Raw genomic sequence first — 72,089 nt, forward strand, 5'->3', positions numbered from 1 at the left:
TAACACTAATTAAAATTAAAACTAAAAATTCATATATCCTCACTACAAAAAATTAAAGTTTTAAAGACCAAAATTTAGAGACAAAATTATTTTTTAAGGACCAAATATTTTTGTTGTGAAAAATGTTATTATTATATTTTTAGCAACAAAAATTGGATATTAGTGATGAATTATTATCTTTTTGTGAATTTTTTTGTTTAAAAAATAAACTTTTTTGAGACCAAATTATTGTCTCTAAAAGTGTATTTATTAGTGACATTTTCAAAATTTTGTCGCTAAAAGTCTTATTTTTGACTTTTCAAGACGACTTTTTAACGACTATCCTCACAACGATAGAAATTGGTCCCTAAATGTCTTTTACAACAAAATTTTTACTGTTAGGGACCAAAAAATTTGATTTCTAAAACTCTAATATGTTGTAGTACTTGTAACTTTAACATCAATATACCATTCACATAGTAATAGCATTTTAAAGAATGCAAAATAATTAAAGAATATTGAAATGCACATAATATATTCATTTTATAAATATTTCAAAACACATTTAGAATACACAATCTAACAAGTGTTTGTAAAATGTGCAATATTACGAATTTAAAATTTTAATTAACATACGTTAAAGAATACAACGGACACGCTTTTAAGAGTCTCTGTTTTTCAGGATTTTCAGTATAACTAGTTGGACCCCACGCGCTACGCGCGTGGGGGTCGCATTGCTATTAGTTTTTTTGAGTTAACTTCATATGTGAAAACACACAGTTGCATTCCTAGTTATACAGTTGCTGATATTATTCTACATATCAAGGTGTTCAAAGCATTGAATCTGTCAATTAATCAAATTTATATATATAGCAACTATTAAAGGTATTGTTCCTCTTAAAAAATAATCTAATCTTTTCATATGATACATTATATGAAATATAGTATTCTTATTTCATCTATTTATATATCTTCTTTTAAAAATTTAGTTTCTAAAAATATAGATAAATGATGTAATATGACAAAAAATGTCATATTGGGACAATTTTTTAAAAAATATCATCTAATAATTTAAAATTTCAAAATTCAATTAGAGAATATCCTAATATGTTCAAAAGTAATAATAATAATCATTTGTACTTTAGAAGATCATAGTAGATGGACTATTTTTATTTTCAATTAAAAAGCAAGTATGAAAATGAAGAAAAATCATACAGCTTTCATCAAACATGAAATATGCAATCAAATATTGGATAACGTTATCAGTAATATTACTCCTAAGTGCAGATATAACATGAGTGAAAAAGGTTGTCACAAACAGCATAGAACTCCTGTTTAAAAAAATCAAGTGAACAAAACTAATAAGAAAACATTATCATACGGGAAAAATGAAAAAATAAATTAAGGAATACAAATTTAGTGGGATCCAACTCCTAAGTAGTTTTTGGTTCAATAAAATACAATTGAAATAAAATGATCATTCTATTCTCAAGTTTAATTTACTATTACTACAATAACTTACTTTGCCTTGTTCAGAAATAGTGAATGTGCGCTTTAGATAATTTTATCACATAGCTGGCATACTATATCCATGATTTATCAAAAGCAAGAAGCGTTAAACACTGCAAAAACGAAAGAAAACAAAATACATTAGCTTTCCATTCAAATCAGAATACATAAAATCAAATAAAAAGTAATTTAAAATTCTTAGCAAGGCAAAGGCTCACCCGAAATTCTTTTTGTTGAGTAAGAAGTGGAATTGTAGCTTCCAAAAAATGTTACCTCCATTATTGTTCTATGAAACAGTGGTTCGAATAATGGTAACATCTGGTACAAACACATGCTGGTTTTTGGTTGGTTGAGCCAACAGTAGTGTCTCATGTTAACCACTTGAAGAGACTATGGGAAGACACATTAGGTACTCCCAAATAGAGCAAGCGAGAAACAGCCACGTAACTGTTACAATAAAAGGTCAATAAGTGCTCTGTTTGAGAAGTTTAATTGTGATGTAAATAGTTAATCTTATAAGATTTGTTGAGTATATCATTAATAAAATAATTAAATTAATTGAGCATTCATATTCACATGATCATATGATATTGATTTTTTTAAAATTAAATAATCAGTATAAATTTGATAATAGACTTTCTTTTTTTCACATAATTAATACTCAATTATATAATTATCAATATCCAATTAATTGACTTTTTTAATGATTTTATTGATGAATTCTACAAGCCTTTTGACAATCACAATAAAAACAACAACTTCCACCACATCATGGATTGTGAGCTGCAATCTCTTTTTCTAGTACATGTATGTATTTATTTGAACTTTTCTTCAAATAGTGTGCAAGAAACGATGCAATAGAGATTGTTTGGTTCAAATGAAATTATATTAGCACAATAAGGATCAATTAGATAATTACATAGCGTTAGATTCATTTCACCTGCTAATTTACATTCTTTTATATAACAGTTATAGAATTAATACAATCAAAGTATGTGTATAAGAAATACTGAATTAATTTTATAAATATCGCGAAAAAATTATTTTATGGGAATAATAAATTAATCTACTAAATATTTTTGAATTTTTCATAAAATATACATAATATTGAATTTTTCAAATTAAAAAAAAATTGACACGTACCTCTTGTGTTAATAAAATACTCAATGAAATTGATGGTATTGACTGAAATATGAAATAATTGGATGAGTGGTGTTACATCTCCTTATTTTTGCCCCCTGATTCTACCCTCAATGACATGGCCCACCCTCCATGTGAAGCGATTCCACACCCTTCTCTCTCTGTTGTATTTAGCATCCCTAATTCCACATCATTGAGAGTGAAATTGGATGAGCAAAATTAGGGAATTATTATAATTAGAAATCATCTTATACATGATGAAGTACTCATAAAAGCAAAAGTTAGTAAAATTAACTTTTATAAAATTAATGATAAAAAAAGAATGGCAAAACCAAACAGAAAACTAAAATTGATAGTCACCGCTATAAGAGATTCAATTATTTGGTCATTAATGAATGCAAAGGAAAAGGAAAAAAAAGAAGGGCCGATTGACAAAAAAGAAAAAATTTCCAAGATAATGATCTATCTAAATATGAGGGATTAATTTAAAAAAAAAATATTGGATTTGACAATAAGTATGGTTTTCTGGATGGGTGGTTGTGTAGTGGAGATTAAATTTGTGTAGTGTGGGGTTCATATATAGAATAAATATGAATAACAAGATAATAATTCTAGGTTATTTCTGGATTCGTAGTATTACTATTAACTTAAATCATAGTACGTTTATTTCGCTAAATATTAAGCTTTTTTTTTTAATGTTAAACAATGTTTGCTTAATGTTATGTTTTTGCTTAATTGTTGAATATTATAAGAGTAGTTCGTGTGATGGACATATTATTATCTGGAAAATGACTTGGACCTCCACAAGGGGGCACCCCCTTGACTCCCTCTCTCTCTGATTGGCTAGTTTTTTTTTTTTTTTCCTTCTCCTCCAATCACCAGCCGCCACGTGTGTGTGAGGGGTGGTGGGGGTGGTGATTGGAGGGGGTCTCAATCACTTCCCTTATTATTTTTCAAATTTATGATAAGTTAAATTTTTTTGATAATGTTATAGTATGATTTTTTTTTAGTAATAGATTATCTAAAAACATAGTTTCAAATCGAACCGAATTGTGTTTAAATAATTTGGGTAAGATTGGTTCAATAATTTTAATGATTTAATTTGATTACAATTTTTTTAAATAGTAGACAATAAATTAATTTTGATTTTATCCAAATAAAAAAAAAATAATCATGCTAACAAGTTCCCCCATACACTTGATAAGATGCAATAAATTTATGTTTTAATACAATGTATAGTATATTATTAAAAAAATACAAAATGGGGGGCAATTTTGCAATTGGACATTATTGAATAAATATGAATAAAAACATAATAATTCTAGGTAATTTTTAGATTCGTAATATTACTATTAACTTAAATCATAGTATGTTTATTTGCTAAATATTAATTTTTTTTTTTAAAATGTTAAACAATGTTTGCTTAATGTTATGATTTTCTTAATTGTTGAATATTATAAGAGTAGTTTGTGTGATGGGCATATTATTATTTTTCAAATTTATGATGAGTTAAATTTTTTTGATAATGTTATATGATTTTTTTTAGTAACAGATTATCTAAAAACATAGATCCAAATCGAATCGAATTGTGTTTAAATAATTTGGGTCAGATTGGTTCAATAATTTTAATGATTTAATTTGATTACAATTTTTTTTAAACCGTGAACAATAAATTAATTTTGATTTTATCTAAATTAAAAAAAATAAATAATCATGCTAACAAGTGCCCCGATACACTTGATAAGATGCAATAAATTTACGTTTTAATACAATTTACAGTATATTATTAAAAAAATACAAAAGGGAGGACAATTTTGCAATTGGACATTATTTTGGCGTTTTGTGTTAGATTCCACCGCCTTTCATTCTTTTATATATGTTATAGATTATAGATTTACATGTATTATTCATTCAAGTCACGAAAGTCAAGCTTTTTTTTATTTAATTTCAGGAGTACCTATCAATGGGTGAAAAAATTAAATATACACACACTAATGGTGTGTTTGATTGGGGGATTTGGGAAGGGATTTGGAAAGGGAAATGGAAAAGGTAGGTGAAATGTGAATAAAATATGTATATATTTCACATAGTTTCACACACCTTTTCCATTTCCCTTTTCAAATCCCTCCCCAAATCCTCCAACCAAACACAGTGTAATGGACAAAAGCTAAGTAAAATTTTCTATATTTTAATATTAATTTTCGTGATCCTATAAAATAGATATAGACGTTTTATCAGATGACGCAATAAGATAAGCATCCATTGGTATCAAAATTCTGGATCGTAAAATATTATGATCCTATGACTTAAGTTAGACTAAATGATTTAGATTGCACTAAGATCTTAAAATAATTACTATCCTGATCATAAATCATATAGAATCATACTATGATCCAAATTCTAAAACGATCATGAACCTATCAAAAAAAATTCTTCTGATTTATTTATTTTATATTATATGTATACGTGTATAAAAAAAAAAGAAAAAATTGTTAACATTGAACAAGCATTATACATTTTTCTATAATGATTTTAAAATTGTTTAAAATATATTATCATTAACGATGATTTTTTATTTTATTTTGTACTGAAAGTAAAATCTTACGATTTTTTATTCGATTTTACGACTCGTTCCACGAAAAAGAAAAATGAAAAGGTAGATAAAATGTAAATAAAATATATTTACATTTTACCTAATTTTACACACATTTTTCCTTTTCCTTTTTAAATCCCTTTTCAAATTCTCCAACCAAACACAACGTTAGGGTTCCAATTTTAACAATCTTATAACATCCACAATGGGCCTTTGATGCAAGAAATTAATTAAGTATAATTTCTTTGCTAAATGTATAAACAACCTTGTCACCCATTAATAAATTTCAAATTGCATTTCTAATAGAGATTATCAAATTTTACCAAGCGCGCGGTTCTTGAATTCCAGTCTTACTGTTATGAAGCTTGCATCTCATTAATTCATTTTCCCTATCTACTCTTATCTGTTGAAAAAATAATAATCTATAGATTATATAAGTAAAAAGGAGTTTTTAGTGAGGAATCTTTGTGAAAGTTTCAATATCTCATACTAATTTTTTTAATTTTAAACAATGAAGAAAATCTTCATTGACTAACTTCTATTTAACCATATAAAAATAAAACTCTAATTAGTTTATGATTTATTTGATAATCCCACATTAGAAAAAAAAAAAGAAAAAAGAAAAAGTGAATTGTTTTCCTTATATAAAGTGAATCATATATACTCTCATTTAATATTGTAATTTTGTGCATGTTTCAATTCAATATATAGTTTAAATTTTTAAATAAAATTTAAAAGTTTTTAATTAATTAATTATTGTGTAAGTTGGTTAGTCTTTTAACCTAACTGATTAGGCTTAATCATTTTTATTTTGACTAATTCGTGAGTTTAACTGCGATTTTAACAGTTTTATCAAAATATATTAGTCAAATTTATTTGATTTGAAATAAACTAAAGATTGATCTGATTAAGCATTGAACGATTAAGATTAATTTGTGTGCCACTCATATGGAAGCAATTTACTAAAATCTAATTATTTCATAATTTATGACTTTTAAAAATATAGATATTTTTTCATTTCAAGATTTACAATTATGTTTCATTAAATATGATAAACAATCCAATAGAATTTAAAATTTATAAAAACCTTTCAAATGATCATCAGGGTGTTTACTTCCACCAAATATTTCGAGAGTCACCATATTGATAAACAATACTAATGTTCTAGATGATAAGAAGCACAAGTAATAATATTTTCTAATTATGATTGTTTTATATTATAACCTGCAAATACTAATATCTGCTACTTTCATAATGAATGCTAATAGTTATATTATTCATATTTTTCATGAAAATGATATAATGCAAATTATGTAATAGTCATGCCTCTCATACCTAAGGAAAAAGGTAAAAAATATTATTTATATTAATTTTATAATTATGATATATTTGACAATATTCTTATAACACTATTGATCATAGTTATGCAAGTAGAAGATTTGATGCAACAAATTAAATGCAAATTCGTTACTGAAGGAGACGATTTGCAAGTGATCAAGGCTTTGAATTGAATGAAACGGTGGATAATGGTTGCTTTGATGATACTCAAATCTTGGAAGCTGAGATTGTGGAGGGCTTCTTCAAATCGGGGTTTTGCACTGTCAATTTTGGATTTGTTAAACGTGATCGTCAAATTTGGGTTTTGGGAAATGTTGGTTGAAGGATGTCAAAAAAAAAAGAAAAAAAAAATTGCAATTTTTAATTTTTTTTAAAAAATTTTAATTAAGTCAAAATAACATTGTCATGGTAAAATAGCAGTAGTTAAACCATCCCAGCCCTTCATCAATTTTCTCATTTAATTTTATTTAAACTAATGAAAAATCCGTACTATACACGATAAGATTTGAGGTTATTAAAATACATCATTAGAAAAAAGTAATACTTCACACTCAATATTTGTCAATTATTATTTTAAACATTGAATTTTGAAAATTTTAACCGTCCATTTAAATTTTTTTTTCATTAGGATTATGATATTTACCAATTTGACTAGATTCATTAGAGCATCTCCAATATTGTATCAAATTTTTTTATCAAATTTAAATAAAAATTTGATGAAAATTTTGATTTGAACATTAAATTCAAAATTTTCCTCAACGAGTCCCTCTCAACAATTCCACCTACGATTCCGATTTTAACAACTTGATAACATCCACAAAGGGCCTTGATGCAAGAAATTAAATAAGTATAACTTGTTTGCTATATGTATAAGCAACTTCATCACCCATTAATAAATTTCAAATTGCATTTCTAGGAGTGATTATCAAATTTTACCAGGCGTGTGTCATGCTTGGATTTGAATCTTACTGCCAGCTTCCCATTCATTTCCCTTATCTGCTCTTATCTATTGAAAAATAATATTTACTTATATAAAAATGAAAAATAACAGCAAAGTGGCTATTGAATATTGATCATAGTCCTGCAAGAAGAAGACTAGGGGAAAAAAAAACTTTTGATGCAAGAAATTAAACACGAATTTGTTACCGAAGGAGACGATTTGCAAGTGATCAAGGCTTTGAATTGAATGAAACGGTGAAAATTTGTTTTTGATGATACTGAAGTCTTGGAAACTGATTGTCAAAGGTTCTTCAAATCGGGATTTCATATTGTCAATTTTGGATTTGTTAAACGCGATCATCAAATTTGTGGGTTTTTGGAAGGTTGTTTGTTGAAAGATGCAAATTTTATTTTATTTTTTGCAATTTTAATTTTAATTTTTTTGCTGCAATTTTAATTAAGTCAAAATAACATTGTTATGGTAAAATAGCACTAGTTAAAGTATCCTCAACCCTTTATCAAATTTCTTATCTAATTTGATTTAAATTTGTCTAAAAAATTTGATTTAATAGAAAATATTTCAATTCTCTCACCAAATTTTTATTACAATTTTATGAAAATTCTAATTTCTTTTTCCATTAAATTTGATCCAAAAAAAAAAAAAATTTAAATTTGATGGGAGAAAAAAATTATAAATGCTCTTTGGGATTTTTGTTGTCCCCCAAAAGAACACTAGGGCGTGTTTGTTTGGGTGGACATGAGTTTGGGATTGGACTAACAGTTCAATAAAATTATTAATTCAATGTTTGGTTAAACAATTGATGTACGGACAAATAATCCATCCAAATATGGTATCCCACATATGATGGATTATTCAATCCCACAGAGAGGGGCGGAATATAAATTGGAGGACTAAGCCAAATTCTGAACTATTAATCCCTCCTTATAATCCTAACTCAATCCAAACATAGGATAGAATACACAATTCAAAGGGATTTGTAGTCCTAAAACTATTAGTCGTGAGAATGTTAATCTAACCTAATCCAGTCCGCCTAAATAAACATGACTTAGGAGTGTTTTACCCTGTAGTGAGACCATTTTGAACCCATCTATATGATTTAAACGGTCTTGTAGAGTAGACGTTATCTATCTTAAATATTAGATTTATCTAATATTGATAACAAATGAATTTAACTTTTGAAGTAGAGTAATACTATATTCTACATTTAATACTAATTACATGAACTTATAAAATTCAAAAGCATGATAATTATGGTTAAGTCAATAATTGACAAACTAATTACTACCAAATCTATGAAATGAAAAAATTCATTCTGCACTCTACTTATGATAATTTATATATAAATGAGTCAAAAACATAAACAAAAAGTCACATTACCTAGATAATAGAGAACTCCCTTCAACCAAAACCGAATTCGAAAACAAGATACTTGATCCAAATCTTCACATCATCTGAGGCAACATAAGTCCTTGATTAGCCAGCACCAACAGGAGAAGATGGAATAGTTGCTGAAAAAATGTAGTCAAGACCAGAAGGAGAATGAAAATGTAGAACAAGGGATGAGAAAATCCTTCAATTGTGAATATATATATAACTATGACTGCCAATTAGGTGGAAGGGGAGAAAAGGAAAGGGAAGGGAAGGGAGAAGGTATGGAGGAAGCTGCTGTGAGGAGGGAAGGGAAAGAAAAGGGAAGGAAAGGGTGAAGTTATGGAGGAAGCTGCTGTAAAAATTGAAAAGGGTGAGGATAGGGGCAAAAATGACTCCTGGTTTATTTTATTCACTCATCAACAAAAGTTTCATACATTAGCTGCTGAATAATTTTTTCATGGGACAGTTAGGCGTAGGTCACATGGACCAAACACTAATAAATGTTGCTCTAAAGTTCAATGACAAATTTCTGTGTCAAAATATCTTACAAAATAACATTCAACTATTTAAACCACTCATTACATTTCAATACAACCTAACACAAACAATTTTTTTTTTAGATGACAAATAAAAACCAAATATCCTAACTTTCATTAATTTTCTAGTATCATTACTAGTAATGAATAATCATTCCATAAATACAAACATACGTTTAAAAAGTTATAAAATTTTCTCACTATCAAAACAAAAAAATAAATAAGTGACAAAAAAGAAAAAAAATCACTTAGGACTCGCAAATAAATAAATTCAATCCATAAGACCAGCTAGTAAATAGTTTGCGAATTATTGATTTAGCTATAATAATCCCTTGTCATAAAGCTTTCATTGAATTCTATGTTCCCATTATAAATACAAGGTAATTATCAGGGCAAAACCCTAGAATGACCTCAGGTGATAGTGAATATGCCATTCCCCATGAATCTCATATCAAACATCAGAAACCAAAAAGTTAAGACAAGAAAAATGAATTCTCTCTATTGCGTATAATAACTCCAAACAACCAATAGGTACAAGGCAAACATTACATGATCCCTCGCAGCTATGTAGATAGTTGACAACGAGTACACAGGAGAATGGTTGAATACAGCAAGTATAATTTGTAGCACATGAACACAGCTAGATGTAGTAGGATCCTAGTGTAACTGGTTGAATCGAATACTACCACAAGTAATAATTCAAACTCTCAAAAAATAATAAGATTTTAGATTTAACTTTTGTATGGAGAGTTTACAATTTGAATGAATGTAACTTACATTTTTTTTTTTTGGCAAGGGGGGTGGGGTTTTAAAAATAAGGCTGTGTTTGGTTGTGTTTTGAAAACGTGATTCTACACCTATATTTAAATATGATATTTGGAACAATGTAGAGAACTCTGTCTCAGACGCGGTTTTCGGATTTTTTTTTTTGCAAATTTTGCCTAACCGGTCGTCCCACTGGTTGACCGGAATAGTGATTTTTTTTTTATATGTTAATTTTTATATATTCGAAAACAACATTTTCTGAATTTTTTAAAATTTTTTATGTGCTTTAAAATAATTTTGAGTTGTATGTTTGTTTATGAGTTATAAATTTTTGTATCAAATATCAAATGTCACATCAACAATTCCCCACTCAATTCAAAACTCTTTTCAAAACTCTTTACCGAACAAATTTTTCACACTTAAATCATAATTCAAAACCTCACAAACTCAAAATATAACTTATACTCTCAAATCATATTTATAAAACTCTACCAAATGCAACCTTAAATTTTTTTTTTTTTGACTTATTGGTGAGTTCAGAATTGCACTATCTAATAAGAGGATGTGTGATGTTTTTGACTTTTTTTAGTGGCTTAACTCATTTTAAACAACCTTTTGCTTTTTGATCCTTTTTTAACTTATCCCAAATATATATATATATATATTTGTCTTTTTTTAAAATATAAAAAAAAAAATTTGTTACATTTGAGAAGTTGTTAAAAATGTGTTGTTTTCCAAGTAAAAAAATTGAGTGGCCTTTTTTTATGGCTTATTCAGCCAAATAAGCAAAAAGAAATTATGATTTATTTAGCTAACTCCAAACGGTGCTCTACCGATCAAAGTAAAAAATGATGATTATGATCAAGAATTTTTTATGAGGACTAATGTTTCAGACCCCCACTGGGGTGACCCCCAAGGCCCCCAGTAGGGTCTGATTGGTGTAGAATTTTTTTTTCTTTTTCTTTTAATAACCAACCCCTACGTGTGTGTGGGGGGTGGTGGGGTGGGAAAAACTGAGGGTCTCCATCACGTTTGTTTTATGAATATGATCATACATGTTCAACATGATGAGTACGATCAAGAATGATCGACATGTTCTAATGCATTCTCAATCTCGAAATAATGTATAAAAAAAATAAAAATTAAGACCAGAAGCAAAAGAATGCAGTCTTGTTGAGGAGAGTATTTTTTTTTTTTTTTGAAATAGCCAAAAGAAAAATTTTATTGATAATGATCAAGCAAATACATTGACAATTATCAATAAAAAGATAGCCAGATCCCAACTAAGTTGACACCGAGAAACAAAACATAGAGATAGAAATCACCACCCACCCGCTGTGAGTCTGCGAGTATCTGATGCGAAAATATCAAGTGAATCCAGTGAGCAAAGCTGATATGGATGAACCAACAAGGGGTTGGTGCAGTGGATAAGACCTTCGAATCCCTCGCTCAAGGCTTGGGTTCGAGCCTCTATAGCCCCTTGTTGGGGTTAAACATACTCCTTAGCGCCTGGAGCACACGAGGGGCCTAAGCTTCAGCCCCGACATTGGTGCGGTGGGGTTCCCTGCAGATATGCTGTAGGTACTAAGGGACAATACTCCCTGGCGGATATGTTGGAGTAGCCTATCTGCATATCCATTTTGTTGAATAAAAAAAAAAAAAAAAAACTGATATGGATGAACCCTAGATGTTGGAATCTCACTGCATGACTTTCACATTTAACTTTGGGTAGGAGGGATGAGGAATAACAACTTTTGTGCAATTATTTAGACTATAAAAATGTTGGGTATACCTCCTTATTGGAGTGTGGGACACAATTGGTTTATTAAAAGAGTTTAATTTGGTTTGGTATTAGTTATAATATATTTTTATATATTATATCTAATTTATGGAGACCCAATTCAATTTGGTAACAATTAGGATTTGATAAAACAAACTCAAGTCTCAACCATATATATATATATATGTGTGTGTGTGTGTGTGTGGCTTTGTTTTTGGTGTAACACAGAGTACGGCTGCTATAATATATTTGATTAATCAGTTCGTGCCTTTGGAATTGGTGGACTAATAGCAGTGTTTTTGATCAAGTTCGGTGGGTTATTGTGCTCGGTTCGTTGCTCCTATTGTCTTTGATTCGAAGTTGATTTGGTTTGTTATTTTGGATCTTCTTCAACTCTGATTCTGAAGATTTTTGGTTTATCTATTTGGTGAGATCTTTCCTCTTTGTTTATTTGTGATTATTTGGAATTCACTTAAGGGTGGTTTTGAAAACTTATTTGGTTGATAGTGGAATCGAATTTCGATCCCATGGACATACCTCACATTGAGGGAACCGCGTAAAATTCTTGTGTTGCTTTTAATTTAATTTTTTCGCATTAATTTTTATTCTCATTGATTGATTTACTTGTGGGGAATCATAGATTTTCCCTAACAACTGGTATCAGAGCTTACGGTTTATTTGGATTTATTTATTTGTGTAAATCAATGGAGGGGAGTGTGGGTTGTATGTCTAGCTTCAATGAAAGCAATTGGGTAACTTGAAAAACTAAAATGGAGGACCTATTATTTTGCAAAGATTTGTATGGATCCATTGAGGGTGATAGTGGCAAACCTGATGATATAAAAGATAATGAGTGGAAGAGGCTTAATCGAAAAGCCGTTGGTGTTATCCGTCAATGGATTGATGACAGTGTGTTTCATCATGTTGCTACTGAAACTTCAGCACATGATTTATGGCAAAAATTAGAAGGCCTTTATGATAGGAAATCAGCCACAAATAAAGCATTTATGTTTCATAAGTTGGTTAATTTAAAATATAAAGATGGCAGCCCTATTCCAGAACATTTGAATGAAATAAAGAGTATTGTTAACCAACTTGCTTCTATGAAAATTATTTTTAATGATGAGTTGCAGGCTTTGATGCTACTTAGTTCTTTGCCCGAAAGTTGGGAGACTTTGGTTGTGACGGTTAGTAATTCGGCACCTGATGGAGTTGTCACAATGGGCCAAGTCACTAGTAGCTTGTTGAATGAAGAAACTAGAAGAAAATCAGCGGGTTCCTTCCATTCGAAAGCATTCGTTGTGAGAGGCCGAAGCAAAACAAGGGGGGGGAGTAAGACTCCTCATGGTTGTGATCAAAGCCGTGACAAATCAAAAGATGGTTCTTTTTCAAAGAAAGACATTGAGTGCTATTATTGCCATGAGAAAAGGGCACATGAAGCGAGAATGCCGAAAGCTCAAGAACAAGGAGAAAAAGCGTGACAAAAGTGTGGATAAGACGCAAGAAGACATAACAGTAGTTACTACCGATGATCTCATGGTCATTTGTGAAGACGATTGTATCAATTTTGTGGGCCAAGAGAGCAATTGGGTGATTGATTCTGGTGCTTCTTTTCATGTGACTTCTCGAGTTGATTTCTTCACTACCTACACTAAAAGAGATTATGGTTCTATTCGAATGGGTAATGAAGGCTTGTCCAAGATTATTGGCATGGGTGATGTTTGCTTGGAAACAAATTTGGGCTGCAAGTTGTTGCTTAAAGATGTGAGGCATGTTCCCGACATTCGCCTCAATTTGATCTCTACTGGGAAGCTAGATGATGAAGGCTTCAACAACAAATTTGGTGATGGAATATGGAAGCTCACAAAGGGTTCTTTGGTGGTGGCAGCTAAGTGCAAGAAGACTCATATACTTTATTCGATGCAAGGAAAAATTTGTAAAGGTGTTGTCAATGCACTTGAAGATGATACTTCTACTGAATTGTGGCACAAACGGCTTGGGCACATGAGTGAAAAGGGGCTACAAGTTTTGTTCAAGAAAGATCTTCTACCTGGTTTGAAAGGTACACATCTCAAAACTTGTGTTCATTGTTTGGCGGGTAAACAACATAGAGTTTCTTTTCATAAAAATGTTAATTCTAGAAAAGAAAATGTTTTGAAGTTGATTCATTCGGATGTTTGTGATCCTTTGAAAGTTAGAACACATGGTGGTGCACTTTATTTTGTTACTTTCATTGATGATTATTTAAAGAAAGTTTGGACTTTTCTACTAAAAACTAAAGATCAAGTTCTAGAAGTATTAAGCATTTTCAGGCCATGGTTGAAAGAGAAACATGACAGAAATTGAAGTGCATCCAATCAGACAATGGTGGTGAATACATTGGGCCATTTGATGAGTATTGTCGTAGCCAAGGAATTCGACACCAAAAGACAGTTAAGAAGACTCCTTAACAAAATGGCGTTGCCGAGAGGATGAACCGCACCATTGTGGAAAGAACAAGGTGTTTGCTTTCACAAGTTAAATTGCCAAGATCCTTTTAGAGTGAGGCAATGAAGACAGCGGTTGACGTGATCAATTTGTCTCCTTCCTATCCTTTGAATGGTGATGTTCCTGAAAGAGTTTGGACCGGCAAAGATGTATCTTATGAGCACTTGAGAGTGTTTGGTTGCCGAGCCTTTGTTCACATTCCAAAGGATGAGAGGTCCAAGCTTGATAGCAAGTTAAGACAATGCATTTTTCTTGGTTATGGGCGTGATGAGTTTGGTTATAGATTGTGGGATTCGGTCGACAAGAAAATCATTCGAAGTCGTGATGTTGTGTTTCTTGAAGACCAAACAATTGAAGACTTTGGCAAATGTGATCAACCGGAGCCAAAAACTAGTGATCTCATTGACATGAATCCATCTCTTTCATCTTCGGTTGATGATGAAAATGGGAGAGATGTGCAGCCACTTATTAAAGATATGGAGGATGATGCTAATCCTAGTGAAGTCGAGCCACAAATTGAGGAAGAACATCCAACTCAAGAACCGCCACCACAACTTGAGTTGAGAAAATCTACTAGAGACCGGCAACCTTCAAGAAAGTATCCTCCCAATGAATTTGTGTTAATTTCCGATCAAGAGGAGCCCGAGAGCTACCAAGAAGTAATTGAGCATGCAAAGAAAGATAATTGGAAAAAGGCAATGGAAGAGAAGATGAATTCCTAACTTGAAAATCACACTTATGATTTAGTGAAGTTGCCTAAAGAGAGGAAAATTTTGAAAAATAAGTGAGTCTTCAAATTAAAGAATGATAGTAAGAATCTGAGGTACAAAGCACGTCTTGTTGTGAAAGGCTTTGGGCAAAAGAAAGGTATTGACTTTGATGAGATTTTCTCGCCGGTTGTGAAGATGTCTTCTATTCGGGTTGTACTTGGCATGGCCGCAAGTATGAACCTTGAAGTTGAGCAACTTAATGTGAAGACCGCATTTCTTCATGGTGATCTTGAAAAAGAAATTTACATGGAGCAATCAGAAGGTTTTGTGGAGAAAGAGAAAGAGAAATTTGTTTGCAAATTGAAGAAAAGTTTGTATGGCCTTAAGCAAGCCCCGCGGCAATGGTACAAAAAATTTGACTCTTTCATGATGAATAATAGTTTTTTTAAAACCACTTCGGACCATTGTGTGTTTGTGAAAAATTTTCCAGATGGCAAATTTATTATTCTTTTGCTTTATGTTGATGACATGTTAATTGTAGGTCAAGATTCTACCATGATTAACAGGTTAAAATTGGAGTTGAGCAAGTCTTTTGCTATGAAAGATTTGGGACCGGCAAAACAAATACTTGGTATGAAAATTGTTCGTGATCGCAAAGAGGGGCTGATTTGGTTGTCTCAAGAAAGCTATATTGAGAAAGTTCTTGAGAGGTTCAACATGAATAAAGCAAAGCCGGTTGGATATCCACTTGCAGGTCACTTCAAGCTTAGTTCGAATCAATGTCCTACAAGTGAGAAAGACAAGGAAGAGATGTTGAAAGTTCCTTATACTTCAGCAGTTGGTTCTTTGATATACACCATGGTTTGTACAAGGCTGGATATTGCTCACGTCGTTGGTGTGGTGAGTCGGTTTCTCTCTAAACCGGGTAAAGAACATTGGGCGGCAGTAAAATGGATTCTAAGGTATCTTCGAGGGACTTCGAAGGTGTGTTTAACTAAATAAATAAATAAAATAACAACAAAACAATGGAAGGTCTTAAAATACCTAAATAAAGACGTGCAAGTAGCTGTCTTCGTGCCTAAAATTATTTGTCTTTATCCCAATGCAATCCAATTCACATAATGCGGTGAAAATATTCAAATATAACAATGTCAAGATATGATCATTCATGTTTCTAAGAAGTGGGTTAGTTTTTTAGCTTTTTGACTTTTTTGATTATTTTAACCTGGGCTAAAAAGCTTAGCTTGGGAAGGACTTTTTGACTTTTTTGACTTTTTTTGTGAGAGAATAATGTAATGATTATGGGTTAGATGTGATGTTTTGTTTGTTGTGGCTAAAATAACATATTTTGTCTTTTGTGACTAAAATAGCCTCAAACCTCCTTGCCAAAGTGAAGTTAAGTGTATCGGATTAGGAACTTTGATACACAAAATAAAATAAATAAATAAATAAATAAATTTTTAAACAAAAAAAGGGAATTGAAAGGGATAAACCTAACTACAGGAATTATGTGAGTCCCAACAATGTTATGTGGCGTAATTATGGATTATCACGTGTATAGCAGTTATCAAATCCTCATCAAACATTTTATTAGTATTTTATGTTATGCAAAACTCATCAAGAGATAAAATCTTGCCCTAAATAACTGGAGATTGTTTGGGATAACACTTTTGAAACATTCAAACTACTTACTAGGCAAGTCACTGAATATTATAAATAGGCAACACCTCATGAGTTGAGGTACGCAATTTTTTTCTATGAATTTGTCACTTAAATATTTTATTAATATTAGAAGACTGACTTGGGCGTCAGAGGTCATTTAATGATTACGGGAGTTTTATCTTGTAGATGGCAATCGTGTGGTGGATGTGGTCATCTTCTTTGTTGAATTTTTTTATCAACAAATATGATATTTTTTGTGTCCGTATAATTGGCACCATCTGTAAGACTATGACTGTAATAACCCCAATTCGTAATCTACTCTTAATCAGTAATTAAGGATGTTAATTAAGAGATTAAAATAAATTATGTGTTTATTGTGTATTTTGCATGCTATTTGACTTTCTATCTGTTACTCGTAGAAATATCTATCTGGAATTCTACTTTGATCTAAAAATCGAAAGCCTTATCGACATCCAAAACTAAAATTAATTACATCGATATATTATTTGGAATATTTAGAACACTTTGGTAAGTTTAATTAAAAATTGATTCAGTTTGATTAATTAAGTTGTATTTAATTGGTCCAATGTTTAATTAATGTATTATAGAATCACAACTATATATATGTGAGTTATAAGCTCATTTTGATCTCAAAATCCTTAATTCTTTAGAGAAAAATTCCGAGAATTCATTCTAAAGAGAGAGTGAGTTCACTTCTAGAGAGAGAAAGAAAGAGATTAAAGAGAAATTGAAGGTCTTGGTTAGAGTTCATCAAGATTGTGCTAGAATTAGAGTATTTGAAGGTTCTAGGTAAGAATTTAACCCCTAATTTATGAATCTAAACTATCAAACATGAGAAAACATGAAGATTATGTGTTTAACTGTGTAAATTGAGCTTAGAATGAAGAATTGGGTTATAATTCATACATGCATGCACATGTAGGTGTTAAATCATCATGTTGAATATGCGTTTTATCATGTGTGTTGAATTTGGAGGATGAAATGTATATGCATGCATATTTCACCAAGTTTTGTAACTCAATTCCATATTTATGAAGTCTTGAAAAAGAATTTGGAAGAGAATTCCACATGCATGCATGAATATATGAAGTTTTTTCATTGGGTTTGGAATTGAGCATCTATGTTGAAATTGTGAGTAATTGTTTCATGCATGTTTGAATCATAATGTTTTATAAAATAATTCTATGTTTTTTATCAAGCCATGCATGACCTAGGTTTTGAATTGTATGTTTGGAGCTCAAATTTTGTTCTAGAAAACCCAAAAAATTCGTAGACCGCTCAAGCGACGGATCTACTACTCAAGCGAAGAATGCAATCCCCTAGAAGTTTTGCAAACATGAGCACTCCGCTCGAGTGACAGAATCTGAGCTCGAGCGACCACCTTTTATTTTCAGTCTTAGCTTGAGTGACCAAAAGTTGGCTCGAGCGTAGAATGAGAGCTCTCAGTACTTTTGCAGACCAAGGGGTTCGCTCGAGCGACCAAAGTTGCGCTTGAGCGAACTACCCTGTTTTCTGAAATTTTGTTAAATGTTTCAAAATGCATAATTGCATTCTCATTCCATCTTAGGCATTCTTAAGCCATGGTTAAGCCACAATAATGACAATAAGAATTAGAAATACATTAAGAAAGAAATGAAATAAGTTAAGAGATTACAAAGAGTGTATTTCAATGTGTACAAGCAATGATGTAAGGAAAGCTAAGTCATGATGGCCATATGAATGTGGAATGATAAGATATGTTTTGTACTACGTACGTTTGTTATTGTAGGTTGAGATTTGGAAATCGATCAACCGTTTTTGGAAGCCTACTGTGAGTAACGTCATTGTAAATATATGTTCATGTGAATTATATTTAAAATGTTATTGGATAAGTTATGATTTCTGAAATGTGATTTTGTTAACGTAAGCAAATGTCCTATTTGAAAACTATTATGGTATCCACAGAAAGTCCCAAGTTATGGGGGACGACATGTTAATGCGGGTCCATGACATATATGTGATTACGAGATCTCATTAGCCACTTGTCAAAACCGATTACTCTAGTCGGATGACGATATGTTATGCTCTGTTGGATGTACCATTATTATGTTTAGATATGAGAATGATTATGTTATGATCTGTTTTATGAATATGAAATGTCTAGAATTCGTTCGTTAACCTCTTCACCTTGATGTTATTCACTAGGTTTTAGCTTACTGTGTGTATATATATGTAGGTGACCGAGTGCATGACCGAGCCTAATGGTACCTGCCTAGACTTCTGTTTTATCAGCCAACCATTGTGCTTGTATAACTCACGAGATACTTAAACTTCCTATGATTCAATAATATTCCATTATTCTTAGTCAAATGAAGACTAAAGTCTACCAAATTCTTTGACACACTTGTATTTGACTTATACTACTCAAGAATCTTATCAAAGTAATGAGGCTGAAAAAGTATAACACCATCAAATATTCTGGAAATCTTAATTCTAAGATATACATACATATATATATATATCTACAATGACTATGTCAAACTTAAAGTTCAACATTTTTTTGGTAGTTTTGACAATCTCTTCAATACTACCAACAATGAGTATGTCATCAACATATAGACACAAAATGACATATCATTTGTCAGTGTCTTTGACATAAATGCATTTGTCAATACCAGTTGATTTAAAATCCACTTGACAACATTGTGCTGTCAAATTTTACATACCATTGTTCTGGTGTTTGTTTCAAATCATATAACGATTTGTTAAGCTTACAGACTTTTCTCGACCTCAAAATGAAAAACCCTTTGGGTTATTCCATGTAGATTTCTTTAGGAAAGTTATCTTAACATCTATTTGACTTATCTCTAGATTTCGCAAAACTACAATCACAATCACCATAATTGGTGAATATGTATCAAAGTAATCCAGGCCTTCTCTTTGTCGGTATCCTTTGATAAAAGCCTAACCCATCGGCTTTCATTCACTTGCACCCCAAGACTTACTACCTATCCCCAAGTAGGACTCTACAAAATAGGGCCAATTTAATAACTTCTTTCTAGAAAAATCACAGCTTCTACAGAACTTTGAGCCTCTCTTGCTACTAAATAGGTTTAAGAGGTTTAGACTGAAGGACTTTAAAGTCCTAGCCTTTTTACTTCTTCTAGGCTCATCTCTTGATCAGGGTCGTCAGTTTGCTTAATGGAACTCAACCCCCCATTCTTTGGGTTCAGTACAGAAACATGTTTTTCAAAGAAAATCACTTGACTCCAAGATGGAATTCTTGTGTATATCTAAACTTACAATTTTTTGCACAAGAAACCAACGATATGCACAACTAATCTATGCATAACCAAAGAACACATAGTCAACGAATTTTAAGTCTATCCTAAGTTAATTTGAATGACTATTTAAAATAAAGAGTATGATTCGAATACACAATAGCGAAACTAATTAGGTAAAATAAAGAGTGTCCTTTTTTTGTACTTTAGTTAGTGAAAAATAAAGAATGTGGTTGGAGATGCTCTTAGAATTTAATCGTCTCTATTTTTTTTTTTTTTTGTTCATCTATAATTTATTTTGTACTAAAAGCAAAATCTTATAGTTTTCGATTTGATTCTATGATTCGATCAACAAGTTGCTCCTAATGATTCCAACTGAGATTCTGATTTTTTAACAACTTGATAACATCCACAAAGGGTCTTGATGCAAGAAATTAAACAAGTATAACTTGTTTGCTAAATGTATAAACAACTTTATCACCGATAAATAAATTTCAAATTGCATTTCTAGGAGAGATTATCAAATTTTACCAAGTGACACGCGTGTGTCATGCTTGGATTCGAATCTTCCTGTTACGCAGCTTCCCATTCCTTTCCCCTATCTGCTTTTATCTGTTGAAAAAAAATATTTAATTATATGAAACTGAAAAATAACAGCAAAGTGGCTATTGAATATTGATCATAGTCCTGCAAGAAAAAACTAGGGGGGAAAAAAAACTTTTGATGCAAGAAATTAAACATGAATTCGATACTAAAGATAGAATTGTGCAAAATACTATTCAATCCGCTAAAATCGCACTGATCGACATCAATCCGCACCGCTCTATCCGCTAATCGCGGATTAAATTTTAAAATTTATAATCCGCCTTTGAAACCACTCCACTCTGCTATAATTAATACATATATATTTTTTAAAATATCAAAGTAAAAATGAGTATGAGAGAGATTTAAGATGTGAAACTTGTTACAAATTAATAGTTATATATATAAAACATATTATGTAAAATTAGTTTATATTATAAGTATGAAAAATATTATACAAATTAGCATTATATATTATGTAAATGTTTGATAATTAGTTAAAATATTTTTCAATCCATCAATCCTTTCAAAATCATCTAAACCACGATTTGTCAATCTGCCATTTGATTTATAATTTTACCCTCAAACCACTGGAAATGTACGACGCACGCCCCTAACTGAGAGAGACGATTTGCAAGTGATCAAGGCTTTGAATTGAATGAAATGGTGAAGAATTGTTTTTGATGATACTGAAGTCTTGGAAGTTGATTGTCAAGGGTTCTTCAAATTGGGGTTTCGTATTGTCAATTTTGGATTTGTTAAACGGGATCATCAAATTTGGGGGTATTTGGAAGTTTGTTTGTTGAAAGATGCAATTTTTAAAATAGCACTAGTTAAAGTATCCTTAACCCTTTGTCAAATTTCTTATCCAATTTGATTTAAATTTGTCTAAGAAATTTGATTTAATAGAAAATATTTCAATTCTTTCATCAAATTTTTATTAAAATTTTATGAAAATTCTAATTACTTTTTCATCAAATTTGATTAAAGAAATTAAATTTGATGGGAAAAAAAATAGAAACGCTTTTTCGAATTTTGTTGTGCCTCAAACGAATATTAGGAGTGTTGTACCCTGCAGTGAGACCATTTTGAACCCATTTATATATGATTTAAACGGGGAGTGGATGGTCATCTATCTTAAAAATTATATTTATCTAATATTGATAATCAATGAATTTAACTTTTGAAGTAGAGCAATACTTTATTCTATATTTACTAATTACATTAACTTATAAAATTCAAAAGCATGATTATTACGGTTAAGCCAATAATTGACAAACTATTTACTGCCAAATCTACGAAATGAAAAACATCATTCTGCACTCTACGTATAATAATTCATTTATAAATGAGTCATAAACATAACCAGAAAGTCACATTACTCATAATAATAGAGAACTCCCTTCAACCAAAATTGAATCCGAAAACAAAATACTCGATCCAAATTTTCACATCATCCGAGGCAACATAAGTCCTTGATTAGCCAGCACCAACAGGAGAAGATGGAATAGTTGCTGAAAGGGTAAATTAGACTATTTGATCTTGATTTTTAATTGTGACATATTTGATCCTGAATTTTGAACATTGTATCAAATAAGGACAATTGAAAATACTATTGCTTAATTTTAAGGGCAAAATAGTTAATTTGATAAAATATAAACTAATTTGACAAAAATAAATGTCAAAAAAATATTTTTGAATTTTTAAAAATTATTTCTACCCACTAAAGATAAAATTATGTAAACTTGATAAATCTTTTAGACATTTTTTTTTACCAAATTAATTTTTATTATATGTTTGGATGGTGATCATGTAATGAGTGGTTGTTTTTATTTTTATTAAATTAATTTTTATTTTTCTAAAAGTCAAATATGGAGACAACTTTAATATCAATTTTAAACCAATCCATTAAATCAAAAAATCCAAAACTAAAAACATTTCATATATTAAATATATCAATTACACATTAAATCCTAACAAGTACCCATTACATGATCATCATCGAAACACATATTAAAAATTAATTTGGTAAAAAAAAATGTTTATAAGATTTATCAAGTTTACATAATTTTATCTTTAGTGAGTAGAAATAATTTTTAAAAAATAAAAAATATTTTTTTGACTTTATTTTTATCAAATTAGTTTATATTTTATCAAATTAACTATTTTACCCATGAAATTAAGTAATTTCAATTGTCCTGATTTGAAACAAGATTCAAAATTCAAGATGAAATATGTTACAATTAAAAAATTAAAGATCAAAGTGACACGAGTTCCAAACTATAAAGACTGTTAGTGTAATTCGCCCTTGCTGAAAATACAAACGCACATTTAGGGTGTGTTTGGTAACGTTTACGTTTTCAGTTTATATTTACAAAAATTTTATAAACTGGTTTTTGTTTATTTTTAGAAAAACATAAACTACAAACGCGTGTGGTAATTGACAAAATGTTTAAAAAATTTTAAAAATATAAAAAAGAGTGAGAAATGGCAAGTGGTGACAAGTGACGGCAGAAGACAGTTGGTGGTGGGTAGCTGGTGGTGGCGGGTGGGTGGGTGACGGTGCCGGGTGGTAGCGAGTGGGTGGTGGGGGTGGTGGTGGCGGCGGATGGGGGGTGGTGGTGGCAGGTGAGTGGCGGATGGCGGGTGGTGGTGAGTGGATAGGCGACGGTGGCGGGTAGTGGGTGGTAGCGAGTGGGTGGTAGTGGTGGTGGTGGCGGTGGCGGGTGGTGGGTGGTGGTGGCAGGTGGGTGGCGAATAGCTGGTGGTGGTGGGTGGTGGCAGGTAGGTGGCGGGTGGGTGGGTGACGGTGGCGGGTGGTAGGTGGTGGTGGTGGCAGATGGGTGGCGAATAGCTGGTGGTGGTGGGTGGTGGCAGGTAGGTGGCGGGTGGTGGTGGGTGGGTGGGTGACGGTGGCGGGTGATGGGTGGTGGTGGTGGCAGGTGGGTGGCGAGTGGATGGTGGGTGATGGTGGTGGTGGTGGTGGTGGCGGGTGGATGGCAGGTGGTGGTGCCGGGTGGATGGCAGGTGGTGGGTGGCTAGTGGTGGCAAATGGTGGATGGTGAGTGGTGGTGGCAAGTAGGTGGCGGGTGGTGGTGGCGAGCGGTGGATGGTGGTGGTGGGTGGCGGGTGGATGGCAGGTAGGTGGTGGGCGGCGACAGCGGCGGCGAGGGGTGGGTGGTGGTGGCGAGTGGGTGGCAGGTGGCGGGTGGTGGTGGCAAATGGGTGGTATTAGCGGAAGACCGTGGTAGAAAATAGTGGCAGGTAGTGGCTAGTGTTGGGTGGTAACAAAAAAAAAACTCAAAACGAAAACACATTTTTTGTATTTTCATTTTTTAGCAAAATTTATAAACTAAGACCACTGATTTATAAATCAAAAATTTTACCAAACAAATTTTTATTTGAGTTTTTAAAATTTTTATAAATATAAACAGAAAACTGAAAACGTAAGTGTTATCAAACGACACCTTAAAAAGTTCTAAAATTCTCACTATCAAAACAAGAAATAAAGGACAGAAAAACAAATCACTTAGACCTTCTCCAACGGTTCATCAAAGTTGACATCAAATTTAAAATTTGGTGAAAACGTTACTGTTTGGTGCTCCAACGGTTGCACCAAATCGATATCAAAATAAGATTTCACTAAATAATTCATCAAATTGAGGACAGAATACTGATTTCATCAAAACACTGTTTGTGACCGTTGGGGGAGACCAACCGGTCAACCAGCCAGTTGCCCGGCCAGTTGACCAACCGGTCGACCACCAAAAGGTTCAAACAGTTCCAAGAAAAGGTTCAAATAGTTTTAAAAAAAAAAAAAATTACCTTACCGGTTGACCAACCGGTCGACCACTAAAAGGTTCAAAAAGTTTTAAAAAAAAAAAAAAAAATTTCGGTCAACCGGTCGACCCGACACAAATTTAATGAAAGTTCACCGTTGGAGCGAGTGATATCAGATTTGATAAAATGGATCATTTTTTACTCAGATTTGATAAAAAAAAAAATGCACCGTTAGAGATGCTCTTAGGACTCACGAATAAATAAATTCAATACATAAGACACGCTAGTAATTATCTGTTTCTTTTTTTTCCTCTTCATTTAATAGACGCGCTAGTAAATAGTTTGCAAATTATCGATTTAACTATAATAACCCCTTGTCATAAAGCTTTCATTGAATTCTATGTTCCCATTATAACTACATGGTAATTATCAGGGCAAAACCCTAGAATGGCCTCAGGTGATAGTGAATTTGCCATTCCCCATGAATCTCATATCAAACATCAGAAATCATAAGTTAGAGACGAGAATAATGAATTCTCTCTATCGCGTAAAAGAACTCCAAACAACCATACAAGGCAAAAATTACATGTATGGAAAACAAAAAATCAAAGAAAAAATTGAAATTTTACAATGATCACAGCTTAGATCTAAAAAAAACATCCAACATTGCCTAAGAATAATTTTAAGGCTACCAAAGAATCCACTCTTCACGGCAACTGCAAGGGAACAAAGGGTGACAAGACAAAGATACTAGTATCAACACAATTACGCCAATTATTAACTACCCAAATGAGATGCATCTTTATTTTGGGCTGCTTTTAAAGATCCTACAAGCTGCAATACAAAAATTAAAGAAAGTTTGCTACACGAAAATCAAATCCAACAAACTGAAAGTAGTATATATACACATGCAGAATAAAAACACAAACGACATCCACGATACAAATGGTCATCAGTAGGCCCTAGTTTTCAACAGACAAGACTTCTAGGTTACTGGTAAATCGGCGCTGATATTCTTGAAGTCGATTGCCTACTTAAACACATGTCCTCAAATGTTAGTTTTTACCTTTGTTCAAAAGTACTTCTAACATATCACAATCATACACTAGTGTACACTCCCTTTCTATATTCACAATGTTTCCATTGCCCCAATCCAGCATACAGTCGCTGAAACACCAAAAGGTTTGCTGGTTCCTGCACGAGACAATCAAAATACAAGTTTCAATAGTGGAACATTGCCCTTTCTAAAAAAAAAAATAGTGGAACATTGCATCACAATACCAAATATCAGGAAATTTGGTTCAAGAAATGTTTCAATAAGTTAGGCGCCATTCATATAGTGGTTCCACTCTTTTTCATAATTAAAAAGTACTTGACACAATGTAACCGGGACTCAGGTTGACCTACATCCCTGATTCTGGATATCAGAGACAAAATCACCTACTGATTCATTCCTGATAAATTTTCTTAGGCCATGTTTATTTGAGCAGACATGATTTTGGGATTGGATTAATAATAATCCAACAAATTACATAATCCTACTAAGAAAATTGGGGTACGGAAAATACTCCATCTAGACATGGTATTTCTCATATGGGGGACTATTAAAATCCCAAGAGGGCTATTAAAATCCCAAGAGGGGTATGGTATACAAAAATGGGGAACTAAGGAGAGGTTTGGACTAACTGGCTAAATTACAAATTTTATAAGATTTGTCAATTCTTCTTCATAATCCTAGACCAATCCAAACATGGGATTGGATGCAAAATCCAAAGGGATTGATAATCCTATGACTAACAATCCAATACTAATCCAATCCGTCCAAACAAACATGGCCTTAGTGGATTGAGTATCATAGGAAACTTCTACCCAAGTAGGAAACCATTATATTACATTATTGTTAATCTCCCATGCTGAACCATCCAAAAGAATACCCACAGGGAGAGACCGTTTGGTTGATTTTCAAAATCTAGTTTTTTTGTTTTTCTCTCTCCGAAAAATAGAATCTAGTTGATGAAAATAAATATCAAAAATATTTTCAAAATTTCAAAATTTATTTTTCCCCAAAAAAAGAGAGAAACCATACGAAAATGACTTTTTTTTTCCCTATTCTTTTACCAAACTAGCTTATAGTTTTTCCTTTTTGACAAAAACAGAACAAATTTTGAAAACTCAACCAAATAAATGTATTTGGTGCATTTAAATCAGTTAATTTGCTGCATGAAAGGAACCATTTCGAAGAACTCAATAATTTGCATAATGTCCAAATTCCAAAGAATTTGTTAGTTTCTTAGCCAATGCCTCGAAAGAGGACGCAGGTAAAGTAAGGGAACATACCGTTCAAGTTTTAACTTCGACCTTGAGGAGGAGACTCCGGCTCAGAACCACAAACAGATGAAAATGACATAGTATCTTCTTTTGCTATGGCCACAAAGTTCAGTGGTGCAGTAGACAGCCTTCTCATTTCCTTAAAATACCCATTTTGGCGCCCAGAATACGAACGTGGTGTTAGAAGCTCTGCAGTTGGACTACCAACCGAGTTCCGGCGAGGTGTGGGAGTCATGGATCCATTACCATTTGAACGATACCCATTCACCTTTCTAGAGCTAGTGCTTCTTCTTGGACTAGGTTTGGACCCATACATGGCTTCTTTTTCTGTGAGCAGCAGATCTTGGAGCTTCTTTTGGTCCTGAGCAAAGACCAGTATAGTTTTATAATATATATAAATTGCCTCTAAATTATACAATATATGTTTTCTACATTTTTTTTTGGTCTCACTCATGAGTGAAATAAGACCATATTTCAGTGAAAAAGGAAAAAGCACATACACATACGAGCGTGCGCACACACATACACTATCATTTTAGCATTTAGATAACCAATTTCAGTATCAAACATACAAGAACTTTGCTTCAAACTTTTTTTTTTTTCCCCATTTTACATGTTTAAGAATGCGGCATTATAAAAACACAAATTAAAGTTACCTTGTATCGCCTCTTCTCCTCTTCCTTCTGTTGTCTGGCTAGTTTGTAATCCTCTAGTATCGAAACCAAACGAACCTAAAAATATGCTGAGACAGCGTTACTTCAAGGACAACCCATAAAAGAAAAGATTATGATCGAGAAATCTTATGGTATAGAAAAACTCACCCCATCATAAAGAAATAATTTCTTTTTCTCATCTTCCCATGCTAGTGTCTTATTTATCAAATTGTCAACAATTGCTGACAAAAGTAGCCTGTTAGCTCCAAAGAATGATGCCAGCTCAAGCAGAACACAACATAATTAATAGAGCTCGGTAAACAATACCTGGAATCTTATTTACAGCAATTCGAGCTCGTTCTGCACGTTTTAGGTTTATGTGAGCACCTCTTCCAGCACTGTACCGATTATGATCCTGAAAATCAGTATGACCTCTTAGAACAGGACAAGAAGTTATCACTAGTGATGTGTCTGTAAGAATCCTGAAAACTTTTCTGTATATTCAATTGTATTCAAGATTACAATCAGACCTTAGATTATATAGCCCTAAATCCTAAACCAAAAAGGAAAATACAAATACAATTATAATTATGTCTCTAACAGGATTCTAACACAATCATGCCTCTAATAGGACTCTAATTTGTAAAACACAGAATAATAAACACAGGATAATATTCTAACACAATCATGCCTCTAATAGGACTCTAATTTGTAAAACACAGAATAATAAACACAGGATAATATATTCTATATTCTCACACCCCCGCTCAAACTCAAGGTGTTTTAGCAGAAAACACTGAGAGTTTGCTAAGAAGAAACTGAAACCGAGCGGTAGTGTGAGTCTTGGTGAAGAAGTCCGCAAGTTGCAAAGTCGAAGGGATGAAAGGAAGTGAGATAGAGGCAGACTGCAGATGTTGGCGAACAAAGTGACAATCAATCTCAATATGTTTCGTCCGTTCATGAAAGACAGTATTGTGGGCAATCTGAACAGCACTGCGATTGTCACAATAGAGAGAGGTCGGAGAAGACTGAGAGACACCTAAATCAGACAAGAGACAACGAAGCCAAACAATCTCAGCAGTAGCATGAGCCATTGCACGATACTCAGCTTCGGCAGTAGAGCGAGCAACAACGGGTTGTTTCTTACTTTTCCAAGAGATCAAGGAGTCTCCAAGAAACATACAGAAACCAGATGTAGACTTACGATCAGTAACATCACCGGCCCAATCAGAGTCAGCAAAAGCCACCAAGTCCAAAGAGGAAGTAGAGGATAACAATAAGCCCTGGAAGATGGTACCCCTGAGGTAGCGAAGAATGCGAACCAAAGCAGCCCAATGGGTAGAGCGAGGAGCAGAAACGAACTGACTAACCACATGAACAGCATAAGTAAGATCAGGGCGAGTGACAGTCAAATAAACTAAACAACCCACAAGCTCACGATATAAAGTGGGATCATCTAGAGGGACACCATCAGTAGAGTTAAGCTTCACATTAAGCTCAAGAGGTGTATCAGAACCCTTAGTATCAGTAAGACCAGCACGATGAATGACTTCATTAGCATACTTAGCCTGAGACAGAAAATAGCCCTTGGGAGAAGAAGCAACCTCAATACCCAGAAAATACCGTAATGGACCCAGATCCTTCATTTCGAAGGTACGAAAGAGATGCTGCTTGACCTCAGAGATAGCAGAAGAGTCTGAACCAGTGATAATCATATCATCCACATAGAGCAAGAGAGCAACAAAACCAACCGAGGTATGTCGCATAAATAAAGCAGAGTCGGAAGCAGAAGTATGAAACCCAAGCTCGGTAACAGCAGTCTGAAATCGATCATACCAAGCACGAGGAGACTGCTTCAGACCATACAGAGCACGCCAAAGACGACAAACCTGACCAGAGGGATGGTGAAGGCCCGGGGGAGGACGCATGTAAACCTCCTCAGTGAGATGGCCATTAAGAAAAGCATTCTTAACATCCATTTGATAAAGAGGCCAAGAACGAACAGCAGCAACAGAGATCAAAGTACGAACAGTAGTCATTTTGGCAACAGGAGCAAATGTCTCCTCATAATCAATACCATACTCTTAAGAGAAACCTTTGGCAACCAGACGAGCTTTGTAACGCTCAAGAGAACCATCAGAATGAGTCTTGACTTTGTAGACCCATTTGCAACCAACCAGGTTTTTATCAGCAGGCAAAGGAACCAACTCCCAAGTACCAGTTTTTTGTAAAGCAGACAACTCATCCTCCATAGCTTGGACCCAATGAGGATCCTGACAGGCCTCCTTGTAAGACTGAGGTTCTACAAAAGAGTGAATAGCAGACAAAAAGGTACGATAGGAAGTAGAAAAACAAGTATTAGACCAACCCAACTTGTTTGGAGGATGACGTGCTCGAGATGGATATCGGTGTGTAGTAGGATCAGAGTCGTCAGAAGCAGAGGGAGCAGCAGCAGGGGTAGAGACAACCGGTGGAGGAAGGGCCTTGCGACGAGAATAAACTAGCAACGGAGGAGGAGAAGAAGCCGAGGGAAGAGAAGAAACCGACGAAGGAGAAGCAGCTAGAGGTATAGGAGAAGAAGATGGAACAAGCTCAGGAGGAACAGTGGAGATGTACTCATCGGACGAGACCTCTGAAGGAAATGGGTCAATGTGAACCAAATCCTCTTTGGAAACTGGAGCAGTGAGAGGGGGAAGCTGGAAGTAAGATAGACGTTCAAGAAAGGCAACATGACGGGAGACATAAAGACGACGGGAAACAGGGTCGTAACACCGATAGCCTTTCTGAGTAGGACTATAACCCAAAAAGACACAGAGGACAGACCGGGCACTAAGTTTGGTCCTATCTTTGCGGGGAAGAAGAACAAAACAGGCAGATCCAAACACACGAAGGAGGGAATAGTTAGGAATTTGGGAGAACAAAGCCTCATAAGGAGACCGACCGGAAAGAAGGGGAGTAGGCATGCGGTTGAGAAGAAAAGCAGCAGTAAGAACTGCCTCCCCCCAGAATGGAGTCGGAACTGAGGCAGAGAGAAGAAGAGACCTAGCGGTCTCAAGAAGATGACGGTGTTTACGCTCGGCTCGACCATTTTGGGCAGGTGTATCTGTACAGGAAGTTTGGTGAATGGTACCCAAATTGGCCAAATACTCACAGAACTCATTTTTAAAATATTCCCCACCCAAATCAGATCGTAACACTTTAATTGTAGATCCAAACTGAGTAGTAATCATAGACTGAAAAGTACGGTATATCTGATAGAAATCGGATTTATGAGTCATAAGATAAACCCAAGTGTAACGGGTGCAGTCATCAACAAAAGACACATAGTATGCAGAGCCCCCTTTGGTGAGAACAGGAGAAGGGCCCCAAACATCAGTATGAACTAAAGAAAACGGTGTATCAGATATAGAAGTACTTTTACGAAAAGGTAAGGCTGACATTTTGGCAAGTTTACACCCCCGACATTCATTAATTGGACTAGGAGAAACTTTACCCAACAATCCTGACTGAGCTAAAGACCGTAAGCGGTCAACAGACAAATGACCGAGACGAGAATGCCATAAGTAAAACTGACTTGACTGAGAATCTAATTGAAATGAGGAAAGGGCAGCTGGAGAGGTGGAGAAGGGGAGATGTAAGCTTTCAACCACATAGAGATCTCCTATTCTACGGCCGGTTCCAATCTGCTTCTTGGACACCCGATCCTGCACACAACAGACAGAAGAGGAAAAGATAACATCAAAACCAGACGCATCAAGTTGACTGATAGATAACAAGCTGACAGATAACTGAGGAACATAAAAAACAGAAGGAATAGTAACAGCAGACATGGCAGAGGGTAAGACAGACCCAACAGATAGAACAGACATACCAGATCCATTAGCAGTATTGACGGTAATAGGAAAGGGAGGAGGAGTACAATTTTGAAGTAAGGAGAGATGGGGAGTCATATGATGAGAGGCACCAGAGTCAAAAAGCCAGACAGACGAAGAGATACCTGAAGAAGACCCAAGCAAACCTGAAGGAAGAGATGAAACAACGGAAGTAGATGGAGATGGCTGGGAGATAGACAATATATGCTGAAGTTGACTAATCTGAGCAGTCAAGGAAGCCAAGTCAAGATCAAGAGTCGGAGTAGATGCAACATACGCAGTGGGAGAAGCCCGGAAGTGGTTCTGAGATTGCTGAAAAAATGAGGTACGCTGACGTCCCTTCTTGGGACAGTGGTACTTCCAATGGCCTTTCTGATGACAGAAGGCACACTCATCAAAAGCCAGAGACATCGTAATAACTAGAAAAAAGAGGGGTTAAAGTGTAATAAACCCTATATTCAACAAAATAGCCAAAACAGGGTCGAAGGGTAATGTACAGAAATCTGATAGGGGTAAGACCAATAAATCCAAAATCATAGTGTAATAATCAGAAGAGTCTTAGATCTGAATGTAAAAGGTAAAAACCACTTCTTTTTTTTTTTTTTTTTTTTTTTTTTTTTTTTTTACCCTGACCCACAAATATGAAGAACCAGAATAGAGAGAGTAGCAGCAGCAGAACAGAGAGACAATAGTAGGGCAACAAACTCTAAATGAAGCAATCAAAACTATCTCCAGCAAACCAAACTAGAACAGCAACAGAACTAAGGAATTGAGCTTCTGTTGCAACAAAAACAGCAATCAAGCCCACCAAACCAGTCCACAATGAAACCACGAAGAGAGAGAGAGAGCATCAATGGAGTCACGAAGTGGAAGGAACAGCTAGACGATCGCGAAGAAGAGAGGGCAGTACCAGACGAGTTTGCTGAACAACTCGAATGGGAATATCTGCAACCTGAGGCTAGTTCCAAACACACCCAGAAGCAATCCAGCAGCCGTGGGACACTGTGGCAGTCACTTGACACTTACAATATCAACGTCTAAGGTTAGGCTTAAAACCTAGCTCTGATACCATGTAAGAATCCTGAAAACTTTTCTGTATATTCAATTGTATTCAAGATTACAATCAGACCTTAGATTATATAGCCCTAAATCCTAAACCAAAAAGGAAAATACAAATACAATTATAATTATGTCTCTAACAGGATTCTAACACAATCATGCCTCTAATAGGACTCTAATTTGTAAAACACAGAATAATAAACACAGGATAATATATTCTATATTCTCACAGTGTCAACTAAAAATTAAGATCTAATCACATAAGCCGCATCTGGAAGCCATGTTAAATTATAAAATCTGATATATTGAAATATATATATATATATATATATATATCTGCAAAAAATAAAAGACAAGCCTAGTTTGGGAAGACTAAATAAGTGCACTTTTTGACTTTTTTTGTATTATGTGTAGAAAAAGTAGAGAGGAGATGTTGATTGATGTGACCCAAAAAAGATAAAAAGATGAAATAAGTGCACTTTTTTCTTTGTAGCCAAACTTGACCAAAATTTCTAGCTTACTTGACTATACTCTTCAAGCCAATTTTCCTCTTCACACGCAGAAAGCCATCTTTCTATCCTATCCATGATTTCTTTTCGGCTCAGACCTTCATCTTTCGTTTTGCTTATTTGGGCTTCAATATTTGCCAGAAGTTCACAAGGATCCACAAGACCTAAGCAACAGAAAAAATTTAAACCCATTACTCTAAAGAAAAGATTTGACAATGTTAAAAGTTGGCAGATTACAACTTGAAGACAAAATGTCATACCAGAATCTATCAAAGCATTCGATTTCTCAGGAGCAGTGCTTGGATCAGGTTCAATGTGGGTCTTACGGCACAAATCTTCCAACTCCGACCTCCTTTTCATTACCAATTCTTTCATTCTGCTTGCTTTCAGTTTAGTGAGCCTCTCCACTTCTGCTGATGCCTGTCAGAACGAAATGAATATTTATAAATTCACTTTTTTAAGTAACTCAAAAAAAAAACAATAAAAAAAGACAATGTTAGCGTTCTTTCAAACCTGTTCAATATTCTCTGTTGAAAGAGCACCTGGTTCCAGAATTTCCAATTCTGAGGATCCAAGCATCAAAGTAATCCTTGAAAAGTTACTCTTCTCTTCTTTTGTTGAGTCCATCAGATTCCAAAGTTCAGATAATGATGCAACAATATCTTTCAGCTGTGTTTCAGGACATGGGTCACTTCAAATAACACTCGATAAAAATAAATAAATAAATCACAAGGGTCCTCACTACCTTCTGATATCGAACTTTTCTTTCTGTTTTCAACTTAAGGATGGTCTGATCTAAACCCTCCAAAGTACTATCACTGATGTTTGTAGACTGTTCGACGGTTGTTCCATGCAAGCTAGGATGCACATCACCCACGGTCTTGCCAAAATCCAACCCAAGCACACCACATAAGGAATGCACCTCATTCACATACTCCAAAACTTTATGAAGCCGTTCGGACTGCAAAAAAGATAGAAATGCAAATAATGCAAAATGCTCACAAATTTTCTTTTCTTTTTTATTCTCTTTTTTTTTTATGGTAAATTTATAAACTCAATGTTCATCCTCACCCGCAAATGGCTCACAACTTTAGTCCAAAGTATATAATTATTACACTTAAATGATTCTTAACTTCCAGAAATTGGATCAATTGCATTTTACAACACAATAAATTGAAATGACTTGAGAGTTAAAACCAACCCCTTCACTCATAAGGTCTCAGGTATATGTACATCTTAAGGCAAGCAGTCACCATTCACCAAGAAAAAAAGGTCACAAGCACAAACAACAAAGTATACCTCGCTATATACAATTAATTAAAAGTGACATGAAAGCATACGAATCGAGATATCAACTGAAAAGGCAGAAACCATGCATACCTTCTCCTTTTGAAGAGTTCGCAGTTGTGTTTGGTATTCAGTAAGCTTTCTCAGTGATAAGTCTTGTTCTTCCAGATTAAAGGAACTCACATTGCTGAGATGATTGTATTCCGAAATCTCTACAGTGATCTTATCAATTTGTGCCTTTATTTCCACAAATTGCTTAATCCGTTCCTCTTTCTTTAATTGTAAGTCTTCCACTAATGGTATGACCAATGCAAGTTGCTGTTTTAATGATGACGCTTTCTTCTCTGTCTGGATCTGTTAATTTCACATTAAATATCAGTTAACAAGTGAAAAACTACATTATTTGGCTGACAAAAATAATTTGGAACAAAAAATAAATAAATTTAAGGGCTATTAGAAAAAGATGAGAAAACATACAAGTAAGAGTGACCATAAGCAAGACCAAACTAGAGGACAATCTGAACCAAAGCTAGAATTTGTGGCCAAAATTTAAAGTACCATTGAGAGAGAGAGAGAGAGAGAGTATAAACGGAAATCAATAATATGTTACAATAAAATAAAAAGGCAATCAATGTTGGGGTTTGCACCAATGGGGTGTTGCACTTCCCTATTGACAATCAAAAGCTCAAATTTATAACTCAAACCTGCCATATAAACAATCATCTATTGCACAGCAAGATTTCAAAAAACAAATGATTAGACACTGATTGGTAAATAACCTCGTTACCAGAAATTTGAAAATAACGAATTAAAAGGCAACCGAGTGCAATGACCCAACACGTAAAGATTTCAAATTTTTCATATAAAAATTTATCACATGATGCAATCCAGCTGGTTGTTGCTAAATTGTTTCATAACAAGCTTCTCACCTAATTATTGTTGTAATTTGTTTAGTATACATGACTTCATGTATTTGGCTGGTCTACTTAGTGCCTCCTGTTAATAAATCTTTAAGATCAAAAAAATTGCAAAAAATTCAGATGTGATCAATAGCCATTTTGGGTAGCAAATTCTCTGGAGATGCATACAGGGTGAGCATTATCAGTCACTCCTAAGCATCACCCCATTGCGGACTAAGAAGAACGGACGCTTCAAAGAAGGCAACATGTCGCGTCTAACACCGTGTTTGGCACCAACATGACACGACACTTGTCGGACACTTCCTAACACTTAAAAACACATTACAAGTTTGAATAAACTCTTAGAATCCAATGATTAAATAAAAACAATGTAAATTTATTCCTATTCTCTTTTTTTAGACTTCAAAATTATTATCTTTGACCTAAATATTCTCATATATATTAATGTAAATTTATACCTATTCTCTTTCTTTAGATTTCAAAACTTATTATCTTTGACCTAAATATTCTCATATATATATGACTTATAATAGTACACAAAGTGGTTACTCGTAACTTGAACCCATAACTTCAAGATTATTACGCCAAGGTTTTACCATTGAACCAATGGTCTTTTCCCTCCCCAACACACATTAATATATACTAATTGAGATTTTTTTTTTTTTTAATATATAACACAATAAAAATATAAAATTATATATTTTGCATATGTCCCCCACGTGTGTGTCCTACATATTTTGAAAACTTCTTGTGTCTCTGTTTGTGTTGTCATGTTATGTGTCCATATCCATACTTCTTAGATTGCGTATAATTTAATCACAAAATTCTTGATTAACTGTGAGGCAGCCAGTTTTGTGCAAACTACAAAATGCAAACAATGCCAAAGGGTAGGTCTACGATTCTATACCCAAACAACACCTCATAAGCTCCCGAGCATACATTTAAATTACATTTTCATAACAGTTATGCAAACAATGCCAAAGTGTAGGTCTACAACTCTATACCCAAACAACAACCCCTCGTAAACCCCCAGGCATACGTTTAAAATACATGTCCATAATAGTTATGCAAGTTTGAAAAAGAAAACAACAATGAATGATAGATGAGACACAACAATCAAGTGACCTACAGCAAATCTAGTTTATTCATGGTGAAAACCCCATGAATCAAGGAATGAGAACCTCAATTGTAAATAAAATGCTTACTAAAAACACCTAAGTGGTAAACATAAACCCTGCCTTTATTTCCTCAATACAGAGAAACATGTTTCCCTTTAGAATAATTTCCAAATTAGGACAAAAGGTTAAGATCTTGCAATTATAGCACTTTATAAAACTCGTTGCTTTTATCAATGTGAATGATTCGTATACATTCCAATAGCATAAATTATAAAAAATCATTCCAACTGCATGTGCATAACCTGAAAGTACTTAAAGTTGAAAGATAATTGACATCATACCACAATAAAATATTTGAAATTACTGAACCACACCAACTAACTTATTTTCAGATTGGGACGCAGAAAGTAAAGGTAAAAACATGACAAAATGATTGCAGTTCCTAAAGGAGATTTTACCGGTGAATGAACGTTAAGTTCACCAAGAGCAGCCATAAGGGTTGCAAGCTCGGCTTCCTTTGCCGCGACAGATTGATGGAGACGTGCTTTGGCATTGACAGCTTCGTCGACCTTTCTTCGATAAACTTGTAAGCACTCTCTCTCCAGCTCCAACAACATACGGTCTTTATCGACTTCACTCTCGCCAATGTCATTCCATATTTGCTGCTCTTGTCATAATAACAACATCAAAATAGGAACAGTATGATAGATGGGCAAAGAACAATTTTGTTGTTAAAGTAGGAAAATTTAAAGAAACAACTTAAATTTGACTCCATCCCCCCAAAGAAAAAAAAAATAAAGTAAGAAAATTGAACAAAAAATTTCCTGCAACATCAACAAAACAAGAAACAACTTAATTGAAATCCTCACCAACAGGCATTACCCTTTTTTAGAAATAAATACTTAACAATTTTTACAATTCAACAAAATTAGACAATCCCATTAACAACATTAAGCTCCAATTATCTAAAAAGCCCATGATACTAAACGCAACTCAACCAGACTCAACAAAGCATTCATACCAAGAGCTTTTAAACTTAATTTAATTTAATTTTTTTTTTTTTAATGAATGAACACCTACTACAAACTAAGCTCTTTTTTTATTATAAAAAAATGTATAATAAAATTCGCATTAAAGAAAGAACCCCATAACACCAAACTAAAGTACAATTGCATCTTCAAACCCCTTAAAAAGAAACAAATATGTAAAATAGCAATCAAAATCAAAGCTATCCACTTCAATTCGACCCACGACCAAGCATAATTCATTTCACTGTAATACAAATTATAAAATTAAAAAAATAAAAACACTATAATTCTTGGAAACAAACATCAATTCTCTTCAGAGCTGACAAAATATTAACCAATAACATTCAAAACGAAGACCATTAAAAACCCCAATTTTTACATACAAGATAGTAGAAAACACTCCGGTCTTTGAAAAGAATCATAAAACAAAACCCAAGAAAAAAGTGTAGCAAAAAAGAAAGAAAGAAAGAAAGAAAGAAAGGAGGAAAGACCTGGAGTTCTCTAAGTAAAGCATTGCAACTAGTACTCGTGCGGACACTGGTAGGACTCCCCATCGCCAACATTACTACGGATCTCTCTACTTTCTCTCTCTTTCTAGCTTAACTTTCTAGTCTCACTCTTCTTCTCTCTCTCTCTAAATCCTCACAAGAACAGTTGACCCTTTAAGACCTTTTGCCAGTGGCACCCAAAGAAACAGAGGAAACAAGCCCCAAAGAACAAGAAAGAGAGAAAAAGTACTAATTGAGTGTGTATGTGTGTGTGAGACAGACAGAGAAAGAGAAAGTGGGTTTGAAGTAAAGGGCTTTGAAGTAAAAAAAAGAGTGACTATTAATCAACAATAATAAGCTAGCTACATTTGAATAATGTCTCCATCTCTTATATCAACCCAGATCTGAAGCTAGAGCTCATAAGCCACAAACACTCTCCTCAATTAACCCACCAACTTACCAACCCGCAATTTGCTTTTGCTTTTACTTTCTCAAAACAAAAACAAAAACATCACCACCCAACCCAAAAACCAAAAAAAAAAAATACCCAAAAAACAAAATATCCAAAAAAATACGGATCTGCTGTGTGAAAACAAAATACAAATGTAACGGATGAGAGAGAGAGAGAGAGAGAGAGAGGAGGAGGAGGAGAGAGAAGTTAGGTGAGAGAGTATAATCCAAACGTAGCAGGAACAATTACAACAACAAAGGGACCCCAACAGCAACAACAACCACTGGAGAGAGAGAGAAGATGGAGCTTTTAGGGTTTGTGGGCTGGGCTAAAATACGCTCAATGTAGCAGGTGAGAGAGTATAACGGATCTGCGCACATTAGCACAGATTTCCAGGATTTTTATTTGTCTTCTCTCTCTCCTCTCTTCTCTTCCCTTCCCTTCCCTTCTCTCTCTAGAAGTGTGAGTGACGCTTCAACAGCTGGTAAAGCAACACAGTGAAGAAAAACAAAATATATAATACGTATATATATATACATATCGAGTACGTTGGTTTACGGGGCACATGATCTCAAAATTTGATATTAAAGTAAAGGGTTTACATCTGTGATTAAAATATAAATTATTTTTTATGATTTAAAAAATTATAAATATTTTTTTATTAAAAATTTTTATTGAGTAAAATTAATTAAAAAAATAAAATCATAATTATTCTCTTTTACAATAATAAAATTACTTAAATTATTAATTAAAACATATTTTTAACATCATTAAAAATTATTAATTGACTTGATAATTTATTAATAAAATAGACAATTTGTTATGAAATTAGAAACTTTAAGGGGTAGGATGTAATTTTCTAAATCACAGGAGATGATTCGTATTTTAATCAAACTTCAGGGGTGTATTTGTAATTTATCCTAAAGTAAATTATAAATACACTTTTTAAGATTTAGTTAAATTATAATTATTTTTTGTGATTTTAAAAATTATATTATGTTTCTAAGACTTTTAATTTCATAACAAATAAATCATTTTATTAATAAATTATCAAGTTAATTAACAGTTTTAAATAATGTTAAAATTTTATTTTAATTAATAAATCAGATAATTTAATTATTGTATAAGTGAATAGTTAGAAATTTTAGTTTTTCAATTAATTTTGTTAAATAAAAAATTCTGACAATGAAGTATTTGTAATTTTTCAAACCACATGAGGCAATTCACATTTTAATCAAATCTCAAAAGGTGTATTTGTAATTTATCATGATATTAATTATATGGCTTTTCCCTGTTTTGGATTAAAAGTTTATTTTTTAGTTTTTTTAATTATTTTTTAAAAATGTAAAAATAATAAAGTAGTGTGATTTAAAAAAATAAAAGTCCAAAAATTAATTTAACCGTGCTGCTAAAATAGCTCTTTGAGTTTTAAGTAGGAAACCGTTATTCTTGCTCTATTTTGTTTTTAATACTGCTACATATACCATTTAGTATATTAATTAGTATATCAATATGTATTATGATATTATTATTGACTCTACTTATTTTACAAATTATAAATACCCAAAATCTCTAAAATTATGTCATGTTATTTATTAATACACTAATTAGTATATTAATTACTACATATAACATTATTCATTTTAAATTCACTTTTTTCTTTGTCCTTTATTATATATGAATAATGTTATGCATCAATTGGTATACCAATTAGTGTATTAACAGGTGATGTGACATAATTTTAGAAGTTTTGAATATTTGTAATTTGTATAATAGGTAGGATCGGTAATAATGTCACAACATATGTTAGTATACTAATGGGTATTCCAATTGGTACATATTGTATCACTAATTATATATAGTTATATTAATATTCTTTCACACAAAATACATAATTTGAAAAAATAAAAATTGTAACAGTATTAGTATATTTTGAGTAATGAAAGAGTGTATTTGGAGTAAAGTGAATTGAGAATAGTGACCCCTTTAATGATTGGTTGAAAATTTCAAAATTAATTAATTAATTAATTAATTGGGTAATCTTATTGATTTGACATAATTATATGAATTTATAAAAAAATAAAGAGAACAAAAAATAATCAGTGTATTTTGTTTCAGTTTTTTAAAAATTAAGTTTTTATTTTTCATATTTTTTTTGTTTTTAGTGAATATTTTTAAAATTTTAAGCTTTCTTTTTTAGTTTTTTATATACATCTTACTTAGATATATCTAAAGAGAAAAATATTTGTGAAAAAATATTTTTAAAAAATTAATAAATAAACAAAAATATACTGAATTTTCATAATTTTTTTTATACTTTTGGTATTTAGTGAATTTTTTTAAATATTTTTTCATGAAAATTATACATTTTAAGTGTATTTATGTTAGGTGTGTCTGAAAACTAAAAAAAATTGCTTAAAATATTTTTAAAAATTAGTAAAAATAAAAGAATATAGAAAATAAGAAAGTAGACTTTTCTGAAAAGTGTTTTTAAGAAACTAGAAACAAACATGATGATACTAATATTGTAAAAATATACAGAAAACTAAAAAAATATATCAGTATAAAATTAAGACTCTGTTTGGCAATAGACTAATTTAATTTAAAAGTTAAAATGTCACTTAAAAAAATTAAAAAGTCAAAATATAATTTTTTTTTTTTTTAAAATCTCTCTATTTCTTAACACTTTTTTTTATAAAAAATTTAAAAATAATTTCTAAACACTTCTTCAATTTTTTGCACCTCAGATTGTAGTTAAAAAGTTAAAAAAAAAAATAATTAAAAAGCCACATTCCAAATGAACCCCAATATTATGCGAATTACAACTTAAAAAAAACAAAAAATAAAGTTAATAATTTGCCAAAAATATGGAAGTTACTTTTTCCAAACCTTAATGGAGGAGATTAGTATAATTTACCCATAAAATTTTTTATTGTAAATTTGGTATCAAATTTGACTAATTATTGTTTTGAATTACAGAGCTAGTCCCTTCATGTTATTAAGGCTTGTTTTGACACCAGTTTATAAATTCCTTTCTTTTTCTTTTTTTTTTGTATTTAGTGATCTTCTTCCATTAAAATAAAAAGAATAAAAAAATCTTATATAGCCTATACGAACATAAAAATTAACAAAATTTGACTCAATTTTTTTTAAAAAAAAGGCTAAAAATAACTAATATGTTTAGTTTGATTTTTAGAATTTGTGTTTTTGGAAATTTTTATGCAAAAATAAATAGTAAAAATATTTATTAATTTACAAAAACTATTTCCATCCCTAAAAGGATAAAATTATATAAAATGATGAGTATTTTTTTTATTTTTTAAATTATTTTACCAAACTAGCTTTTAGTTTTTTTGAGTATTTTTTAAATGTTCTTGTTTTACTTATTTATTTATTTAAGTTTTATTTTTATTTTAAAAATTCATATGTAATTATATTGTATATTATATATTGTAGTTTTCTTTACACAATTAATTTTTTAATATACGTACATTGTAATATATAAATAAAAAAAAATTATTCATGTTTAACATCCTTTTATTTTCATTAAAAATTTCACTTTTGACCTCTCTATTTTCAATTGTAACAATTAATTTCTAATAATTTCAGTCAAGTTTCCATCCATCAAATTAATGTTAATAAAACTAATGAAACTTGTTATGTGTATATGATATTTTTTCTTCCCTATTATGTTTTTGATAAGTGTTTGAGTCAACTCGCACATACTTTAAATAATGTCAGGGTCCTAAAGTTAACGATCAAAAAAATCTCCAATAGCCCCTTAGGTTGACTTGAACTTAAGACCTTAGATCTTATTTTTATCGCTCAACTAACCCTTTTTTGTTAACACTACTATATTTTTACTAAAATGTCACTTTAATTTTTGTACTTTATGGCCTATTTTGGGAAGTTAATTAAAAGTCATTTTTTTTGCTTTTTAAGTCACATCATCTCTTTATTTTTTTACACATTTTTCAAAAAAAGTCAAAAAAAAAATTTTAAATGCCAATTTTTAACTTACTTTCCAAAATAATTCTCGTCAATCTCATGAACAGAGATAAATAGAAATGTGACATTGGAATTGACTTAAAGTATAATGGGTTAAGTGTCACAATTAAAAGTGAAAGCACTAAAATAATATTTTGATAAAAAATATGTAAAGTCTTTTGAAGTTTATTTTTCTAGTAATTTTTTGTCTTTTTTTTGTAAAGACTTTTTATAAAAAAAATGTTAGAGACCTACAAATTCACCCACAAATGATATATGAAAAGAGTTGGATCTTATATCATTAGGTGTATAACAAATTAAAAATTAATACTACATCATTGTGGGAGCTTTTTTTGGGTCTCAAATATATATATATATATATATATATATATGTATATTACAAAAGATCTTGCTAACTAGTGATCCAAGAACCCTCCCCCCCCCCCAAAAAAAAGAAGATAAAAAAAATTTAAAAAATACAAGACCATTTTTTTTACTAAATTCAATACACTTTTTTTAATATTTTTAACTATTTTTAAGACAATTTTTGTATTAATTTAAATATTGTCCTAGAGTATTGTTGAGCATTTGCCTTCTGTAAAATCTAAAAAAGTTCATGTATTAGGGAAGTTCAGTGACTTTTTTGTTATTTTGTAAGTGATAATTTTTTTTCTTTCAAAAAAAAAAAAGTGATAATTTTTTTAGAAATGACAAATAGACTTTTTGAATTTTTGAAATTTTGACTTGTTTAGTCCAAAAATCTTTTTTTTAGAACACCTCAAATCACCTCTAAACCTGATTAATCCAAAAGTAAACAAAAAATATTATTATAGTAGTGACACTGCAAACAACAAGACTAGCTTGATTAGCTAAAAAATTGAATCTCCATTATTTTTTATTTTAAGAGTTTTTTTTTTTTTTGTATTAATTAATATTATACGGAACACTCAAGTCAGTGATCCAAAAATATTGGGCTAGTAAGCCTAATATTAAATATTTTTTTGCCAAAATGACATCATTTGTCCAAAAACTAATCTATTTATTTATGTGTTCAAATGTTACATAGTTATACATGTGTGATCTATATGTTCATCACATCGCTACCAATTGCTGCTGCTCGCCATTGGCAAATTTTCAATCACTTTTTTACCGTCAACAATTTTCAATGTGTGTCATTATTACAAAAAAAAATTTAAACCTTACATCAAATACCATATAGTCCATAAATTTCAACATTTCACCAATTTAACACTATTTAACTGTTGTCATAATTATAATTTCAATTCATTAGGTTAAATTAAAATTTTGAATAAATTATAAATATACCTTTTGAGATTTTTTTAAAATATGGAGTGCCTCTTGTAATTTGAAAAATTACAAATAACCCATTGTTAGAATTTTGTATTTAATAAAATTAACTCAAAAATTAAAATTTTCTGGCGCTCTCATATATAATAATAAAATTACATGAATTATTAATTGAAATAAATTTCTGATATCATTAAAAACTGTTAATTAACTTGATAATTTATTAATAAAATAGACCGTTTGCTATAAAATTAGAAATTTCAACAGGTGATGCATAATTTTTAAAATTATATGAAACAAATCGTACTTTAAACAAATCTAAAGATGTATAATTATAATTTATCCCCTTTTTTCTTTTTCTTTTTTTTTCTTTTTTTTTTCTTTTTTGGTGTGCGTGTGTGTATATGTGTGTGTAAATAGCGACACTCTAGTGACGGTGGATGTTTGTTACACTCCCTCCGTAAGTGCGTGGGGGCACGGACGAATCATAAGAGAGTGTATATAGCAATTACAGGGTACATATAGCAATTCCAAGTATAGTGACTCAGCCGTTGAGGGGTTCACATCATTTGGAAATTAATGTAAATAAGCTAATATTATTATAGCACATGAATTATTTGTTTGGCTATACGTTTTATTTAGATAAATAAATAAATAAAAGCAAAAGAAAGGTAATTTACACTTTGACTCCCCAAGTATTGGCCAATTTCCACTGGGCTCTTAAATTTTAAATTTTCTCCAAAAATAGGTTTTTTATTACCCCATCCATCCTCCATATGTCTTCTTTCAACCTATTGCTACAATGGATTAGTAAACCCATCACTTTGGCTACCACATGGATTAGTAAACCCATCATTTTGGCTACCACATCATCATTACCCATGCCTCACCACCTAACGTATTGTGTTACATATATTTATCATTGTGATATCTCGAATTATACGGATAACGTGGCAGACTAATGTCAGTAGACTAGAAGGTCATTGGATTGTAAATAGGTCTTGCTAGTCATACTTAGGGCTGCAAACGAGTCGAACAGAGCCGAATTGAGTTTTAATATATTTGGACTTGTTTATTAAGATTTTAAAAAATTCAAACTCAATAAAATTTAACGAACCGAACTCGAGCTGAATTGACTTAGACTTGACTCGAGTTCGAGCCTATTCACGAGTCTTAACGAGCCAAAAAATTTATAAATTCATACTTGTGTATGAGACTAAAGTTACAATTAAAATTTTGATTATACATTTATGCATAAACATATTAAAAAAAAGGTCAATTTTTTACCAAAATAATATATCTACTTTTTATATAAACATACTATCTATATATTTTTTAAATATATAAATAATATATTTTATCTTATTTTTTTATACATATTTTTACATTATCTAATATATAAATAATAAATATTAAACGAGCCAGCTTACGAGTCGAATTTTAGAATGTTTGGGTCTGTTTATTAAAAATTTAACGAACCAAATTCAAACAAACTCTTATTGAGTCAAACTCAAACCTATTCATGAACAGCTCTATTTATTTGCAGTCCTAGTCGCAGTCCTAGTCATAACCAAGACTATAATGCCTTAGATAATCACTCTATATAATATTTTTGGAAGTCGACAAATGTAACATTAAGTGTTTCCTTTTTTATTGGACGTAGATCCATGTAACCTATACCGATAATGTCACTAACTAATTTAATAGAAGAATTAAAAGAAATCGCTAGGTAATTTAGTAATAGGGCCCACATGGCTCACAAAAAAATGCTTATTATCTATAAATATTTAGGGTGTGTTTGGTAACATTTACGTTTTCAGTTTATATTTATAAAAATTTTATAAACTGATTTTTGTTTATTTTTAGAAAAACGTAAACTACAAATGCGTTTGGTAATTGACAAAATATTTTAAAAAATTTAAAAATATAAAAAAGAGTGAGAAATGGCAAGTGGTGACAAGTTGCGGCGGAAGACGGTGGTGGAAAGTGGTGACGGTGGGTGGTGGGTAGCTGGTGGTAGGGTGGTGGCAGGTGGGTGGTGGTAGTGGGTGGGTGGGTGGTAACGGGTGAGTGGTGGTGGTGGGTGGTAGTGGCAGGTGGGTGGCGGGTGGTGGTGGTGGTGGAGGGTGGGTGGGTGACGGTGGCGGGTGGTGGGTGGTAACGAGTGGGTGGTGGTGGTGGTGGTGGTGGTGGTGGTGGCAGGTGGTCAGTGGTGTTGGTAGGTGCGTAGCGGATGGTGGGTGGTGGTGGCGAGTGGTGGTGGTGGATGGGTGGGTGACGGTGGCAGGTGGCGGGTGGTAGTGAGTGGGTGGTGGTGGTGGTGGCAGGTGGCGGGTGGTGGTGGGTGGATGGGTGGGTGGGTGACGATGGCGGGTAGTGTGTGGTAGCGAGTGAATGGTGGTGGTAGTGGTGGTAGTGGCGGCAGGTGGTGAGTGGTGGTGGCAAGTGGGTGGTGGTGGTGGTGGTGGTGGTGGGTGGGTGGGTGGGTGGGTGACGGTGGCGGGTGGTAGGTGGTAGGTGGTAGCGAATGGGTGGTGGTGGCAGGTGGGTGGTGGTGGCAGGTGGGTGGCGGGTGGGTGGTGGTGGTGGTGGGTGGTAGTGACGGTGGGTTGTAGGTGGCTGGTGGTGGCAGGTGGTGGATGATGGGTGGTAAGTGGTGGTGGCAAGTAGGTGGCGGGTGGTGATGGCTGGCGGTGGATGGTAGTGGCAGGTGGGTGGTGGTGGCGGCGGCGGCGGCGGCGAGGGGTGGGTGGTGGCGGCGAGTGGGTGGTATGTGGGTGGTAGCTGGTGGTGGCAGGTGGGTGGTGAATGGTGGTGGCAAGTGGTGGTGGTGGTGGTGGTGGTGGGGGGGTGGGTGGTAGGTGGTGGTGGCGGAAGACGGTGATGGAAAATAGTGGCGGGTGGTGGCTAGTGTTGAGTGATAAAAAAAAAAAAACTCAAAACTCAAAACGGAAATACATTTTTTATGTTTTTATTTTTTGGCCAAATTTATAAACTGGGACCACTGATTTATAAATTAAAAATTTTACCAAACAAACTTTTATTTGAGTTTTTTAAATTTTTATAAATATAAATAAAAAATTAAAAACGTAAGTGTTACTAAACGACCCCTTACCATATGGCATCCAGCAAAGAAGAGTTAAGTAGTGAACAAGATTACTTGCAAGTTATATTGTAACTCGGTAAAGGAGTGAGAATGAAAGGGGAAAAGAAAAAAATGAGTCATACAATATTCTTGAGTTTTAGGTTAAGTTTGAGAAGACTAAATAAGTATATTTTTTGATTTTTTTTATATTATGTATAAAAAAAATAGAGAGAAAATATTGATTGATGTAACCTAAAAAAGATAAAAAGATAAAATAAGTGTACTTTTTTTTGTTAGCCAAAACCTTAGTTGTAGACAAATTTATAATCAACTGTAAAGGTTAATGTCCAACATACATATATGATATTTAAAAGTCAGACAAGATAACATTGATGCACATATGACAAAAGGTTTTTTTTTTTTTTTTATGCTAAGAAGCTTAATAAAAGAGGTAAACTATTAATAGATGCTACTTTTGAGACTTATTACCCATTAAGTCCTATTGATAAATTTATTAAGTGATAAAGATAAATTTATCAGTCTTTTATTTTTATGAATAAATTTATAGTGATAAATTTATCAGCCTCTTTGTTTTTATGAATAAATTTATAATGATAAATTTATTAATCTCTTATTTTTATAGTGTTAAATTTATTAATTAGAACTTGTAAATAAATAAATTTAATTAATAAAACTGATTGATAAATACTCCTAATAAAAGTTGCTTAATCTTTGCATGGTCATGAAGTAAAGTTAAAATTCACCTCTCTTTTTTGTGTGATAATTAGCCCTCCTCTCTTAAATCACGTGCATATAATAACTTTATTACAAACTTTATTTTTTGACATAAAAAGATTTTGACAGTTTTAACTTGTGAGCCCATGCCATGAAATGAAATTATTTTAATGAAGGATTGGGGTAAGCATGTAGCACGGTGCACTACTTTTTATGATAATTTCTTTTATTTTTATTTATTTTTTTCAATGGATGGGACAGGAATGGGACAAAGGGGAAGTTGCAGTTCCTTGGGCGAGTTAACTAAAAAGTTAATTTATTAATTGAAATTAATATTTGCAAAATTAATGTTAAAAAGACCTTGTTTAGTTTGTGTTTCTCAAAAAAATTTGAGAAAAATTCTCTACAAATAAGTTTTTAAAAATAATCAAACCAAACAAATTTTGTTAAAAAAAATTTTCAAAACTTGTTTGGTTTACAAATTTTTCAAACAAATCTATCTCTCATACACATCAAATCAATTACTTTTTCCAAAACTCTCTCTTAAAATAATTTTTTAAAACATCTTTTGAAAAAAAATCAAACCAAACAAATTTTCATACTTGAGAGGGTAATTTTTGGTGAAAATTGGGCCGAGCTATGAGATGGACTTTATGGCCCAAAGTACGAAGGACTAGGTAAAAAGGCCGAAAAGTTACTTCGGCCCAAGAGAGATAAAGTTGCTCCGGCCCAAGAGAGAGATAAAGTTACTCCGGCCCAAGATTATGTAAAGTTACTCCGGTCCGGAAGCAACTTGGAGTTAGGCCGGTCTCAGAGTTAGCCCGGTCATGACGTATTGTGGTTAGAACGGTCAGAACCTTGCTACTCGGTAGCTTGGTCTAAACATACCATGGTTTGTACATGACAGAACCGAGATAGGGAGTAGCAGAGAAAGAACCGAACTAAGGATAGTTCGGCCTACTCTGTGGCTCAGCATAGCCAGTATTATTTCGGTCATGTGGTAGTTCGGCCATGGTAAAAACCATCTCACTTGGTTTAAGCAGTGAGGGGTATTGAAGGATAAGCATTATCTTTCAGGAGTATGAATCCTAGGAGGACTCTGCATGAAGGAGTAGAAGTCCTACTAGGATTGTGCCACACGAAACTTATAAAAGCTCACAAGCATCACCTTGGAGGAGGTAACACACAACCTTACTTTCTGAATTCATAGAGCTTTGTCTATTTGTCAAATTTACTGACTTAGGCATCGGAGATGTTTCCAGTACACACCCGCCGGCTAGCTCACGTTTGTGTTTTCAGGTGATAAGACGACGTCGTACGAAGGAGTGGAGACTTGGTCAACAAGATTATACGAGAAGATTCATTTCTTTCCCGTACAGTACTTTTTATCTCAAAACATGTTTCTCAAATACAAACCAAACAAGGCCTTAGTTTGTTTTTCTTGGGATAAATTAGACTCAAATCTTCTTAGGTTTGGAAAAAATACTGGCAATTTTACATTTTTTATATAATTATATTAATCTCATTTTAATATAACTAAAGTGATCGAAACTATTATAGATGATAATGATGATGGGTAGACGCTAAAATAAATAAATATAAATATACATTGCAATAGAAAGTAGATAATAATATTTTTTTTTAACATACAACTAATGAATTATTGATGAAAAGTAGCCTAACTGTTACATGAATTAAAAACTCAAAGAAGATCAGTGTAATTATGTTAAAAGTGTGACGCTAGCTGTATTTTTCACAAATCTTAAGGGAGCTGAGTGTAATTTATCTTTTATTTTTTATAATATTTTAGAGTGGTTAAAGTGAATTTTTTAATAAGAAATAGATTTATCGAATGAACTAATTTTTTTTAACCAGTGGTTTTATTTGAAGGTTCTCTCCCACTTTAAAATCATTTATGTTGTTGTTTGGTGTCTTCTCCTTTCATTAAACTGTATTTCTTTCTTATTAATGAAGTTATCACTGTTTCTAAATTTAAAAAAAAAAAAACCTTCATATGTAATTGCGATTTGTGATGTAATTGAAATACATTAAAAAAAAAAAAAAAACACACACACACACACACACAGATGTGAAGGGGTTGATGAATGGTATTCTTTAATTGAATTGAAGCATCAAAGTCTTGAATTGCTTTAAATAATATTCTTGGAGTACCACTGCCCTAGAATTTGTTAATAAACTGTCAAGGCAATATTGCTCTTTATCAAACTGCAGTATTGGGTGTTATGAAATGCTTTTAATGTATTGCACTTTTAGAGTTTGCCTCGTTTGGGAAGTGGGTTGGCTTTTTGGTTTTTTGGCTTTTTTAGCTATTTTAGCTTGGGCTTAAAAACTTGGTTTGGGAAGGGCTTTTTGGCTTTTTGGCTTTTTTGAGTTTTTTTGTGAGAGAAGAATGTAATGATTATGGGTTGGATGTGATGTTTTGTTTGTTATGGCTAAAATAGCCTATTTTGTCTTTTGTGGCTAAAATAGCCAAAAAAGCCCAAGAAACAACTTGCCAAACAGAGGCTTTCGATTTTTTTGTGGATACAAAAAATTATTGTCCTAACTAGCCTTATAGCTGTCTGACATGGATAAAGTCATTAAAGAATTGTTTGGGAGGACCTAAATAAATATATTTTTTAATTTTTTAGGCTATAAAGTTGAGAAAAAAAATATAGTTGTTTGGGTTAACTTTTTGACTTTTTATGAAAAAATGTGTATTAAAAAATTGTATAAATTAGTGTGTAGGGAAAAATTAGAATTGAGAGTTGTGCAGCCATACTTTTTGACTTTTGGTGAATAGCGATAACTTTTTAACTTTTTGAGTAACTTTTTAACTTTTTAGATTTTTGGCTTCATGCCAAACTTGGCCTAAGGATATGGCCCATCACTTAAGACCCAATCCATGACTCAAATACTAAAACTCAACATTCTTGAAACCCAACGCTACACCAAGTGCCAACGACATCTAAACACCTAGCAAGTGCAGAACCAGCCACATCAGCAGACAAAGATCCTGCAAAGTTATTGCACCACACATCAGCCATTAATGAGCTTCCGTGCAGCATTTATTACGATAACCCTTCACGTTGGAACAGAACGGCCTCACCATGAATAAGGCAAGCTAGAACATAGACATCGGCCAACATGGCGACTCAGAGTGGACAAGGAAATGATGAGCAAATGATATAAGCAAGCCTCTAAGACGAGAGAAAGGTTAAGTTCTTTATCACCATTCTATCTCTACATTCCATTATCCTCTCCCTTCTCTAACTTGATCATCGGAGGGTTCGCTGGGGGACTCCCCGCTCCCCATTGAACTCTTTTGTAAGTTTCTCGGTGGGCTCAACAATTGGACTACGGCTTGGGAAGCGTGGACTAACCTGACCCTCTCCATCTTTTTGGCTAGCAATAAACAGTATCATCAGTTGGCACCGTCTGTGGGAACCCTTTTTGCTTTGTGCGGCAACTGTGCTCATTATCGCCGGTGACCCATTCCCGATAATCCCTACCTGCCACTCACCAAGGTGGATGGTCACAACTAGATCCATGGCTTCTCAACACAACGTTGCCGACCCCCAAGCCGACCCTCCCAACCCAAACAACCCACCGCAGTATTTCATAGAACTCACCAACAGCATTAACCGCTTAGCCGAGCAAAACCAAACCCTGATCAATGCTTTGCTTCAAATAGACCTTCCCATACCTCCTCCACCACCTCCAGATATCCCACCCAACCGAGAACGAGCCCCGAGCCACCCCATCCAACAATCCCACCCATCCAACTTGGAAGACTTGCGACCCCCTCCTCCAGATATAAACCCGCCCCCTTGAGCCCCACACCCATCGCTCCAAGCGCCTGCCCCCGAGGGAGAGACCAGTGGTGTCCAGCCTCCATTGCATTCTGGTGGCAACAACGTTCCCCTTTGGGATGCCGAGCTTCGTGTTGGAAATGGTTATAAAATTCTGGATAAAACCAGAATTTTTTCCTAAGTTCGGTCTATTTTTTAGGTGGGCCCCAAGTGTCGATTTACTCGGGTCAAAGTGGTAACGCGTTCTATGCCGCGTTGTGATTCACGTGGTATATTTGGTTGCTCAAAACCATTACCGAGTGAATGGGAAATTGAAGCCAAAGTGTGCTCCATGGAAATGGAGTTTTGGTGGAAATTCCTTAAGGTTTTAAATTGGCTTGTCCCACATTGATTTGGTGGGAAGTTTTGAAAGGGTTTATAAGGCTTAGGGTAAGATACTTGGGGTGTGCCCCAAGGGGTACCCAAGTGTTTTAGAGGGAGAGGTTATGGGCAAAATGGGCGAGACCCATTGGACCCAAAAATCACCACACACGCGCGCGCGCGCCGCCGCCGCCGTTCGTCCGGTCGGTCAGGCGGGCTGGGCTGGGCTTGGGCGCGGGTGCGTGGTGTGTGGTTGGGCTTCTAATCTTTTTGGGCCAAAAACATTTGAATTTAATTTTATTTTTTATTAAAAATAAAATCCAGAATTCAAATTAAATTGGTTTGGATTTTTTGTTCATCCAAACAGGGCCCTTCCCGGTTTCAAACAGAAATAAACTGTTTTGGAATTAATGCACACCCAAACAGGGCCCTTCCCGTAATTGCTATCTGTTTGAATTGTTGAATCTGTTTGAATTCAAAACCCAACAGGTATCATACCTGTTCAATTCAAAACCAAGAGCCACATACCTGTTCAATTCAAAACCAACAGCCACCTTCACATCTATAAATAGGACCACCCTCATTTGATGTTTTCATTCAGAAATTTCGTATTTCACCTCTGTTAATTCTATTCTTCATCTTGCTGCATTTTATTTCCTAAAGAAAGAGTGTAAACACTTAGTGTGTTCGTAAGGCAAACAATTAGTAGTGCTGCTATTGTTTGTGGTAGATCATTTCATCCTGGGAGATAGACGTCCGAATTCTGAAAGCACCGTGGAGAGGACGAATCTGTCTTAAGGACACAGTGTCAAACACTGGACTTGATCAGTAAATAATTCGAAGAAATTAAATCAAGTAAGTTATTTAATTTATTTTCAGTGTTGTTTTATTTATTTAAATCAGATTTTAATTTTGTTTTTGTAACAAAATAAAATCTGTTTATTTATTTATTTATTTTTATTTCGAGTTTGATTTTTGTAATCAAACAAATTCTCTCCTTTTCTTTATTTCTTTAAATTCTATTTGTTGTTGTGTACACAATAGAATTAAATCTTTTAAATACAGTGAAGATTGTCCTACACTTCGAGCCATGAAACTCCAACTTCAAGGAGTCATGCAAAACATACAAACTAAACCCTCCACCACAGCCAACTCACCATTCGTTGCCTCCATTAGGGACAAACCCCATCATTTTTACGTTCAAAATGCCCTCAATCGACTTTTTCGACGGCACAACGGACCCAGTCGACCACTTGGAGACTTACAGGACCCTCATGATCCTCCATGCATTTCCTGGTGAGATAATGTCTCGGGCTTTCCCCGTAACACTTAAGTGGTTGGCCCGACTCTGGTTTAGTCAACTGCCGACAGACTTGTCTCTACTTTTCAGTACCTAAGTGATTCCTTTCTCAACCACTTCATTGGTGCCCAGCACCAGCAGTGTCCGGCAACCCAACTCCTCAACATCCGTCAGACCGAGGGGAGTCGTTGCGCAGCTTCGTCACCCGCTTCAACACCGAAGCCTTGCAGGTGGCGGAAAACGATAACAAGGTGTAGACACCCCATTTTTTACCGTCCTCAAAACTTGGACGTCCTCGTTTGAACACTCGATGATCATCCATGATCGTGTTCATTTTGAGTTCTCAGAGGTCTCGGCTACGCGCCTCGCCTCAAGATCTCTCAACTTATCTGTTTTGTGCTTGGTCATGGACCAAACACTTATGTTTTTGCTTCTAAGGGCAAGGAATGGCTTGTTGGCCATCCCCACACCTCCCCGCCCATGGCTTGAGGCCACCGGCCCTGTTTTCTTGCTACCGGCCAAAGGTATTGGCCGGTCGGCATTATTTTTGGTCGGCCGACCATTGTTTTGGTTAATGGTGAATGATGATTATATTTACAATATATTTTTTGTCATTTTTTAGTTGGGAAACTAAAAAGTCACCTTACGCTGCTTTTCTTCTTTTACCTCCTAAGGCTATGTTTAAATAATAAATTTGGATAAAGATTTGAAACATATATATATATATATATAAAGTAAATATGAATGAAATATAAATTAAATGTTTTTGTTAAATTAGTAACTATATATTTTGTCTATCATATATACCATATTATATTCATTACCATACTTAAGATTATCATATTTAAGTTTCTCTCATCCTATATGAAGGAGTATTGTACACATTGTTACATTAATTATTCAACACAATATTGAATATACACATAATATAATATTCATTCTCTCTCTCTCTCGCTCTCTCTCTTAGATATTGTAACAAGGTATCAGAGGTATAGGTTAAGCTTTTGGTGTTCTTCGCCTTACCGGTGGGTGGTAACCTTGCATTGGCTACCCACCGGATCTCAACCCATTCCACTGCCATATATTCCTTGCGATAATAAAACTCTCTAATCACCACCTTACATCGCCGGCTTCTTTTCGGCCTTTGTCTTTCTCTATCAGCTATCAATCTATATAGCTTTCTCCACCATCGCCTCGGCTTTTAGCTCTCTCCAGAGCATAAATTTTTATTTTTCTTTTCTTCTTTTGTCATTTTCCACCAACTTTTTTTCACAGCCTACATCACCTTAAAAAAAAAAAATTTGCACCTAATATTATTATTATTATTCTTATTATTATTATTTTTTAACAGGGTTTCTCCATTCTGCTCTACTTTGTCATTCTTTCTACTTCAACCTCAAATAGATTTTTATATTTAAATCTATTTGAGTTTGAGGTGGGTATTATACCTATATCATAGTGAGTATGGTTATACACCTTGTAAACAACCTAAGCTGCCTCCTCTAGCGCACAATCTAAGCTGCCCTTTTTGGCACACAACCTAAGCCACCCTCTCTGGCACACAACCCAAGTCGCTTCCTTTAGTGCACAATCCAAGTCGCCTCCTCTCGCGCACAACCCAAGCACCCTCTCTGGTGCACAATCCAAACCGTCCTCTCTAACATACAACCCAAGCTGCCTCCTTTGGCGCACAATCCAAGCCACCCTCTTTGGCATACAACTAAAGTTGCCCTATTTGGCACACAATCCAAGTCGTCCTCTCTGCGTACACAACCCAAGCCGCCCCTTCTAGCATACAACCCAAGCTATCCCCTAGCACACTTTCTCATAAGTTGCCTCCTTGCACACAATGTCATTTGTTGCCATCACCGTTCAACATCACATCATAAGTTGCGTGTGTGCTACATTTGTTGGTTTAACATCCAGTCCTTCTTTAACGGTCCAACACGATCATAAATTGTCTTCCGACATTAGCTCCGGCCTCTGATTTTTCTCAAGCACCCCTGTGCTCCCATCTGGATTTTGTAATTTATTTGCCTTGGATCTATCCATATTTTATTTTATTTTTAGTTTTATTTCATGTTTTAGTTTCTCTCTCCAAACTCAAGATGGTATCCCTATTTGAGTTTGAAGGGGTGTTAAATATAATATATATTCTGCCTATTATACATACCATATTATATTCATTACTATACTTATGTTTCTCTCCTCCTATATAAAGGAGTCTTATACACATTGTTACATTAATTATGCAATACAATATTGAATATACATATAATATAATACTCTCTCTCTCTCTTAGATATTGTAGTAGTTTTCTTCATTTTTCTTTCTTTTTTAAATTTCTATTTAAATTTATAGTCTAAACACATCTTAAAAGATAATTTTTTTATTTTTTATTTTAAGTTACATATAATGAGGACAAAATATAAAGTGCATTTGGTGAAAAAGGGGAGTGATAATAGTAGGGTCACCAAATGCTAAAGGTGCAATATTATTTGCATTGATTTAAAGCTCGGTACTTTATTCTCATCCTAGATTTTGCATACTACTTTTATTTTCAAATCTAGAAGATTTTCTCTTCCTATTTATGCCCATAACTGGTTTCTTAAGCACTTTTCTGTAATGAGTGAGGGACATGGTTAGACTAAATTCCTATTTCTCATATGTCTTCTAAATCCTACAATGCATTTTCATTTTTTTCAACTTCTCATTAGTGTCAAAATTACCAGAAAAGAAAAGAAATAAAAGAAAAAACTTCTTACTTATGATTCGGTTCATATGAATATAAGCTGTTTAACCATTTTGTTTTTTGAAATTGTGTCAAATTATTTGGTATAATTTTTGTTGATAATTTATGAGACTAAAACAACTTAAACAAACTAAAAAAATTAATGGGAAGATGAGGGAGTGACATTTTTAATTTTTATTTTCTAATTATCAACTTTTAAATAATATAAAAGTGTAGAAAACTAACCCTTTACCAACAAATTAAAATAACTAGCGTATTTTACAACCTAATAATTATATTAAATAAAGAAGGAATAGATTATGACAAAGGAGCTTGTGTTACATTCCTGACTCATATGCTATATTTGATTGGCATTTGATCCACCAACATTAATGAGAGGGTAATTTTTGGGAAAAATTGGGCCGAGCTGCGAGTTGGGCATTAAGGCCCAAAACGCGAAGGACTAAGTAAGAAGGCCGCAATAGATACTCCGGCCCAGAAGGGCAAAGTTACTCCGGCTTTGGGAAGACAAAGTTACTTCGGCCCAAGGAGGTGAAATTACTTCGGCTCACGAAGGGTAGAGTTACTTCGGTTAGAAGATTGTAAATAAACTTTGGTTTGGGAGCAACTTGAAGTTACACCGGCCTTGAAGTTATACCGGCCTTAGAGGCATACCGGTTTGAGAGTTATACCGGTTGAGTCGTTGGTTCGGTCCGAACACACCACGGTTCATGTATGAGAGAACCGAGATATGGTGTAGCATGAAGAAGAACCGAACAACTGTTAGTACGGCCTACTTTGTGGCTCGGCATAGCCATTTTTACTTCGGTCAAATGGAAGTTCGGCCATAAAGAGAACCATCCCACTTGGTTTAAGTAGTGGGGGAGGGTGTGAAAGGATAAGCATTATCCTTAAGAGTATGAATCCTAGGAGGACTCTGCATGGAGAAATACAAGTCCTACTAGGATTGTGCCATATGAAACTTATAAAAGCTCACAAGCATCACCTTGGAGGAGGTAATTGAACACAATCTTTCTGAGAACTTAGAGCTTTGTCTACTTGTCAAGTTTTCTGACTTAGGCATCGGAGAGGTTTCCGGCACACACCTGCCGGCTAGCTCACGTTTGTGTTTTCAGGTGACAAAGCGACGTCGTACGGAGGAGCGTGGACTTGGTCAACAAGATTATACGAGGAGAATTATTTCCTCCCCGTACAATTGGCGCCGTCTGTGGGAAGAACAGACAAGAACAAAAACCTCTTGACTAAGCTTCTCCTTTTCTCATTCAATGGCACACATTGAAGACTTGCCGCAGTCCGCCGTCGACGGACTAACTCCAGAAGGGGGCGCAAGGCGTGAAGGATTACCTGCTGTCCCTCCCATGGCGGACTTGGAGCCCCAACAACATAATTCCAGGAAGAGTGGCAGGGGAAGGCGGAATGGCAGCCCTCGTCACTCTCAAAGTCCCGACAGGCAAAGGAGAAGGATTGATCCTCAAGCCCTGGAAGATCGCGTAAAGGAACAGGATGAACTAATTCGAAGGATGGCGGCGGACATGGAGGCTTTGAAACGCCAGATGAAGACTAAAGATGTGGCGACAGGAGAGGGGCGCAAGCACAAGACGCCCCCTCGCCACTCAGAGAATCGTAGTAGGAATACTACACCCTCCCAAGGAGAGAGCAGAAGCCTCAGGACAGGCGACACTCACTCCTTATCTTCAAGGACTCGTCACTCCAGGTTTGAGAGGACGAGATCCGAAAGATCATACACTGAAGGAAGCACGTATTGGCCTTCACATTCACACCAAACCAGATCCAGACAAACAGAGCTGCCCAGGTCATCCGACTTACGAACCGTGCTAGAAGAAAAAGCACGATGCAAGGAGGATGCCAGGGCAAGAGATCCACACCGAGTTTCGGCCTTACAACGGTTGGCTCCTCGGACGCATGGAAGCGTCGAGGTTGGAATGCCAATACCGCGACCGGCCTACGAACCAACGGACAAGGCATTGGCAAGACTACAGACTTCGCCGTTTGTCCCAGCGATCGAAAACGCACCCCTACCGTCAGGCTTCCTTCAGCCGAAATTCAATACATATGAAGGGAAGACGGACCCGTATTCACACTTGAGCCACTTTCGCCAAGTCATGGCTGTGTACAGGCGAGGCCTTAATGTGCATACTCTTCCCGTCAAGTATTGGCGACCTAGGCTTGACTTGGTTCGAAAAGCTCCCAGAGGGCAGCATAGCCTCCTGGGCCCAATTAGCGGAAGCGTTCGTAACAAGGTTTCGGACAAATACTAAAACACCGGTGGAGATAGACCAGTTACTCTCCATCGACATGGGTGAAAAAGAGACCCTCAGATCTTATAACAGTCGCTACTGGGAGACATTCAACCAGATTGGAGACTGCCCCACCAATCTAGCCATTGCGCAGTATAAAAGAGGCCTACCAGTAGGGAACCGACTAAGGGATTCAATTACCATGACGCCACCCCTCACCATGGAGGCCCTGATGGAGAGAGTGCATCAGCACATCAGGGTAGAAGAGGATGGCGCACGTGCAAAAGCAAAATCTAGCGCGACCGTAGTACCAGAAAAGAAGACCTCAGCAAAGGTCAATACAGTAGATCGGCAGAATAAAAACGGGCGTGGCAGACGAGATAACGGAGAAGACCCAGATAAAAGATGGTTGAGAATCCGCACTGCCATAACAACGGTGTTCAAAAAACCAATATATCGGATTCTGAGCGAAATAAGAGACGAGCCATTTGTGAAGTGGCCAGCCAAGCTAGGGGAAGCTCAGAAGAATTACGACGACAGATCACGGTGCACCTTCCACAAAGAAAAGGGGCACCGAACTGAGAATTGCACGCCACTGAGACAGCACTTGGAAGAATTGGTGGCAGCAGGCCACTTGGACAAATACATCGAAGGAGGAGCGCAACCGGCCCCCCAAGATCATAATGACCATCCCAATAGAATGCCAATCGATGCACCACCTCAAGGCATTATCAATGTAATTCATGGAGTTTTTGAACCTGAGCGCGTATGCGAGCTCAGAGGTTCAATCAAGAAGGCTGAGCACTTTAGGGAAGTATTAAGTGCCCAACCTGCCATCAAGAAGGGGAGGACAGAGGCAACAAACGTCATGTCCTTTTCGGATAAGGACTTGGAACGAATTTACTGCCCCCATAATGATGCCCTGGTTGTCACTCTCCGAGTCAAGGATTTTGACGTCAAGCGGATTCTGATTGACCAGGGTAGTTCATGTGAGATCATGTATTACGACACATTCAAGCAACTAAAACTGCAAGACAAAGACTTGGCACCTGCAGTTTCTCCCCTGATTGGATTCAACTCCATGCCAGAGTGGCCTGTCGGGAAAATAATCCTTCCAGTCAGAGCAGGAAGTGTAACAAAACAAGTGGAGTTCTGGGTATTAAAGGTCCCCTCCACCTACAACATCATCCTGGGCAGAACATGGCTGCATGCCATGCGTTCGGTAGCGTCATCATACCATCAGGTAATGCGGTTCCCCAATGACGCCGGTATAATTGAAGAAGTCTATGGCGATCAGATCATGTCAAAACAGTGCTTCGCCACAGCGAATGGAAGCCGAGCTGCCAAAGGATACGTTCATTCGGTGGAAAAGCCAGAAAGTAATGAACTATTCGCGGACGTCGGCAAAGAGGCTGATCAGAAAGCGGTGGAAGACTTGATGGAGGTAAAAATAGATGAGAAGAACCCGGATAAGTTCTTCTTGCTTGGTTCATCGTTGTCCAGCGCTGAGAGATTAGAGGTCTTGGAATTCTTAACCTCTAATATCGAAGTGTTTGCCTGGACACCTTACGACATGCCAGGCATTGATCCAAACTTCATCAGTCACCAACTCAATATCCACCCATCCGCCAGACCAGTCATTCAACGCACACGCAGATCGGCACTCCACCACGCCGAAATAGTGGCAGAAGAGGTAGGCAACCTGCTGGAGGCAGGAGCAATAAGGGAAGTGCACTACCCAAGGTGGATCTCCAACACAGTCGTAGTGCCAAAAAAGAATGGTAAATGGCGTGTCTGCGTCGACTACAAAACAGTCAACAAGGCGTGCCCGAAAGATAGCTTTCCTTTACCAAGGATAGATCAACTGGTGGACTTGACGGCAGGGCATAACCGACTTAGCTTTCTGGATGCATACAGAGGCTACCACCAGATCGCCATGCATGAACCAGACCAGGAGGTCACATCTTTCACTCCAAGGGGGCTATATTGTTACAAGGTCATGCCCTTTGGCCTAAAGAATGCAGGGGCGACATTCCAAAGGATGGTCACCAAGATGTTCGAACCATTGTTAGGCAGAACAATGGAGGCTTACATCGACGACATGGTGGTCAAAAGCAAGGATGAGAATGACCATCTTAGAGACCTAGACGAGATGTTCCAAATCCTGAAGAAACACAAGTTGCGCCTCAATGCGTCCAAGTGCGCATTCGGAGTTGGATCTGGCAAATTCTTGGGCTTCCTGGTGACCAACCGAGGTATAGAGGCAGACCCCTCTCAGATTAAATCAATCCAGGAGTTGGAGAGACCAAACTCAGTCAAAGAAGTGCAGCATCTCACTGGTATGGCGGCCGCACTCAACCGGTTCATAAGCAGATCGTCGGACAGACTACGACCGTTCTTCCAGGCTTTAAAAGCCAAGTTTGAGTGGGATGAAGAATGCGACCGAGCTCTGGAAAGCTTGAAGGAGTACATGTCTTCCCCACCACTACTTGTTACTCCAGTACCTGGTGAAGAACTCTTTTTGTACCTGGCAGTCTCTCAGCACGCAGTCAGCGCAGTGTTGGTTCGTGCAGAAGGAATACAACACTTGCCCATCTTTTATGTCAGCAAGACATTATTGGGAGCCGAAACAAGGTACTTGCCGTTGGAGAAATTAGCATTAGCATTAATGATGGCATCCAGAAAATTAGCGCACTACTTTCACGCCCACACCATAGTCGTCCTCACAGCCTTTCCACTAAAAGCTCTGTTTGAAAGGGCGAACTTTAGTGGGCGAATTTTGAAGTGGGCAGTAGAGCTGGGACAATTCGACGTCAAATTCCAACCTAAAACCGCAATAAAAGCCCAATCCTTGGCAGACTTCGTCGCAGAATTTACTCCTGGAAGTCATCATATCTGCCCAGTCGACCTGACTGACACAACCGAACTAGGGATGGAAGTTGACGCCGGAATAGCGCAACCCCTAGTGGAAGGTAGTCCATCAACCGAACTAGGGACGGAAGTTGACGCCGGAATAGCGCAACCCCTAGTGGAAGGTAGTCCATCAAGCACAAAGGTAGACCATACTAAGGACAACAAGGAAGAGCCAAACAAGGGCTCACCAGCAATTCAAACAGAGGACGAAGGGCAGACAGCCAACATGGACTTTGAAGAAAACACCATCCTTGACCCCACGGCATCGGCTGATCCTTCCACTTGCTGGAAACTATTCGTTGGAGAAATGTGGAAGCTCTTTGTGGATGGAGCGTCCAACCGACATGGTGCAGGGCTTGGCATAGTCCTCATCTCTCCAGACGGCCTGGTTATAGAGTAAGCAATCAACCTTGGCTTCCCAGCATCCAACAATGAAGCGGAGTATGAGGCGCTTCTCGCAGGACTCAAGTCGGCACACTTCATGAAAGCAACCGAAATAATGGTATACAGTGACTCTCTGCTGGTGGTAAACCAAATTTCTGGCGAATACGAAGCAAAGGACGACAGAATGGCCAAATACCAAGAGTTAGTCAGAACGGAGATCAAGAAGTTTGATGTGGTAAGGATAGAACAAATTGGTAGGGAGGAAAACAACCGAGCGGATGAGCTAGCAGGCCTGGCCTCAATGGCAGATACATCAATCCCTCATCCATTACTCATCGACTTCTTACCAAGACCAAACATAGAAGACCCCGAAGCAGAAGAAGTATGTTGCACAGAATTAGGCCCTTCTTGGATGGATCCCATCATCCTGTTCCTAAAAGACGGCATCCTACCAGAAGAGAAAAAAGAAGCCAACAGAATAAGGGCAAAGTTGCAGCGATTTTGGCTATCTCCATCCTTGGCATTATACAAGAAGTCGTTCTCTGGGCCTTACCTCAAGTGCGTTCATCCCAGCAAAGTAGAAGCATTCCTGTTTGAAATACACGAAGGGGTGTGTGGAAGTCATCAAGGGGGAAGGTCGCTCGCTTACAGGGCTATTTCGCAAGGATATTGGTGGCCATATATGCAAGCAGACTCAGAGAAATATGTGAAGAAGTGTGAAAAATGCCAGAAATTCGCACACCAAATACATCAACCAGCAAGAGAACTCCTACCCTTAACTAGCCCATGGCCTTTCGCAATGTGGGGCTTAGACATAGTAGGACCACTTCCAACAGCGCCCGGCGGCAGAAAATTCTTTCTCGCAGCAACAGACTACTTCACGAAGTGGGTGGGAGCAGAAGCATTGGCGTCAATCAAAGAAAAAGATGTGAAGAAGTTTGTTTGGCAGAATATTATCACTCGGTTTGGCATACCAAAAGCACTGATCTCAGACAATGGAACTCAGTTCGACGGCAGAATCTTTAGAAGCTTTTGTGAAGAATACAAGATAGAGTTCTACAATTCCACACCGGCATATCCTCAAGCAAATGGGCAGGCTGAAGCATCAAATAAAGTCGTCTTGGATGGACTAAAGAAAAGGCTAGAGAAAGCAAAAGGCAAATGGGCGGATGAACTTCCCCACGTCTTATGGGCTTACCGCACCACGCCTCGGCGATCAACTGGAGAAACACCATTTTCCTTAGCCTATGGCATGGAAGCAGTGATCCCACTAGAAGTTGGCCTCCCCACAATGCGAAGCGAAAATTTTGATCCAGACTTAAATGGAGAAGCCATAGCCTTAGAACTCAACCTTGCAGAAGAAAGAAGAGAAAGAGCGTTGGTCCACATTGCCTCATACCAACGAGAGTTAATCAGAAAATACAGCAAAAAGGTGCATCCAAGACAATTCAAGATTGGGGATTGGGTACTACGCAAAGTGATGGGAAACACCCTGATCCCAAGAGACGGCAAGTTAGGCCCAAATTGGGAAGGTCCTTATAAGGTGGTTGGGTTAGCAGGCAAAGGGGCATACCACCTAGAAGACAAGGATGGCAAGGCAATCCCTAGGCCATGGAATACGGCCAATCTCAAGTTATTTTACTTTTAGCTTTTTCTTTTCAAACATATGTAATTTTCTCTTCCTTCAATAAAATGAGAAATTCTTTTTAGCACGAATTATTCTTTGTAAAAGTTAGCTTGAAAGACTAAGTATATTACAAGCATTCTATTCTAAGTTAGCTGGAAAAACTAACTTAGAGGTTGGCTGGATTAAACCAACACCCTTCCTAAGCCCAGGATAAGGATCCAGGCTGCAGGACATTTGGTCGGAATAACCAAATACTATAAGTTGGCTGGAAAAACTAACTTCAATAGTTGGCTGGAATAAACCAACACTTGTTACTCTTCAGCCGAAGTAAGTGTATGGCTGAAGAGTGGTTGGCTGGAATAAACCAACTCTAGTTACTCTTCAGCCGAAGTAAGTGCAAGACTGAAGAGTGGTTGGCTGGAATAAACCAACTCTTGTTACTCTTCAGCCGAAGTAAGTGTATGGCTGAAGAGTGGTTGGCTGGAATAAACCAACTCTTGTTACTCTTCAGCCGAAGTAAGTGTATGGCTGAAGAGTGGTTGGCTGGAATAAACCAACTTTTGTTACTCTTCAGCCGAAGTACGTGTATGGCTGAAGAGTGGTTGGCTGGAATAAACCAACTCTAGTTACTCTTCATTGGAATAAACCAACTCTTGTTACTCTTCAGCCGAAGTAAGTGTATGGCTGAAGAGTGGTTGGCTGGAATAAACCAACTTTTGTTACTCTTCAGCCGAAGTACGTGTATGGCTGAAGAGTGGTTGGCTGGAATAAACCAACTCTAGTTACTCTTCAGCCGAAGTAATTACAAGGCTGAAGAGTGGTTGGCTGGAATACACCAACTCTTGTTACTCTTCAACCGAAGTAAGTGCATGGCTGAAGAGTGGTTGGCTGGAATAAACCAACACTTGGTACTCCTCAGCCGAAGTAAGTATATCGGCTAAGGAGTGGTTGGCTAGTAAGCATATTTTAACCAGCCAAAACCGTAATAACAGTCGAAGTAATTAGAAGACATCACAGCGCAAGCATACACACAACAACCGGAATAAGAGTTGCGTAAAATTTTCATTCAAAGAGAAGTCATTACATGGGCATACTTCGGTTACAAAGAGAACGTAAAATTTTCATTCAAAGAGAAGAAAAAATTAAGAAAAAAGTTCATCTATCTCGGCGTCAAAGGCAGCGTCACCATCAACTCGCAGACCGGTTTCCGGAGGGAGCTCATTCACAATCGGGAGAGCCACTTCGGCTGGAATCACGGTTTCCCTGGGAAGATCAACTGTCAAGTCTTCCACAGCGGGCTCCGACCGAACTGGCTGGCCCACATTATCAACCGGAATGTCTTCAGGAGCAGATGAGTCATCAGTGTCTGAGTCCTCTAGAAACTCCTGCTGCAAGGCGTCTGCATACGCCGCCAGGGACTTCGGTATAAAGTAGGCTGGAGGGTCGAAGACCTCGGTCTGTTCATCATGACCGAGCTTCTCCACAGCCGCCCTCCAGCCGCACTTGAAGAAGAGCTCCTTGGCGGCGTCGCATTGTTTGACATAGGCATCTTCCGCCTCCTTGTAACCTCGCTTGTACCCCTCCTTTTCGGCCGCCTCCATGTTCTCTTTTAGCTCGCTTATTTCGGCGTCCTTTCTCTTCTCAAGCTTCAACAACTCCCGCAGATACTTGTCCTTCATAACGATGGCTGCTTTCTGCTTCTCCGCTTCCGCCGAACTAACTAGATCGGCAAGACGGCCGTTCTCCGATTGTAGCTCGGCCATTCTCTTTTCGGCTTCTATTAGTTCGGCCGACTTTGCTTCGGCTTCCGCCATCGCCTGCCTTGTGGTTTTGCGGAGTTCTTGAACTTTCTTGTATGTAATGTTGTTCTTTTGTAAGGCCTGGCAAAACAAAAATTTCTTTTCAGCCGAGATAAAAGTTGGAAAATATGAGCAGAAAAAACAGACAGAGCTACTTACCAAGATCATGGACTTAGAAGCAGATCGAATTGACTTCATTTCGGTGTTCAGCTGCTTCAAATGGTGCTCCATATCCTTAGGGAGGCACACACTTTTTGCCAGGTTAAAAGCCAATAGGTGGTCTTTTTCAGCCACGACCGAGTCAGTAGCTTTGATGTCTCGGTCGTTGAAGGTCAGCGGCGGAGCCCACTTCGGAGATTCAGGTCGGTTAGTTTGCTCCGGTTGGGGGGAAGGTTGAGGACTTTGCGGGAGGGATTCAACCTCATCAACAAGTTGCTGTTCGGCCGGTGTAGTTCGGGCGCGTTTGGAGGGCCGAGATGAAGAAAGCTGCTGAGAAGGAAGGGCCACTACGGCAGGCTGCGCCTCGATGGATGACTGTACTTCACCTCTGGTTGTTGAAGTTAGAAGGGCCCTGACTCTGCTCTTCTTTGCCATTTCTTCCTCAGCTGTCAACGGAACAAGTCTTATCTCGGGCAAAGTTGGGTCCGGTTCCGGTGCTTCCTCAAGAAGAAAATCGGTTACCTTTGCTTTTCGACGACCGCTATACCGGTAGGTCGGCTCAAAATTCAGAAGCTTAGCCCAACTCCACTCTTGGCACCGTAGTGCGGCTCGCAAAATTGCAAGGTTGGGATAGCTATATAGAGAACGGAGGTGGGCAAAATCTGTAAAAAAGAGAAGTTTAGTTCGGTCAATGGACTGAAGAACCGAAATAAAATGCAAGGAAGAAGACCGAAGTTAAATTACCAGGCTCTCCCATTTTCCAATTTATAGGTCGGCCAGGAATTTGAGCTTGAAAATCCTCAAAGTTCCCAGACACCCAAAAGAAATCATCATCATTAAGATCTTTGTCCGGAGTGTGTTTAATTATCTTCTCTCGGCGGCGGCGAATTCTAAGGTAATAGACCCACCCAGCATTCTTTGAGCCAATAGAGTATTGATGAAAGATCTCGGCCAGACCAAGATTTAGTCCGGTTTGGTGGTTTAATGCGGCTATTCTCATTATAATACGATATGTATTGGTGGACAGTTGGGTGGGGCACAACCTAGTCTGTCTAAGAAATTCGCAGATTAGCGGTTGGACAGGAAACCGTAGTCCGGTTTCTATTATGGATTGAAGGGTAAAAGGGACGAAGCCTTCATTGTCCCAGGGAGTAGCATCTTTCTTGGCCAACACCAGTTGGACATCATCAGGAATCTGGTAATCTTGCCTAAATTCGGCCATGCCACCAGGGGTTTCGACTAAATATCTATACTTACCCATTTGTTGTATAATTTATGAATAAATTATTTCGGTACAAAAATTAGGCTCAGTAGCTCGGTTGAGCACATGCAGGAATGCCTGGGCAACCTAAGTCTGCAAGGTAGAAAACAAAGGGGTTAAGCACAGATCGTTGGACCGCGCTACAAATTATAAGCAAGATATGCAAATCCTACTTCGGCTTAGTGGGCTGGTTCTACCTCGGTTTATCAAAAGGTTTGTTAGCTCGGTCTTGAGCAGATTAGACCGGTTTATCGTCTAGGGGCAGCTTTCTGAGTTCGGTCTAAAGAACTAAGAAAGCTGGTCTAGCCCCAAGGCCTAAATCAGTTGTGGAATGAATAGAGTTACTTCGGTTAAGCTTCTAGGGGCGGCTTTCTGAGTTCGGTTTAGGAACCAAGAAGACCGGCTTGGCCCCGAAAGCTTAGTTCGGTTGACAACCGAAGTTCCTAGTTTCCTATATTCAAAATGTGGTGGTCTTATTTCGGCTAAAGTGAGTCAGGCTCTGGTAACCCATTGAAGCTTTTAAGTTCTAGTTCGGTTCTTGACTACAGAGATCTACCTGTGGGGGCAAACAGGATCCTAGTTCGGTTACTATGTGATTTTGGATCTAGGGCTGGTTTTCTACATAATATTTCATACATACATGGAGTTCTACTGGTTTCTTCGTAAAAGTACAAAAGCAAAGCAGACAAATGGAGAAAAATGTTTGCAAAAAGCATACAAAACAAAAACAGATGAAAAAACAGGCAAAACAAAAAGGATAGGCGTGTTTACCCGTATAAGAGAGAAGCTAGAGATGGAGACAACAGCAGCAATAGAGACACGAGCACAGCAAGAACACAGAAAGGAAATGAAGAATGGAAGGTGAAGTGATTCAAGGAAAAGAGAGGTGGTTTTGTGAAAGAAGAGAGAGAAAAAGGCGGAAAGAAAAGGCGGGAACTGTTTCAAAATCACGAAACACGAAGACGGCGTGACAGCCGTCCTTAACCAATCAAAACATGCCACGTGTCATAAGAATGGGAAGCGTTACAGACACTATGATTGAAGAGACGTTTTTTACCGGACAAAACAGGGCCCGGAGTAAAATTAGCTCGGCTGAAAAATTCGAGGGTTTTTAGCTCGGCAGGAATAGCTTAAAACGACGTCAGCTCGGCTGATGGACTGGTAATCCCAATCATGCTATGCAGATGGAATTAAGGGGCAATTGAGAGGGTAATTTTTGGGAAAAATTGGGCCGAGCTGCGAGTTGGGCATTAAGGCCCAAAACGCGAAGGACTAAGTAAGAAGGCCGCAATAGATACTCCGGCCCAGAAGGGCAAAGTTACTTCGGCCCAAGGAGGTGAAATTACTTCGGCTCACGAAGGGTAGAGTTACTTCGGTTAGAAGATTGTAAATAAACTTCGGTTTGGGAGCAACTTGAAGTTACACCGGCCTTGAAGTTATACCGGCCTTAGAGGCATACCGGTTTGAGAGTTATACCGGTTGAGTCGTTGGTTCGGTCCGAACACACCACGGTTCATGTATGAGAGAACCGAGATATGGTGTAGCATGAAGAAGAACCGAACAACTGTTAGTACGGCCTACTTTGTGGCTCGGCATAGCCATTTTTACTTCGGTCATATGGAAGTTCGGCCATAAAGAGAACCATCCCACTTGGTTTAAGTAGTGGGGGAGGGTGTGAAAGGATAAGCATTATCCTTAAGAGTATGAATCCTAGGAGGACTCTGCATGGAGAAATACAAGTCCTACTAGGATTGTGCCATATGAAACTTATAAAAGCTCACAAGCATCACCTTGGAGGAGGTAATTGAACACAATCTTTCTGAGAACTTAGAGTTTTGTCTATTTGTCAAGTTTTCTGACTTAGGCATCGGAGAGGTTTCCGGCACACACCCGCCGGCTAGCTCACGTTTGTGTTTTCAGGTGACAAAGCGACGTCGTACGGAGGAACGTGGACTTAGTCAACAGGATTATACGAGGAGAATTATTTCCTCCCCGTACAAATCTTCTTGTCTCTCAAATATAATTCTTAATGGAATAATAGTTTGTTTGTTGGATTAGGTCTCTAAGCATTCAATAATACTAACTAAAAAAATAAGGATATCAAGAGAAATAATACAAGTAGAATATTTCTATATTATAGTAGTAGGGGTTGTTCATTATATCATTTATATTAAGAAAAGTATAATCTAATAATAGTTTGATGAGAGAGAGGGAGAGAGAGGATGGATGTAGTAGGTGGTAACGACCAGTGTTTGAAAAAATGCAACTGAATAAGGTGCAGGACAAAGAAAATGTGAGATTAATGGATTAATGGACCCATGCATGGGAAATCTTATATCACATATATATGTATCTTATCACAAAAAATTATAATATTATCACAAAATTTTATAATATCAATAGGAAAAATGTGTAATTTCATTACAAATTAACATAACAATATGTCTAAAATTTTATAATTGATATTGTAAAAATTTATGACTTAATTATGTTATTTTTTACTATTTTAATTTGTAACAAAATTACACATTTTATAATTTATAATATGAATTTTTATAATAAAATTATACATTTTATAGTAGGATGCACATAATATGCACACATTATAACATTTTCCCCCATACACATAGCATATAGCATATATTATTGTTCTGGTAATTAGTATCTAATCATAACAATCATAGAAAGAAGATGCCTTCGTGATTAATTATTATAGTGCAGATTCTCTCAATCCACAGGGGTATAAATTTGGCCCACTCATGCCCAAGCTCGGTTCGGTCCATGTTGGATTTCGTGAGTTTCTGTCAAAATTCAAATTGGGTCGGCCATGGCTAGAAAATTAGGCGCAAGCCTAGTCTCAAGAGATATTTGGGCCTCGGGCGGCCCGAGCCTGTGGGCCTGGGCTCGAACTCGAGTTTGGATAGGGCTTGAATATTTTTTTTCTATTTTTTTCACCAAATTTTTTTTTTTTATATTAAAAATGACACTAGGCCTTGGTTGGGTCAGGTTTTGAGCAGGCCATGGGTCAGCCCAGGGGTCTCAGGCTCAGCTCGGATTGAGCCCCGGCTTAACCAGGCCTAATCGGACTGAGCCCATCCTGGTCCGCGAGCAAGTTTCGGGCTGCCCACGGATCGCGGACTATTTTTACACTCCTAAATCCACTATTAGGATAGGAGGTCTAGTTTGGCCCATTAGGGACTCATTAGGTTTTAATTTATTCATTCGAAGTTTTTAGTGTATCTCAGATATATTATTTATTTTAAAAATTAGATTAATTTGATATTAATAGTCATATATTTGGATCACATTTATCTTAAAAAAAAAAAGAGAGTGACAAATATAATTTAAAAAATAAACTGAAGTCCAAATTAAATTTGGGCCGATTTGGGTAAAGAGACTAAACAATCCGAACAACCTAAAGTCCGAATATATATATATATATATAAATGTGTGTGTGTGTATTAAATATATATATATATATATATAAATTATTAGTCATTGGATGATGCTAAAATAAATTAGATTGGTTTTTCAATTCTTATCTCTCTCACATTATATAAATTATTTGTTTTGATATTATTAATGATTTTATTTAAAAAATATAAATATAGTCTAATTTTAAATAATTAACTTTTAGAAAAAAGGGGAAAAAAAACCCCTCCAATTTAGGTACAAATTGGGCCTAACTCGGGCTAAGCTTGAGCAAACAAGCTTCGGTTATAATTCAGGCTTAGGCGAACTTGGGCCACTCTTAGCACAATTTAGGTTAGATTTGGACAACCTCTTTTTTTTATTTATATAACTAACAAATTACCAATCAAAATAGGTCTAAGGATTACATAAATAAAAATATTGAGAGAGATCAATATAATTATATCAAAAGTGTAAAACTAATTATATATTTTTCAAATCTCAAGAGAGATGAGTGTAATTTACCCTATGTATGATTATATTTTCAAAAATGCTACAATCCCAAAGTAATCACTGAGCTTTTTTGGGATAATGTGATTGTGTGGTGAAAATTGAATTAGTGTAATGTAGATTTAAGTATGAAATAAATTTGAATCGTAAATTAATATTTCTAGATAAAATTGTTAGATTTTTGGAATTAGCAATCCCATTGGACAAAATTCCATTCAGTTGTATTTTTATTCACTCTATTGTATTTGTGAGTTATGAGAGTTTTAAATATGAATCCAACTCGGGTTGTGCCTGTGTAGAAGAGTTTGTGCTAACACTCCATATATTGACTTTAGCATTTCTTGTTTGTCATTTCGTTAACTAAGTATGGGGGTCAAAGCTAAGAACAAAGTCAAAGTTGATTAACCACTCGAGCAGTCTTTTGTGCACTTAAGCGGTGAAGTGATTAATTAAGTATCTCTGTTTGTATTCTGAACTTTTAGGAAACATTTTTTATCGTTTGAGCAATAGAAGTTGCGCTCAAACGGTTGGCCTATATGTCAGCACCTCCTTTAGTCACACTGCTCGAGTAATAAAGTGAGTGCTCGAGCTATTTTCGCAGCTCTGTTTAATATTAAGTGCATCGTTTGCTAGTACTAGGGTTGAACTTGTCTAGATTCTCAGAGAGGAGTAAAATATAAAGCGTTCTATATTGGAAGATGTTTATTTATTATTTTCCTTGATGATTTGAGCGTGATCGATTAATCAATGAGTTTTATATTGACTATCATCAAAGGATATTTTGTTCTTTCATTCACAAAAAGAGAGGTGTATTCATCGGTAGATTCTGTGAAACTTGAGCCTAAAACTTTGGTGGATTCTGAAATAGTTCATCATCGTGGATTCAACATCGGTGTTGTAGATTTAACGTTGGGCAAAGCAATTTCGAGGAGAAAACGGTGGTGGAAGAGGCACACCGAGTTTGGATCAATTTGAGCATAAATACGTTAGGTAATTAAGGGTTTTTGTGTGTATTTTTTTTTTTTGTCTTTTTAGTGGATTGTTTAGTAACTTTGGCCCATGATTTTTTTTTTATCACAATTACATGTGTTCCAATTGTATTTTTTTCACGTTAAATTCTTTGTCAATTTATTATTAATTATTTGATAGAAATTGTTATCCATTAGTTAAAATTAAAATAATTACAAATCAACATCTCGAAAGCTTTTACAATTTTCAAAATTTTTTAAGATGGCAGTATTACTATTATACGTTTGGGTTACTTTAATTGATCAATATTGCATTGGTTTCTGTGTCATAACTGAAAATGCTTGCCAACCATTTTATAGTATTCTTGACGTCTCAAGTAACTTGGCTTTCACAAGATTATTGCATTTGACTTTAGGTTATTCTTTCCAAATGACATAATTAAAATTTCAATCTCACTATAATTTCCTTGTAAAAAAAATCATAATCCTAACCAATATGTAAAGGAATGTTTGCCTTCTCTATGATTGTGTAAAACATTTCACCAAGCACAAGTTTTTGACTTTATTTCTTGGTGCTTCACTACTTATAAGTACTTCTTAAAATAATCTCAAGAATTGGATCGAAGCATAAATCATTGAAGAGTAATATTATATAAACATAAAATATATATATATATATATATATATAAAATGATGTTATTGCATTGTGAGCTCATCATTTCAAAAGAAATAATTCACTAAAGATGACTGTTAATTATAAAAATAATATTGTCACATCATTCCAGTGACAAGTTTTGTACGAATAATGTTTTTCATATATTTGAGAGAGAGAGAAGGAATAAAATTCAACAAACAATAAGCACCGTTACTCTGTTCAAAAGAGAAATGAAGACAAAATTAAATTTACAACTTACAAGGATTTCTTAGAATAAACCCAAGAGGTGGATAGAGACATAGATATCAGAGAGAGGGCGGGAAGAGAGAGAGAAAAGCAAATGCAACAAACAATAAGCACTATCATATTTTTCAAAACACAAATGAAAAGAAAATTACTTATACCAACCTTTCTTAATTAAAGAAAAGCAACTGTGGTGGTTCGGTGGGAGGCAAATTTTACAATTATTAGCACTAAGTGGCTTGTGGGGTTGGTTACTTAGAATTATTAGCTGACACAATCAAATGAAATGTGGTCCTAAACCAACTTTGAAGGGTAATGACATGGGTTTTGTTAAAATTTAACCGGTCTTTTAAACAATAGATTTCAAACCAGAAC

At 35.4% G+C, this 72,089-nt stretch overlaps 1 protein-coding gene across 2 annotated transcripts; it reads right to left on the reverse strand.

Annotated features, from left to right (window-relative positions):
• Positions 1 to 25,251: 25,251 nt before the first annotated feature.
• Positions 25,252 to 38,708, reverse strand: LOC114296748 (65-kDa microtubule-associated protein 6). Of its 2 annotated transcripts, none has more exons than XR_014343761.1 (12): positions 37,740 to 38,700; positions 36,679 to 36,882; positions 34,276 to 34,536; positions 33,641 to 33,856; positions 33,409 to 33,564; positions 33,156 to 33,315; positions 32,908 to 33,059; positions 27,783 to 27,870; positions 27,624 to 27,697; positions 27,459 to 27,544; positions 26,812 to 27,163; positions 25,252 to 25,668 (listed from the first exon to the last, which is right to left on the reverse strand). XR_014343761.1 is itself a non-coding variant. In XM_028241074.2 (12 exons), the coding sequence occupies exons 1-11, from the start codon at positions 37,809 to 37,811 to the stop codon at positions 26,822 to 26,824; spliced, it is 1,800 nt and encodes a 599-aa protein (XP_028096875.1). In that variant the 5' UTR covers positions 37,812 to 38,708; the 3' UTR covers positions 25,252 to 25,668; positions 26,812 to 26,821. The 2 variants fall into 2 exon arrangements, 1 of the variants encoding a protein (XP_028096875.1); XM_028241074.2 differs by having other exon boundaries at positions 27,459 to 27,533; positions 37,740 to 38,708.
• Positions 38,709 to 72,089: the final 33,381 nt, after the last annotated feature.

Source organism: Camellia sinensis, chromosome 11, assembly GCF_055761805.1.
Source record: "Camellia sinensis isolate YWXY chromosome 11, ASM5576180v1, whole genome shotgun sequence".
NCBI classification, from domain to species: domain Eukaryota; kingdom Viridiplantae; phylum Streptophyta; class Magnoliopsida; order Ericales; family Theaceae; genus Camellia; species Camellia sinensis.

Bases quoted from the DNA above. Each gene is read 5' to 3' on its own strand.
- LOC114296748 (XM_028241074.2), bottom strand. From the start codon at position 37,811: ATGTTGGCGATGGGGAGTCCTACCAGTGTCCGCACGAGTACTAGTTGC. The intron at 36,883-37,739 runs GTCTTTCCTCCT...TGACAAGAGCAG, and splicing joins CTTTACTTAGAGAACTCCAG to CAAATATGGAATGACATTGG. The intron at 27,698-27,782 runs GTATTGTTTACC...TACTTTTGTCAG, and splicing joins TGCTGTAAATAAGATTCCAG to CAATTGTTGACAATTTGATA.